Genomic DNA, 72,089 nt, shown 5'->3' on the forward strand with positions numbered 1-72,089 from the left:
CAGTGTTGATTTACTTACAGATTATTTCTCTTTCCTGTGTTTTACATCAGTCTTACGTAACTCCTGGTCTGAAAAAGTCTCTGGTCACATAAGTTTAACTTCAACATCAGGAGCAGACCAGCTAAAATAGAGGAAGCTTCTTGCAAGAGAAGAATTAAATATGTGCACAATTGTTTGAAGGATCAGGACGAGTGTTGTCAGTAATTGACTCACAAAACAAAGCAAAAAAGGATATGTATGTTTATTTTGTAAGATAAGTTAAAAATGCAATTTACTGAGGAGTTTTTAAACTCTAAATTTATTGTTCTATGCTGCTGCTCATCTTTTAATGACCTGAATTCTTTTTTCACTCAATTTTGACAATTTTCCAAATAAAAACTCTTTCAACATTGAAAACAAAGATTATATTAAAACATTGGAATGACACCTTTGATTTTTAAATAAATCATTTCTGTGAATAAAACAGACTCAAAACCTCTGGTATCCTTGGTTTCTTTAAAAGGGCTACATTTTGGAAAACATTGGCTATGTGTTTGCACAGTACTCAACTCACTATACCACTAACTAGGATGAGGGCATTGAAATCCAGCTATGATATACTTTGGGTATGAGCAATAAATAACTACTAATCAGCCGTTATAGTAGCTGATATTTTCCACTTTACATTCTTGCAATACATCATGGATTGGTTTTCTGTATTCTAGAACTGAATTCATAGCCAGCCTTCTACTTAACAAAAACAAAAAAAAAAAAGAAAGAAAGAAATCTCAGAGACTATATTTGGCAATAGACAGTACAACAAATCCCTGCCTGATTCATTAAGGTTTCAGAAGAAATCTTTTCAAGAAGTGTGGCTTTCAAAAAGGTCTGTGTTTCAGTAGGTGCAGTTTTGAACATCAAGTGAGCTTCAGAGTATGAAGGCTCACTGTGCAAAATGAATCCCCAATTATATTCAATGTTTCATCTGTTCTAGAGAAATGATATCATTAACATCAAAAACATTAATACTGGTGCACATTTTCAAAAACTAGAACAATTACCAGGTTGTATTTTGTGATACTTTTCCAGTAAAGTACGTAATTCAAATGTACTTTTAAAAAGAAGCAATGGTCAATTCAAAAGCCTCCTTTTCTCCCTGTAAGCAACAAAATTCAAAACAAATACCATGTAAAATAAGCCTAGATACACTTGTAGTCATAAGAGTGTCTTTATTATTAAGCAGGCAGAGCTCCCATGTATGAAATGCTGAGAATCCAAAACCGGAGCTGCACACCTTCTGACAAAGAACTGCTCTACTGGTTTTGCTGTTGTTTTTGAGGTTGCAAAATCACCCAGTTTCAAGAATTTCCTATGAATATAAAAGGTGCTGTTATTATCAGGAAAATTACTTATGTTCTGATATTAAATTTTAAATTGTGGATGTCTTAAAGCAAATAAATCTCTCTTCTCTTTCTCCTAGAAAAGAAAAAAAATGCTAGAAAAAATTGTAAACCTTATTTAGGTTCCTTGGATTTAATTTTTTCTGATTTCATGGGGGGAGGGAGGGGAGAATCCCACTAGCACTGGTAATTGCATAAATGCTATAGAAAAAAAAAAAAAAGGAATGGATGAATAAAATAACTCAAGCAGTGACGTCTACTACCTGGACCAGATTAGTTTGCTGCAAATCTAATTTGCATGAGATAACATTAAATATAGGGGAAAATGTAACTAATGCCCAGAACAGCTTATAGATATATAGCTACCAGTAAAAGAGTGTGAATAAGTGAAAATAAGGACATTATTATTTATGGGATTTATATTTTAAAAAGAAGTCATTTTGAAGATGTTACTTTTCATCTTCATTTAATTTCCTTTCCTCCTGTCTTGCATTCCTTTTACAGTGTGGAAGTTTGCCTCTTCCAGCAGATGATCTAAGCAGCTTCTAGGCACATATTTTGATCCATTATAAAGTTCTATGCACTTTATTAGAAATTAAAGTGATATTATGAATAATCGCAATAGCAGTGAAAACTCAACACCTCTAAGAGATCAGCCAAGGTGTACTTCTGATGCACTTACAAGATTACTTATTCATCGTGCCGCTATTGAATACAATAAAAAATAAGGTGCATTATGTTAGAAAGCACTTTATTGTCTTCTTCTGTATCTCATTTTATGCCTAAACTAGTAAATGGACTTCTTTCTAATGACATAGCCATGTTATTATCAAAGTGCATATTGTACTGCCCAAGATGAAAGCAGCATGTTTGGAAATCCAATTACAAATTCTTTCAATCAAAAATACTGTGAATGCATTTGAATATTTTTTGACCTAAAAGAATTAAAACTACAGGTATACTATGTATTTAACATGTAGCTGCTTTTTTCAACTTTCCATTTATTTCTAGGTTCACCTGAAAACACAGCTGAGTCAAATTCAAGTAACTTTGGCAGTTCTGAACATAACATTACTTTTCCACAATAGGAAAAATTACTCACTTTTTGCATATGGTGCCCATGAATAAAACACTTGAGACACTAACTGTTCAACCCAGCATTTGAAATTTATCTGTCGTTGTCAGGGATCGTGATTCTGTATTGCACAAATCAAAGAAGAAAAGGAATAAAAGAAGGCAGGCATGAAGGAAGCTTGCTTTTCTTCAAATGCCAACATACAAAATTAAAGCTGAAGTGAACACCTATTTGAAGAAGTAAATGTGTAAAAGTAACAATGTGAACACCTAAAGTTTCGGCTTCAAGTGATGGCCGTATCAGTGTGTTCAGTCTTAGAGAAAAACCACAACCTTCCACCTGCCAGCCCTGTCAAATTCAAATAGGATGGACGGACAGGCCACACTCTTCTCCTTGCCAGTAATAACGCTCCTGCGAGCCAGATTAGTCTTTCAGTTACATTTCTTCAGCTCCTCATAATTCTTCCTATTAAATTCTTGGTAACACCTTTGAGTCAATTGCTTCTTGAAACAGTTTGTCCTGTCACACAAAAAAGGAAAGAAAACTTTTGCCTTGGTCCTGAAAATAGTAGCAGACTGCTCATTCGCTTTACTTTTCATACTCAAACTGGGTATAAAATAGGCATTTTAAGTCAGGATTCACATGACCTACTTTAGATGTCATTTTTAAAAGGACGTGATCTGAGCCCCTAGAGGTGTGCATTTCTCTCCTTTAACTCTAAGAGAAGCCAGAGATGAGGAGTGCAGATGCTTGCGTGAATACCATCCCATTTCCCTCTGATGACATTGGAGAAGGATGGGTCATACAAAACCAAGCACTGAAGGAGTTTAAAAGAAGCAGACAAATCATAAAAAACAAACCCCCAAAGAAATAAAGATCATTAGCTACAACATGAACAGGCAGGCAGAAGCAGGAGGCAAAGAAATATTATTTTGTGGATGTTGAGACTTTCAAAGACTCTCCAGCGATGCTTCCTCACACAGGCTCCTCAGAAAAATGACTTGCTGTTATTAGATGGGTGCTTCAGCACAAGTCCCTTCATGGGGCACGCACATCAGGAGGACGCGGGAGAAGCCGTGAGAGAGGGAAATACATGCTTCTCTTTCAAAAGACTTGGCTTCTGGAAAAAAAGGAGGGAACTGGACCACAGGCTCCTCAATTCTCTGAAAGTACCTGGTGTTCAACCCTAGAAAGATGGATCCTCTTTTTGTTATCTGGAAAAAAAAAAAAAAAAAGACCCAAACACGGACCTCTTTTAAGAATAGGGCATAACTGTATTTAGGATAGGTTTCCAGGCTGCAGATCCTTTGTGAAATGTCTGCCAGTTCTTCTGGTGGCACCATGTAAACGACAAAGCCAACAGAAGGCCCTCGGTCCTCTGCATTTTACGCCCTCAGCATTGGCCTTTGTAGACATTTCCTTTTCACTTCAGTGGAACTGGTTTTAACTGCTCCCACTTAGATTTGTTCCTTTTTTAGGATGCACGTCTACATTTCTTTGCCTGATCTGAAAGGAAGATAATGGAGTAACCAGGGTATAAGAGTGCTCTGATTCCTCCCAGTGTGGTTTACCTCAAATCCCTCAACTGCTCCACACCTCATGGTTTACCTAGTTTTTCATAATCTTTCCTGATGGTAACTAATCCAAATAACTGTCTGCTACAGCTTTTGTCATCCTGCTACTCACCAGCATAAACGAATTTGTTAAAACAACACTGACCATTGCGTTAAACCCTGGGGCACCTCCCTGTTAACCATATGCCATCACAGAAACATGCTATTTTTACTAGTCAATTGAACTGATTTCCAAGCCAAGCATTATAGTTTCCATAGCAGAAGTAGTTTGTTTCTTTAGCAGCTCATAAGGGGCTTCTGAAAATCTAAAGGAAAAATAGCTGTAGCTGTGAAAGCCAAACACATCAGCATCTGAAAACTCATTTAAAAAAAAAAAAAAAAACAAAAAACAAACAAACAAACAAACAAAAAAAAAAAAAAAACAAAAAACACCATGCAATGTAAATCAATTCTTGCTCTCTCCAAAAGCACTAGCTTAAATTTTTCCTTCTCCTTACCCACCACTGGTAGGTGCAAAGTAACCAGAAAGTCAACAGAACCAATATCTGATTAATGTAAAATAAGCTGTTGCACACATCTGTAAGATTTTTCTCTCGATGCCTGCTTTCTTCTGGATATAAAAGCCAGCCACACAGCTGACGGAAAAGGCTATTTGGATGGACTACTTGTCTCCTGAACTTCTCTGCCTACTACAATGTTTTCTTGAAAGCTGCTGCACCTGGCAAAACAGTGGGGCTTGGGCTGTTCTTTAAGGAGCAGGATGAGAAATGTAAACATAACACAACATCAAGGTCCTCTGATAGAACAGACACAGTATCAATACATTCTGCATTTTGTCCAGTTCTAGTCACCATATCTCAGAAAAGAACAGAGGAAAAAAAGACTTGACAAATATAATTGGATGTTCAGAAGCAATCTCTTGCTCTTCTCGAACAGCCGATGGAGACCTTCAAAAAAATCCAAGCTCTGCTGAGGGCAATGGTGTTAGTGAGTGACAAAGATTTCATTCCAGCACCTTTTGTAGATTATGTTTGTAAAGTATTTCACAGACACAGCATTCCTCATATGCTGTGTGACTGTAATGCCATTCTGACATTAGCTGTATTTGGGAGACAGCAGGATTAAGTATTTCCACTATTTTTCAGTATTTGAGCAACACAACCAGTAAAGCATCATTGGCTCCACTAGAGAGAGCTCTTGTGCTAACATAATTATATTAATAAACATAATTACTTATTTGCAATCAGTGGAATTATCTATGGAGGAAGATGTGTTACACACACACACGAAGAGTTAGCAGAATCTGATGTTGGATGACCAGCGTTTCCATGACTTACCAAATACATGCTGCAAGATGTTCCCTTTGTGCTCACCTTTGGAAAGTGTTTAGATAGAATGTTTCCTGTTTGCGTGAAGATCTTGTCAAATCACCCTGGCTGTGGGAAAAAAAAAAAAAAAAAAAAAAAAAAAAACAACAAAGCAAACAAAAAAAACCCAACCAAAAATCCCAAAACACAGGCTCTGGCCCAAAACCAAACTATGTCCTCCTAACGGGCATTTGCAGCTTTCTTGACACAGCATAAATTCAGATATTTCCAAGTTGTTAGAGTGCCTGTAATCCTATTGAAATTCCACTGAGAATAAGCAATCAAAGGGGGGCATAATTGGGTTCAATATGCTGAGGTGGGTCCTACAAAGCCCGAGGTACACATAGAGCTATGGCAGACAGGATCGGGATCCCCGCTCTGGGCTATTTCAAGGAAAAACGGATGAAATATTATCACTGAAGGAGTAGGAAGAGATTAGTAAAGTTTTGACCTAATCCCAGTGGGGTTTCGATTTTAGCTATAATCACTCATCTGTCTTAATCCTACAAAGTGGCTTAATACAGAAGAATTGAAGGAGAACTACTGAAGCATGCACAAAAGGTACAGAGAGGACTATTGATTGAAGGAACTAAGCTTCCTTTTCTACTCTGTTTCCCACTGCAATTGTTGTATCCAGTTTTATGCTTTCAAATCTTAATTTCTTTGTTGAAAATGCACAGATTGGTTTTGCTATTTTTTATGGAAGTTTGGGGAAGAAGAACAACTGAATCGTAGCCTTACTTACCTGAAATATCCTGCCTTCAGTAATACTTTGATAGAGTACCAGATCTAAGATCTAAGACTGAACATACGTGGTCTAAAAAGAAAATATTTTGCCTGCCGCCTTACCATATAGTACACCAAAAGTCCATCTGAGTCTCTCCAATAAATCTGTAACTTTTTGATCGATAGGAGAGTACTGTTCTATCAAAGGAAGCGTTAAATTACCAGTGCACTTTATTCCCCCCACCCCCACCTTCATCAGTGCTTCCCCAGTTCTCACTTGAGGCATATCTTTGAGTTGAAAGGCTGCTTAACCCATGGCATCCCACTCGTTCTGTTATTTGTCCGACTCCTACTTACCACAATGAAGACTTTGGGGAGTCATCATATTACAAGCCTGTCTTCAAACTTAAATACACAAGTGCTTTGGGTATCTTATTTCCAATCGAATCTACTATGTTCCCCTAATAGGTACAATCACTGTAAAACAAGCTCTCTTACTTTTTTTTTTTTTTAAACTGAGTCATTAGAGATTTCTTTAGTGCATTGGCACAAAATACAAATTTATTTGGCTGATTGCTTCTGCTCATGTCTCCTCTTTTAAGAAGCTTTAGCATCACATAATCACATATATCAGTCCAGTGCCTTTAAACTTATTTTTTAAAACTAGTATGCAAAGCATAGCATTTTCCCTGGCTTTGTATATGAACATAAAAGAATGTGACAGTAAATTACATACATCAAATTATTTAATAATTCAAGAATTACTAGCATTTTTAGTTTGCTTTGTAAGGAATTTTCCACAAGTATCCACTGAGACTCTACATTTATTTATATTCCTGAAATATATATCACAGGGTCTTTCATTCAGATACCTGTTAATCTGATGAGCTCTTCTAACCTACAGATCAGAAAAGAAAACCCAAAGTCCTTTTTTCTATGTTTCTACTATGCACTAAGCTGCATAATCTTGTTGCTATGTGAAATTAGCAATAAAGATCCCTGTGCAAAACAAACCCTGACACGTACTGTACATGAGTTATAGTAAGACAGCTACCTAATCACAGAAAACCAGGTCAAATATCCCCGGCTACTATACATAGCTAAGATGTATGGATAATTCCTCCTTCACAGGGCTGCTTTGCTGACAGCTGTTACACAGACAGAATTTGCGACTTCCTTATTTAATATTTACCTTTAAGTGCTAATCCAGTTACAATAAATAGTAATATTAAATGCAACTTAAAGGAGAGCTTTGCAGAGAGGGTTATCCGCTGGAGAGTCAAATGTGAGAAATACCAGTTTATTATTCATGCACTAGGTTAGTCCTTCATTTTCCAGTCTTAACAAATTGTTCTGGGAAACTGCAGAGGTAAAGGATTTCGACCTGCACAGTGATTCAGTACTTGGAAATAGGATATACTGACAAAGAAGGTAAACCAATAACAAAATACATTCAAAGGCAGCTACCCTTTTCTTTATAGATCCCAAACAGGGATTTCCCTATCTTCTTAGTGTTTAATTAGTTTCCTCAAGTGCTCCCTCAATTTTCACTGCAAGAATCAAAACGCTGGTACAAAGCGAGCAGTCAACTCCCTTCCTAAGCCAAGGTAGAGCAGTTAACATTGTTCCAAAACCACTAAAGAAAAATGCTGATACCACATTTGATAAAAGTGACAGTGCTTGACCTCTTCCAGAAGTTTGTAACACTGTCATCCTTTATTGAAGATAAAAGCAGGAGCAAAGCACAATACAGAATATTAACAACATGTCCATTCTTTCAGCTTCAGACAATAAACCATTTTGTTTTAAGGCTTGAGCTTTTTGTTTTGTTTTTACATTGTGAATTATAGTTTATCTTGGGTTTGTCATCTTTTTGAAGTGTGGTTTTTATGACCAGCTTTTTCTGATAATGGGTTGTTATAGAGTGGCTGTTCATGAGCTAGGGAAACAAACCCAGTCCTAACAGAAAATAGTTAATTGATTTCATTGCATGTCAGGTAGATTGTAAAATATATCAAAACATATTTCACTTAAATGTATTTGGATGTTTGAAATAAGTAAATCCATTGTGGTTTTACTGTTGTTTTTTTTCCCAGCAGGACTCAAAATTTTAGTAAAACTTTATTTTCCCATGGAAACTAGTGACAGCGAAAGGTCCAGAAAGGACCAGAAAGGACATAAACATTGCCTGTACTGAACTCCAAGACACACACTTATATTTTGATTCTTAAAGCATCAGAATATTTTAAAAGTCAAAATTGTGTGCTATCTATTTATAATGTGAACTAGATACAAAAAGAGAAAAACTATTGGAAAGATTTGCTGAACCATTTCTGTATTTAAATGTTCATCAAACTGTTAAAAATAAATCTTCACTTCTTTTGAGTGTGAGTACTCTGAGCATGCCATGTCATCTCTAATGGAAAAGTCAGGTCATTTACTCAGGTATGATGCACTTGCTACTGAAAAAAACATGATGATTTGTCTCTTTTTATTACATATTATTCAGATAATGCTAAATAATTAAGTTATTTAGAATCGTGGAACTTGTGACATTACCAGAGTAAACAGAGATGGCAATAGGAAAGCATTTGGAATATTTTTCCTTAGATTGTTACTATCCAAAAAGATTTCACAGAAGCAGTTGGAGAGATACAAATAATTTTCAAAACTCTTAAAATTCCATTCAATTAAACACTGATATTTTATCATGTTATTCTAGGAGCATTATAGGAGAAAAGACAGCATATGATTTAATTACACATCAGAATTAATTTCCAGATCCTTTATAGCTGAGGTCATTTTATAGTCTGGAGATGACTTCATGATTTAACTATAGAAACCACCTTGTCACGGAAAGATTAAATGAAAAACACAGCTAAGGCAGGATTCAGCTCTGGACTCTGAAACACCGCTTTAGGTGTTTACAGTAGGTGTCCGCACGTGAGCCGGGGGTCTCGGCTCCCTCTGAAGTCGAAGGAGATTTTGCCGACGTGGCCGATATAGATTCCTGCTACCGAAGGCTGCCTGGCCACCAGCCGCTGCTCCAGGGGGGCACGAGGCTCCCCTACAACCTGTGCGAGATCTGCCAGACCTTTGGGATAAAGGTGATGCCCATGGCAACTTAAATGATCCTAGATGCCTACATATAGGCAAATGAACAAGTCCCGGAGCCCCACGGACTCTGAGAGGACCGGGACACTCGCTCACGTGCGAGCATCTCCGCTATCACCAGACACTTCTGTTCGTTGTCTGAACGTGGGACTCAATCACACCCACGGTCTCACCGAGCACATGTACCATAGCTTTCCTCAGGAGGAATACTCTCCTAACTTAAACGTTTAATTACTAAACTGCTTCACAACCTAAAGTCTTGATGTCACAATATTTTGTATACCTGGGGTTTTTTTCTCACTTTCTTTTTATTGCTCATAATTGCATCTTCTTAAACCATGTGAATTTCCCGAAGCTGAAAAACCTTCAGCCATGATATACTATTCGTATACTGCTCTCTCTTTCTTACCACCGTTCCTCTGCAGTCACTTCTTGACAAAGCTGTGCGCACTTCACTTTTATACTCTGTCGCCATAAACCAATTTTGTCTCCCATTGTTTCCATCCGGATTATTTTTGTTGTTCTCTAAATTTCTCCCAGGGTCTTTTTAGTAATGTGAAATTCAGAACTGAAACAATATCAGCTGCTGCCAACAAAGCTGCGTAAAGTGTTGTTTGTATCTGGGAACTCTTCCAGGGCAGAAAACAAAATGCAGGAATTAGAAGTGGAAAAAAGCTGATAGTAACTGATGTGCCAACTGTATTACAACCATCTGTGCTCTGAATCTTTGTCTGTCCAAATTGGTAGGGTCTATAAGAAAGTAATTTTCATTCCTAAGAAGAATAGATTGCCTTAAAAGTAACTTGTATCTACTGTCTGCAGGAAATCCATTAATGAATCTTCATTCTGTTCAGAGATAATTTTCCCAGTTTCCCTCAGTTTTGTTTACTCTCATAAATGGAAGTTATCTGGCATAGCAAAAAGACTGTATTCAATCATTGCCCCACAATCTACTAAAGTGTCCAAGGTAAAATTTTAAAAGCTTATAAATAATTTAGAAACCAAACCCAAATATTCAGAAATTAATACGACACTACCAGTATTTCGACACAGGAACATGCAAAGGGATGCTTAGTGGGTTTTTAGAAATTGCCTATTGTCTGTTGCTTTCCATAGGAATTCGGAAGCTTCAAGCTTTTGAAAATGCTGGCAAGTATGAATAGTCCCATGAGGAAATTTACAGCACCACCTTTTTTATCAAAAGGCCGCTACTTCAAAAATAGAGATTCTCTGCTATTTGGCTATGTAAAAGAAGCTACTGTGACCAGACTCCTTTTTCTAACTACATTTGGCTAAGATGTAACCATCTTACCTCTGAAATGACAATCACAGTACTTTATTGGCATTTCTAGATCAGAATATTGCAGTGAAATCTATCTGAAGCCACATCTTTAAATTTATTCTCAGACTGAAAACTCATGCACATATTAGAGATTTATTTTAAAATGCTCTCCCTGCTCTTGTCAATGGGCTGCAAGATCTACTTCTAGGTAAATTTTAAGACACTGCTTTTCACCCATGCACTGATTTGTCTTTTCTACCTGAGACACTGTATGTTTTCACAGGACACATTCCTGCATTTGAGACCTGTGAATACCTTTCCTTTCAAACAGAAGAGGTACAATCAGCATTTTCTCTTCAAAGACAACGTCACTTTGGACTTAATATCCTCCATTGGCTCCGAATAACCAGAGACTGTAACTTCCTTCTGTTTAAGGCAGGCCTAGAGTAAGGAATTACCTTTAGAATTTGCATCGCAATAATTTCTAATTTCAAAAATACCAGCTGATGGTTATTTTTATAGGCAATGACCCAGGAAACAGGTTACCAGTTCGGCTTTGTGATTATTCCTGTACTGTGTTCCTCACATAAACAATAGAGCTAATAGTGGAACTCTTTTAAAAATGCAGGGAAATGATTAATTAATGTGTCTATTAATTATTTGGGAAAAGGTGAAGTCCAAGGTGGCATATTCACAGATGTCAAAATAATTTAGGTTACTGAAAACCAGGAGGAACTGTGTGGAATTCCAGAGGCACTTTAAAAGATAGACAACTGTGCAGCCTGACTGCAGTTAAAACTCCATGTTAACAAAGGCATGTTAATGTACAGTGGGAGGTAAAACATTCAATATGATCTGAGCTGATGATACACCTTCATGAGCTCTAAGCGAAGGGTAATCATTTGGGAGTCGGGCATAGGAGACAATGAGTCATTGCTGGCATCTCCATTAACATAATTATTCATTATTTGTGGATTTGGGGAACTAAATTTTAAAATATATTAAAAATTGGATTAAATACTACCTGGAAAATTATATAATGCCTTCATCAATCAGATTAGTTGAGTTTGCATTAACTGCTCATAAACCATTTTATTTCCTTGCACACTTTCCCTTTCTTATTTCTATAATTTATTCACCTTTTTAACATCTGTTTTAAAATTTGATTGGAAGATCTTCCAGGCAAGAGCTCCATGTTTGCACAGTACGCAGCCCAAAGGAACCTTATGCAATCTGGAGGCTTGCGGACACCAACGCGCTACAGATTAATGCATACTACTAGAGACCAGTCGTATGCTTTCATTTTGAATGTTGTGCTTAAGTCCAGTCACCTCATTTAAAATAAATAATAGAGTGCAAATGGAAGGTGTTCACAGAACATAAATGTGAATATAATAACAGATTTTCATGAAATGAAGGCTTTTAAGGATCGGGATTCTTTCCTTTAGAGAGGAAACATATCAGAGAGAAATAAAATGATGCATGCAAAAGCAAGAGCAAACTGTGAACTCTTATTCATCTCCTCATTGCAAAAAAGCAAGGAAACAGCCAATAAAATTAAAGGAATATTAACAAACAAGAAGACGAATTTCATCCTTCCCTTGCGTGAAGGGGAGCAGAAGAACTCACTGTTATAGCATACAATTGAGCCCAACAGCTCTAAAATGAACAGGATGGAAGGGGGGCATTCAGTTGCCTGAACATGCCACATAGAGACATTTAACATGATCTAAAGTATCCTAAGAGGTCCGTGTGGCAAATGTGATGGAAAACCTACAGGAGACTTGCACTCTTCTGAAAGCGAGTGGAGACCAATGGGGATACTCAGGACATCTCCATAGAATAAAAATTCCTTAAGGATAGAAAACTTCATTCTTCAGTGTATAAACCAGCAAGTGTCTGACTAAAATTAGAACAGACAATTTGCCTTCAAAGAAGGTTATTCTTACAGATTACATTTAATTGCTAGATAATGGCCAGTGCCATGAACAGGTTGCTCTTGCAGTAGCACAGTACTCTCGTGTATGATTTCTGGGGTTTTCCCCAAGACCCCTGTATGGGTTGCTCAAAATCGATCTGGCTTTTACTGCTTATCATATCTCATCATATGATTGTGCCCAATTTGTTGACAGAAAATTGGACAGATGGTTATTTTTCCAAAAGGGAAGTTAACTTAATGCTGCCATCAAGGATCTGGGTGCAGATCTCTTTTCAAAGCCAACTGGGTAGAGTAAAACTGATTATCCTACATCACTGCCAGGAAATAAGCTTTAGGTTCTTACTACAGCACAGGCTTAAAAATTGAGTGAGGGATTTCAGTATGAGATAACAAAGTGTGTCTCATGGTCTTTTTTGCTTTTATTGTTTATATATAATTATGGATATGGTTTGGTGTCATTCATTGCACGTAGAGACATCTGTTTCTTGGAGACTGGCATCTCAAATACTTAGTCCACAGCCCTCTGGTGAGTTGAATATTGGAAGTAAGGTTTCTTCCCAACAGACTCTACAGGTTAGAAACATGGTCAGAATTTATCATGATTATCGAGTCATTCATAATAGTGGGGAAGAATGGAGGAACATGCCTGTAAATACAGCTTCTTCTCTGGTTGCATAAGCAGCCAGTAAAATAGGAGGCAGTTTTATGCCTGAGGGTTTTTCCCCTCCATTTGCCATTCACTAATATTGATAACGAGCACTATCTTCTATATTCAATCCAATCTATACTTGTCCTCTTAAAGCCTTTTTTATTTTTACATCTGAGGTCTATCTTTAAGCCAACTTTGCCAGTGGCTTCAAAGGAGCTGGAAAATCCTTTCAGAAACAGATCTGGGGGAGGTTGCTGGGAAGTACTGCACCGGAAAGAGAAATGACGTTTTCTGTCTTTTGGGAAGTGTGGCAGCTTTGGGACTTTCATTTAACATGACCTCAGTCTGGCCTATCTTGTCTTGATGGGAAATATATTACCAGCCTGATTTGTCCTGATACAGGAGCCTCCATTCTTTTGTTATTAGATACTGAGTGTACTTTTCCAGTGAATGCCAGCAGGCAAGAATCACAGCATGAAATCAGCATGTGGCAAGTTCAAAACAAGCAAAAGATAATACTTCATACCGTGAGCTCACAAGTGTTGGAACTCCTTGCCACAGGATGCTGCAAATGCTGAAATGCAGAGCAAGTCAAAAAGGAATCAGAAAAAATAATGCAAGAAGAAAAAAAATCAGGGCCCAGTAAACACAGAGGTATTACCTTTATCACAGATCCTGATCTGAGAATGGTTGGAGCGTGGGAGAACATCGCTATATTCTTGCCCTGGTGCTGCACTTTAGCAGAGGCATCCTCTGTGAACCTCTCAGAAACAAGCTGTGGATGGACCTTTGATCTCGTGTTGGGGCTTTTATATTTATTTTTAAAACATTCCATTTTCAAAGCTGCTCAGAATTTGAAAAGTAAGCACAAGTTTCAGGCAAAATCATTTAATGTATTTTTTTCAAATAAAAGTGTTTCGTAAAACAATTTTACCAGATGTGTTCACTATTCCCTTTGTTTCCCTTTTGTGATCAACATTTGCTCTTTTTTCTTTTTCTATCTATATCCTTTTATACTTTGATTTGTAATCGGTCTTTTCCTGAAAGTACTTACTACTCACATTGTAAATCTTTCATTGTTTGTACATGCCCCATGTGCAAGCAGGCCTCGAACTCTCTGAAGTCCTGTAGGCATCGCAATTTGCATAGCAAATGATTGATGGTGACAAAACCTGATGTCATATTGGTTTTCTTTTATAAACGGTGTTCATGCAAGAGCTTTGAGGAAAAATGTTTCTAATGAAAAGAAATAAGAAAAAGAGTCTTTTAATAACCATCTCAAAATAGCGCTTCAGCGCTGTTCTTATTGTTTGATAGCAGAATCCCAGAATTTGGGAAGAGATGATAAGCATTGCTTACAAAGAGAAAGTGCAGTGAATTTTACCCTGTAAAGTCTTGCAACAGGAGAATCCATCTCGATATCCATAGGAAGGGCAGATAAGGTCTTACAGATACAAATCCTTACTCTAATGAAGACTTCAAAAAACTGGAAAGCCTGATGTTCTCAGCGGTTGGGAACAGCCTCTCAAACAGATACATCTTTTATTAAAAATTGCAGCAATTTCTGTAAAAGGGTTGTACATGATTTAGGCCCCGGGGATGAAAACAATTTTCACCCAGTTTTATGAAACTACAAACTTAAAATCATGATTACAAAAGTGTTTTGAGAAATAAAAACTAAAAAAAAATAAAAAATCTTGTCATGTCACGGTATAAATCTAGAGTGAACCAATATACTGAATACTGTGTACGGGTGTGATTCTGTCCTCCATCCCAAAGAGGTGGGAAATGTACATAGCAATGTGAAAGAAAAATCAAAGTCATTTCACATTAGATACAATGGAGAAGGGGGAACCTTCAGGGCACCTCCCTGGCGATGGGCTGAGGCTGGGCATGATGTCAGCCCAGAGGTCAGGATTGGGATTGGACCCACCGAGGGTAACCAGGACTTCATCGTCTTGGACTCAGAAAGTCCCTGAACCACAGATTGCTGGAGGTTGGCAGATTATTCTGAAGAAAAATTTCTGTAACCTCCTCCTGCTCGTATACACTCAGCAGTCAATATCTGCCACTATCGAAGGGAGGGGCAGGCCAGGACAGCCATCCTTACGTTATATTCGTATCGTGAAAAAAGATGGAGAAGGGGTGGAACTGGAGAGCATGACTCAATCTCTTGATTGGGAATGGCATCAGTTGGACTACGCACAGACGGAGAAGCCAGAATCATTTAAACAGGGCTGTCTGTTTTCCAGATGGAAAAGTCTGTCTTTATGTGGCACTGGTGCAGTAAAATGTTAATTTCGCATACTTTTAATGCTGAAGTAGTCAGTTGGCTTAACCAGGGTGAGGTGATTAACTAGAGTGTGAAAAGGTACAAGAAAGGGAAGAAGAGCTTCTTAAGTTGTATAATGAAGTTATCCATCACATTGCCACACAGGACAGCTCTTCTACACCTCAGTATAAAAATTGGCTGGCTCTAGAGATATGATTTTACTCGAAGGTAAACAAATTAGTAACTCACTGAGATGACTGTAAGTCCTTTCCACAGAATCACAGAACCACTTTTCTGTGGAAAGAATTATTTACTACTCATTCAGTCTATCATAATCTCCTCCTCTTTGCCAAAGTCCATCTGTAAACAACCACTGCTTATTCCTCACATTAGCTAAATAACAGTTCCATGGCCTGGAGACGGGGAGTACAAATGACTCTGAGGTACCCAGCTCTATACAGAACAAATTTACAACCACCTTCTTCAAACCAGAATGTCCAAACCCAACTATCTGTTCCAAGGAAGGAAAGGAGGCAGAAAGGGATGTAGAGTAGGAAACAGGAGTTAATGAGAACAAGATGATGATTAGCAAGCACCTCCTTTTTAAAAAATTTCTCTTACCTTTCTTATCTCAAAAAACTACAAGTCAAGTCTTTCCTGTAGCCTAAAACAGACATCAAAGTAAATAAAATAAAAAAATAAATCCTTCACATTAAGCTAAAACAGCAGTAAGCAGCAAGGCTACCATATAGAAAGAGAATATCCCCCATTATGTAATTAGAAAATGAATTATCTGTAGTATTCCAAACATTTGCTTGAGTATACAGCCATATTCCTCAAATAGAATGTGGATGTTTATACATATTTTAGCAGCCACCTCTTAAAAGGCTTCACAGAAAGTCTCCTTCGGAGAGAAAAGAAATTCCCCCAAAATATTCTGAAGCAATCATGAAGAAATAAATCTTGCTCTCCAGAACTGTTCCCAGAGAAAGTGAATCAAGGGCAATTTCTAAATGGATTTCTCCCAGCTGCTTCATAACCTAAAAGGAAGCCTCCTTCATCGAAAAGAAGGGTGCACTCTGAATCCAACCTAATCCTGACACCTTGAGGCTAAGCAAATGCATGTCCTTTAAGCAAGTATTGGAACAATTCGCGTAGAAGGGAAATGACATCCTTTGTTATTGAGAGGTTGCCGGTCTACAGTGCATTGAAACTTTTGTACATTCTGCTGCGAAGTGAAGTAGCCAAAGCAGAGGCATCACCTCTGTGCTTCCGAGTTCATAATTACAGTGTCTACCTTGTCTAAAAATGCCACTAGCTCAAAATCTGCTTCTTGATACTCAAAAGATGAGAAGGGACCATAACACATGCTCAACCAGGAGGCCCAAATGGTAGGAAACAGTTTCCAGAGTAGTCTTCTCAAACGACAGTAAGAACCTCAGAATTATGTCCGAGCCTTCCAAAGAAAGGACAGATACTGCCTGACCAGGAAGGGGGTGGTAAACAAGAGAAGATTAGTTCGATGATTCTTCAGGATTGTAAGGAGTCTACAGACCCTGATGAAAAGGAAGGCTTGACTGCAGAGTCTGGTACGATTGTCTGAGGAGGCAATCTACGCTGACAAAATACTCCTTAACTGCACGAGGTGGAACGCGTGGTTCCTATCACAACGGAGAGGGCAGGTTTGGGAACTGTTTATGTCTCCCAACGAACAGAGAAATAGTGCCAAAAATTCTGTGGATAGCTTATCAAAGCTTTATTGAACAACTTTCTGCTTTTGGTGGTAACAACTCTGGGCAAGATAGTAAGCCACGTTGCAGGGGTGGAACTGAATGCACTCTTGCCCAAAAAGGACGATGTATCTGGCCCAATCCTCAGCTAGATTCTTAGGAGTCAAATATTCTTGGTGTTGAAATGTTGCAAATATAGATGCCATCTGATATTAGGTATTGTTAACGAGAATTTCCATAGAGCAATTATTCACATTTAAATGGATTTAAAGCTACTCAAAGGCTTTTCTTTTCTCTTGCAGTTTTAAAGCACAATCTTGCTTTTTGCAAAAGCAGTTTAACGCAGCTATTAATAAACTTGCAAAAGATGAAATAGCATTGTGAAAATTACACATGCTCTAATGTAATACATAAACTTGGAACATAGCAGAGTATACAAGAAGGAAATTAAAGAAACTGATAGCCCTGGAAATAAGATTTTCTCTATCTAAACAAACTGAAATCTGTAGAATGGTATATCGGTGTCTAGAGAAATTAAGGTCTAGTGGGCACGGAGTACATGACCAAATGATCCATAACCATGCCTGGGTCAGTGGTTGAGAATAAGCCTCTATTTTAAAAAATCCTGAGTCAAAGAGTATGAGTGCAAGTGAAAGTAGTCAGAAGTGTCCTTTACCTGGTCTATTTGCCAGATTGGTATAATATATTCCATGCTACTATGACTTATAAAAAAAAAAACAGCTGTCCTGGTTTCGGCTGGAATAGAGCTAATTTTCTTTCTAGTAGCTGGCATAGTGTTACGTCTTGGATTCAGTCTGAGAAGAATGTTGATAACACACTGATGTTTTCAGTTGTTGCTAAGTCAAGGATTTTTTGGTTTCTCCTGCCCAGCCAGCAAGAAGGCTGGAGGGGCACAAGAAGCTGGGAGGGGACACAGCCAGGGCAGCTGACCCAAACTGGCCAAAGGGGTATTCCATACCGTGTGACATCATGTCCAGTATATAAACTGGGGGGAGTTGGCCTGGGGGCATGGCTGCTGGGGAACTAACTGGGCATCAGTCGGCAGGTTGTGAGCAATTGCATTGTGCATCGCTTGTTTTGTATATTCCAATCCTTTTATTATTATTGTCCTGTTATTACTGTTATTGTTATCATTATTAGTTTCTTCCTTTCTGTTCTATTAAACTGTTCTTATCTCAATCCACGAGTTTTACCTTCTTCCTTCCGATTCTCTCCCCCATCCCACTGGGTAGGGGGGGAAATGAGTGAACGGCTGTGTGGCGCTTAGTTGCTGGCTGGGGTTAAACCATGACACCAACCCCCCCCCCCCCGCCCAAAAAAACCCCTAAACTGCAGTCAGCATTCAAGAGATATTTTCTTAACTTCCCTTCTAGGAGTACTCTGTTATCCCTGAAGTGGGCAAATAGATCTTTGTCTAAAGTATTGGATTCAGATTAACAGCAAAGATTTAGAGGATTTAACCATAGAGGCATCAAGTGTTAGAAGAGACAAGAATCCAATTTCTATTTTTTCATCTTCTAGTTAGGTGTGCATATCATTAACCTAATCTAATTTGTTCCCATTCCCGGTTGCTACCAGTAGTTGTCATTAGGCACTTAAAGGTGCAAAAGAAGTTTTGATATTTTTTTTTCTTCTCACTACTTAGCAGGTATTTCTAAGTTTTGAAGTATTTTCAGCTAAACAATGTCAGGTTTTAGTAACTGCAACGAGGTTTGCTTGTTTTTTCCAGGTTAGTGCAGACTATATTTTCAAGGAAAGATTAAAATTTTCTGAGAATTTCCATAAAAAGTTAATTCATTTAAATTGTTTTTGAATCAGTTACATTCCAAAACTTTTAGCTCAGTATTTTCAAAGACAGGGATGAAGAAAAGTCTTTCCTATACATACATATATATGCACACATACACACATGTATGTGTCTATGCATATGTACATATATATTTGTTCGAAATGTCTCAATTATGTCTGGATTTCAGAAAAGAGAACCTTTCTGCCACAGACCTCTCCACTCCACCTTTCTTCCGTCCTTGTCCAGGCCCCGTAGATCTCTAGAGAGTGCTTGTGCGCTCACTGTAACTGTTGAAAATCAGGCTGCGTATATGTGGATTTAAGTGAAAAGTTCCCTGAAGGGACCAGTTCTGTTCTACCTCTGCTCTCAAGGTTTCCAATATGTAAAGAAAACAAAAGGAAATACTGTCAGAATTTCCACTTCAGAATTGAAATCTGAATGTTTTGACTGAGGGACGTCATTGACACATGTTCAATCTGACTCACAGAAGAACCTGAATTCAGGTTCCTACCCTGCTCCTTTAGAGCTGAATCTTTCGTCACAAATTGCTCCGACTTAAATGCATCAGAGGACAGACTGCAGCAGGTTTTTGCTTCTAAATCTACTGTCTTAGTCACAATTCTTACTTTACTTTTGCAACTGTTAAATGTCTAAATGAAATTTCCTTCCTAAATGTGACTTTATGCAGCCCTTTTTGCAGACGTTGGCATGAGGAAATGAGTTCCATCCCTTGATACATAAAAGAGTTAAGAGCTTTCTCCAAAATGTGACACAGTCAAAGAGATGCTGAGCATCAGCTGTTCCTGACCAGAGTGGAAGCTGCTGATGCTCAGAAACTCTGAAAAACGTATTTAGGTTCCTAAATATGTATTTTGACTCCTGGTTTGGTTCAACAGCTAAAGAAAGAATTAACACTGACAGATTACCAAGGAGATATTGCTGCCAGAAGGACAATTTCCTCTAAACTGGTTAACGGAAGTCCAAATAAATCTGTCTTCAATGAAAGTTTTAAAAACAAGACCATGCGCGGTGCGTTGGGGTAAATATCCTCGATAATCTTGGCAGTCAAAGGAGAAAGAAAAGCTGAATCTGGAAGAAATATGGGAACTGCTATTCTGGAACAGAACTACAGTCTATCCATCAAGTATCCTATTTCTGATATTGACCAGTACCGTCTGCTGCAGAGAAAGACTAGAAAAAACTCTCCTAAAGCAGCTCAAGTTCAGCAGCTGGCTTATGCCTTAAGACATGATGGTTTATGTCTTTACAAATCCTGGGGGCAGATAAAGCAAGAGGGAATATTCTGGGCATTTTATTTACCTGCAGAATTACCCTTCTTTTCTGGAATCGTGTTAAATGAAGCTTCTAAGTACTTAGATGTAAAAGCTGGACTGCTCTTTATGTGTTTAAAAGTGTTTCGGGACGGGCAGTTTTACCACATCAATTTACTCATTTCATCCGTTGCAAACACTATGAAGTTAAATCCGGTAGAGGAAACAAAATCAAATTGGTTACGTACACAGAACCTGTAGCACTTACACAGATCTATATAGTACTAGCATAAACCTTTCCTTCCAAAGGAAAGAAAAATATTAGGCGTACACGAGGACCTTTGGTGGGATTCAGCTGCACTGGGACATGGCTCTGCAATGCACATGTAAAAGTGAATGAGAGAAGTGTTTGGTGTGAATGTCCTAGGCCTTCATCTGTCTTGTTATTTTTCACCGTAATCTCTTTTTTTTAATCATCTTCTGGGAAACTCCTTCCAAGTTTTATTCCAGCCAAGCTTCTATATTAGGCTGCTTTAAGTTTAGTTCCCCTTAGCATTTACTCTGTAGTGTGATCGCTACTTGGGAATGCCGTCATTTGCTTGAAGGTAAGTTCTTTGAACTTGATTTTGAAGATAAAAAATATTCTTCTCATTCAGTTTTCCAGAGCATTTCAAAATAGCTTCCAGATCTGAAGTAATGAACAATTACTATCCTTAGTGGAATTCACTAATTGCATGATTCATATGTAACACGAGATTCATTCTTTATTTGTATTGTTACAACTGACTTTATTTTTCCTAGTTCTATCTATAAAATTTTCAATTGTAAATTGTACTATTGAACAAATTTACCTTGGCACGTGCACTTCCGCGTGAATAACAAAACTACAACAAGGAAAAGTGGCATTCAAAATAGAAAAAGTTTTTATCGTTATCCTGTTTCTCAGTGAGTTTCGTGTGGATTTTTTAATGCAACCGAGGCAAGACAAGAGTAAACTCATATGGCTCAGTGAAAGAAAGAACGAAAATGAAGAGGGAATTGGGACTGGTCTCCTGAACTGCAGTTTTAATGACTGTATTTTTATAAATTCATAAAGGTCCCCCCTGCCTGTCTCTTTTGGTAATTCTGAATTGCCTTCAGAAAGCTGGTCTGAGTGATTTTAAGTTCTCTAAACTGCAGGTGAGCAGTGCTGGGGATTGTTTAGCTAGCAAGCCACAGTGCTTTGTAATTCCAGGAAAAAAAAAGACAGGTTAGAGAGCCTTATAAATTTATCGGTGATTACTGAAACACAAATTAAGCTGGGTTTCTTGAAAGTAAATATATCACATTAAGTAGGGGGGGAAAAAAAATTGCCTTTGGCTTTGTTTCTTCTCTCAGACAAAGGCCAACCATTACAGTCACATGACTCATAATTTGCTCCAAAAAAGCTATTTAGGATCACCTATCTCAAAAGCTGGCATAACATGGACCGGAGGAACAAGCTGCCCTCCCAGTCTCCCTGCGACCCTCTCTGCTTCCAGGATTGACTGCAGTACCCCCATCTGCCTTTTCCCAGTGGTGTAATTCACACAAAATACTTTAAATTGGAAAAATTCAGATTCTTAAGTCTTACTTACATTTATGGAGTCTTCTCCCTCTATCTATAGCTTTTTCTTTTTCAGATCATCTCAGGTTTTACTCCGCCGTGCTTTCCGTTTCAAATCTTTAAGTTTCATGAAAGAGTGGTCGGCTGGGATTGACGCTTCCAGCCAGTCCTCCTCCCAAAGGCTCCGGGCAACTAGAAAGCACCGTCCGAGGCCCAGGAGCTGACGGAGTTAGGAGATCTTTCTTTACACATTAGTGTAAAGCAGCTAACTGCTTTGGAGACCTTTGGCTCCATCGCGTCACCTCAGCTGAAATTTCCTCTGGGCGATGGCCGGTCCGCCGCAGTAACCAGCTTCACCAGCGTCACCGCCGGCTCTGCTCCGTCCCTGACCACGCCGCGTCTGAGCGTGGTACTGACATTTTCTCGGTCCCTGGATAAGCAGCTCTTGTCCTGCTCCACTCGGCTTCCACCTGAGAAATCGGCTGGGAGCCTTGCGCGAGGCTTGAACCGTCAAAAAGGACGCGCTCTCTGCGGACACGTGCGGCCGCAGGTGTCTGCTCTTTATCTTTTACCTCCTACGGTTGTCTCTGGGTATGGGCGAAGACGAGAAACGGAGTCATCCTCCCAAGGAAGGCTCTTCCTTCAACACTAACGAGGATTTTGCAGAAAGCCCTCAGCTCCCGCTGTCTGTGTCCTTAGGACTGATAGTTCTACCTGCTATGAAATCAGATGCTTGGGAGAGGAGGAGGAGGAGGAGTGTTAACTGGAAAATACAGTGCAGATGAAACATAGCACCTTACGACAAACATGACTACATTTCATATCTTGACTGCACTGACTTTTTGCAAACCTAAAAATTAGGTGTATGAGCGCACTTTTTTCCTTTCTTAATCATATTTAACCTCGCCTGACATGTATTTTCAGTGAAATGATTCTACTTTCTAGACAAGTTATCCCAGGTTTACCCAGCTTTAATCTGAAGCCAATATTCTGACTTGTTTTTTACTTCAGCTCTTCTATATTACTGCAGTTCAACCATTTCACCACAGATTAAAAAAAAAAAAAGAGTTCAAATATTTATTGATTTTCAAAACAGGAGGGAGAAGAGAGGGAAATGTAGGAATGTTCTTCCGTTTCTCAGAATTTATGGAGATATTTTATACTCATAAATCCATGTGTTCCTTTAATAAACAAACAGCCCTTTTGAGATAAACAACCTAACTATCCTGGAAAAAGATCTTTTGACTGCAAAGCCTTCAGAAAAGAAAACCTTTTAAATGCTTGTGAACAGCGGATTGGAGTAATTGGTGGAACAAACATGTAATAGAAAGTTCAGGGGTTTTTTATGCAGACTTGATTTGAACTTGGCTGCAGGTCACATTTGCTAATTTGGTAGATGTGAGTCTGTTGTGAATATTAGGGGTATTTGCCCATCAGAATACACGTATCAAACTGTCTTCTACAGTCCACAGTCCCTGATTAAAAGAGTCATGGTTAGACTATTACCCTTATTAAACAGAGTTCTTTGACGAAACCTGAGTCTTATTGGTGGTTTTAGCCTTGTATTATATTTACTACATGCAATTTAAAAATAACTATTATATAACACATGTATTGTCAGCGACTGTATTTTTGCAACTGCAATCTACCGTGGATGTTTCCACTGCTCAGTGACCCTCCCACCCACCTCGCACCTGCAGGGTGCAGAATTACTGCGTGGAGCTATATTAAATTGTTACTTTTTCATGACATAACATCAATATTAAGTGCTCAAGGATTCTTATGATATTTAGGATTTTGAATGACCAAGGAAAAGGTACAGAAAGGATAAAGATGCATATATCTCTGCAGCATTATTGTCTTTTTTTTTTTTCAGTCTCAGTTTAACACATTTTAAACATAGAGAAAATGTTAACATGCTACTAAGAAGATTATTAGTGAGTATTGAAAACAGGTATACCCATTGGAAAATATTGTACTTGGTCTTCTACGCAGTATTTTCAGTCCTCTCTTGGAATATAGTCCCTTCATCCAGTACAGACACTTCTCTGCATCCTTTCCCTCTTGTGTGTGTGTGTGGATGTGTACATACAAGTGCACGGCCACGGATGTGCGTGAATGTACATGTGTGCATAATTCTGGTTCCCCTATTTCTAAACTTTCTGGGCTGAGGAACAACATAGACGCAGTTCAATTATTTCTCATCGGTGAATATTTATGACAAGCAGCCATTTTGCAAAGGTTAGAAGTTAACCCTTATCTCCGTGGTACGACGGCTGTGGGTCTGTGATCTGCTTTCATGGCCCAGATACGGTCAGGAGCGTGGCTATAGACTGAGATTGCAGAGGGGAAGGAAGAGCTGCTCAGAACAGAGCACCTCTGCTAAAAAAAAAAAAATTGACTGGTAGCGACCGTTCAGCTTCTACATATTCCTTAACACTTTCCTGCCGCCGAGTCATGCCGCGTTATAAAATCCCCCTGCAAATCAGAAAATTGTGATGGTTTAAACACTTGTATTTTAAAACAGCCTCTGTTGCTCATAAACTACAGAGCGAGTGGCAAGGTATTTATTCATAGAGTCGGATCCTACTGAGCATTAGCTGGCATACCACCTCAGACTACTACCCACAAAAGCTGAAGGCACGTTGTGACTGTTTGAGATGTTCAGCACCTTGCAAAGCCACGTGGACGTTCAGGTTAGCACGATTAGCCCAAAGAGAGGAGGAGAAAAAAAAGAAAAAAAAGAAAACCGATGTGGCCCACAATCAGATAGCTGGTCCGGTACACTCTTGAACACGATACAGATTGCAGGGTGACGTTCTAGTTCGATTGAATTCAACAGAAAAATGCTTACTGGCTTTAACAAGGATGGATTTAATCCCAGCACCTGAAACATCTCCACAAACCAGTTAAATTTCAGTATAAAATGTCTAAATGTACGTTTTATCAAGCCACTTTTATGTTTCGCTGGCCCCTTTATCTTGTGTCAACCAAAAATTCATAATACCAATTTTGACTGAAGGCTGGCTTTAATTACAATTTCTTTTACAGGTCTCGACTGCTTTTTGTATCCTGGGAAATGAGAGCAATTCTTTCTATCATATTCAGAAAGAAAATGAAAAGGTTGGTAAACGTATAAGTAATTTTAACTGATTCATTGATCTGAATACTTTTAAAGTAATACAGTAAGTATTTCTGTCACACTTTGAAGTTAAGCTTGGAGCTCAGTTACATCCCTTAGGGTTATTTTATAGCCATTAAGAATGTGTACCTTTTATCTGGTGCCTTCAATTAATTGAATTTCAAAAATATTCTCAAATGTTTTTAGAAAATCATTTAGTTCCTGGAGGACATTCCTGTGTGATTTATTGTTACAGTAATTAAAAGCAGTGAGTATTACACTGGTCACTGTTGGAACTCCTGTCTGCCTTTGGCTATATTTTGGTTTAAGTTAAAACATATAGTGCACTTGAGAGACTTGTGAAGGGAGGCAAGAAAAAAATTAATTCTTTTCAGATTGCTTCAGAATTTTGGCACACTTAGAAATAACCTCTTAAAGTGATCACAGTGATATTTACATGATAATTATATGCAAGCACAATTAAACTTCTATATTAAACAATTAAATAATGCTTTTCCTGCTATGGTAAATTATTCCTGACTACCCGTATTAGTATTCTGTAGTTCTAATCAGTGCCATAAATAATTTTCGGTTTTACACATTCTGCTCTGAAGCAATTATTAAGAGCTCTCAGGAAGAGTTAAAACAGCTAATGAAAATAATTAGCAGGAAAAAAATGATGGTTCATCCTGCATGGGAAGATAACCCTAAGTGAAAACTACAAACGCCGCTTTAATTGCATCTTTGTTTTCCGAGGCACACGCAGTTCTCCCCTGTAATCCCTTCCGCGCAAGGAGGCATCACTCCCGAGTAGCGTTTTGCGGAACTACTCACTCGCGGGAAGATCGGTGGGATTAGACGCGTGGTCCGTTTCTCTTTACTTGTATAACGTGGAGGAAGGAGTTTATTCCTGCCCGGCTTCCCTGGCCCTCCGCCTCAGCAGCATCGCTCACCTGGGCAAGGTGTGCCGGCTCCGGCCGCCCTCCCCGCTCGGGCAGAGCTGCGGCGCAGGAGGGACAACTTGGTGCTGCTGACGGCACCTTCTGCCTTTTCAGGGTCTTCAAGCAGGGTTGAAATGGCTAAGCTTTTAAGCATTTAAAATGATGCTCTTTTCCCGCGAAAAAAAAAGAATTCCCTCCACCCATCCCCATATTGAGTACACGGAGACAGCCTTAGCTATTTCTCTAACCGCAGCAACATTTTGTTCTACCACGGAGTAAGTGTCTTCTCAAAAGCACGGGCTCACAAGCGGAATTACGGTAACGCTTCCTTAGGAAATTATTGAAAAAATAATTACGAGCCTATACCTTTGTGGGCTGCAGAAGACCCCCAAATGACCACGCAGAATCTGAAAATAAATGTGTTTTATTAGCGGAGGCGCGCGTTTATGAATAAAAGTATAGTTGTACAGATTCTGACCGATGCAGGTCAGTACCAGATAAACATTTCACATTTAAATGTACACACTGAAGTCATTGTTCAAAGTAATAACCTATCCTTTTAATAAACCGTCCCTTTTACACTGAAATGCCTAAAGGTTTTCTAATGTGTATCAGTCTTTTGAACATCACATAATGAATTTAATGTGAGAAAAGGAAAAGAAATGTGCCTGTATGGATCCCTGCACATTAAGATAAACCTTGCTGCTCTGAGGCTAGCATAAAACTTGGCACCCGAACCAGATGAGGACAAAAATAGTTTCAGTGAAAATCTGGTTTCTATCCATGTATTTACTACATTCTCAATTATATTGGCTTTCCTGTGAAATTATTCCAGTTACGTAAATTATCTCAGAGGTTTCATGATTAAGCTAATGTGTTTCTAGGACCTCCGTAGTGTGCGTGAGTTATGAGACAAGCATTAGTATATTATTCCTTGACTAGGTGTGATTTAGTAACCTCTACAGAAAAATAAAGGCCAAAAAAGTAAGAGATCGAGCTAGTGTTTTCTCCCATCTGATCTCTTAGAAAGTAAGTCTCCCAAAAAATAGCCACGGTGCTGCAGGAATTGACACTGGCAATTAAACGATACTGGCTTTCTGAACGGAAATATGTGGTGCTATCACCAGTGCTGTTTGTCTAATGACATGGAAAATTAAGGGTTTTTTAACCACTTGGTATCATTTAATGATGGCCTTTTCACAGCAGAGAGGGCGTTGATCTAGCTACAGAAATGGGAAAGAATGCCAAAGAATGCCAGGCTAGGCAGGACCAACGCCATTCCTACAGTGAAAAGAACACCTTTTAACGGTTTAAACACTAAAAATGGTTGAAACCTTAGCACTATATTGGTCATTTAAAAAAAGAGGGGGAGAAAGACAATCCGCAACAACGTCAGGAACAACATCAAGCAGAATCTACAAATGCCCTTCCAGCCGTGAGCTCTGGCCCGTGACTTTTGGGGAGCGCTTCCCAAAAGCTCTTGCTCTGGTTGCGAGCACCTTCCCAGATTTATTGGTGACCGGCGTTCCTTCCCTCAGCGGTTTGTGTCCCTCGCGTCATGACGGTTGACCTGCGTGCATGTCCACTGGGATTTCAGCTCCGCTCAGCTCGATCGTCCTCCTGCCTGGCTAGGCCAGGCTTTGTCAGAAAGCCACCGAGCTTTCTGGTGCGTAGGTCAAGGTGGCAATGGGTGGCAATTTCCGAGGTGCGCGGGTCGACACGAGCAAATTGGAAAAGACGGATTCGGGAGTCTGCCCGCTTCCTTTAACCATCACTGGAATAATAATAATAAAAAAATGTTGATGTCGTGGAACCGAGGTTGTTACATTACAAAAGATACGCATTAATGTACTGTTACTGGTGGTGGCTGTTCATACAAAAAAATGATTTTTTTTTTCAACGATGCCTCCTGCCCTTGACCATAGTAGCAAATTTCAAGGGGGGGGACGGCAGCTGCACCCAGCAGCCCCCCGGCACCTCACTACGGCCGCTCTGCCACCGGGAAAGGCGGGGGTGGCAGCTCCCAGGGCACCCAGGCCGGGGTGGAGGGTTGCGCTACGGGGTCCCGGTCCCCCCAAGCACATTTGTCACCTCCGGGGGGGAGGATGGTGTCACCCCACCGTGTGATGAAACACGGCCTCGGGCTGGTGAGTGGCTGGACGGGGTCCTCAGGGAGAAGCGGAGGGGTGTCCGTCCATCCGTCCATCCATCCATCCGTCGTGTGTGTCCCCCCCCGGGCCGGCGGCTGCCCCCAGGAGCCTGGGACCCGCTTCCCATGGGGGCTGCCTGCGGGCGAGCAGCCGGGCTGGGAGGCAGCCGGGGGCAGGAGCCCAGGGGCAGGAAAGGAGGAAGGAAGGAAGGAAGGGAGGGAGGGAGGAAGGGAGGAAAGAAGGGAGGAAGGGAGGAAAGAAGGGAGGAAGGGAGGAAAGAAGGGAGGAAGGGAGGAAAGAAGGGAGGAAGGGAGGAAAGAAGGGAGGAAGGAAAGAAGGAAGGAAGGAAGGAAGGGAGGGAAGGGGGGAAGGGGGGAAAGGGGGGGAAAGGGGGGAAAGGGGGGAAGGGGGAAAGGGGGGAAAGGGGGAAAGGGGGGAAAGGGGGGAAAGGGGGGAAAGGGGGGGAAAGGGGGGAAAGGAGGAAGGGAAAGCATCCCCACTCCTCAGGGCCAGGTCGGGGGTCTGCTCCCACGGCTCCTGCGCTGCCGGGAGATTTGGGGAAGGCGTTAAGTGTCCCGTGGGGCGGTTGGGAAGCAGAGCGATGCCCCTGTCCCGGGCCACATGTCCCTCAGTCTTCCCGGCAAGCAGGCCAGCCCCGGGCGGGCAGCCCCAGGCATCCACGTCGCTGTGGGTTTGTTACTGTGCTTTAAAATGCAAAGGCTCGCTGCATGATTGGCTTTCTGTTTACAAGTGCAGATGGGGAGAAGGCTCACGTTGTCTTTCTCCGGGTGGTTTCCCCGCCTTGGAAGCTGCAAGGGCAATCCGAGGAGGGAGAAAGGGGAAAGAGAAGAGGATTTCCCAGTCTCAACATTCATCAGATTTACCCTGTCATTGCACTACAAGGTGCAGCGTGTGTCGAACATTACGAGCACGGGTCCATGCAAATGACACAGGCATGAAAGAGCTCCGGCAAGAATAAATCTGTCGATGTACAGATGTTCCCTATTAACGTTACTGTTCAGCCTTGGTGGTTACGGCGGGAAGACACCGGATTAAAAATTCCCATTGCCACCCCACCTCTCCCGAACCTTTCTCCCCACACCTCTTTGTCTTCCCTTAATTAGGTAGGGCATAATATTCTCTTTTTCTCCTCCTCTGTCTCATTGAGACGTCTGCCCAGGCTCACGCCTTTAAACAGGAATGATATTGATCCCTCCTCCCCCCTTCTGTCAATCCCGATTTGTCCCTTTTCCTGCCGAACAAACAATTAAGGAAAGAAAGTACCGACCGCTCTGTAAAACTTCGCAGGCGACCGCCCCCCCCCCCCCCCCCCCGCGGGGCTCCGCGGCCCCGGGGGGCAGCGGCCAAGGACCCTGCAGCCGGTCTTGGGGGGCCCGGGGGTGACAGAGGGGGGTGGTGAAGGGGGGGGGGGGGGGGCTGCACACCACCAAACGCATTTAAAACCGGGGGGGTCGCTGCCAGCTCGCCCAACCTCGGGCCCGGGTAACTTCTCCGCAGGAGGCAGCGGCAGCCTACGGCTGATACCGGGCGGGACAGACGGACCGACGGACAGACGGAGAGGATAAGAGGGAGACAGCGTTGCCGTCGTCCCCCCCAACCCGAAAAAGCCCCCCCGGGGCTGCGCTCAGGGCGGGAGGCGACGGCCCCGGGGCGACGGGGCAGCAGGGGCGGGGGGGGGGGGGGCTGCGAGAAACGGGTCCCGGGTGGCGGGAGCAGCCGCGCCGCCCCCCCCCCCCCCCCTCACCCCCTCCCCGCTATCGGGGGTCGCTGGGCCAGGCAGCCCCCCGGGGCAGCTCCGTTTTTCCCGACTCCGGTGGCTAACTGTGGGCTAGAGCTGAAACCCGATGGGCGGACAGGTAGAGGTGGCCGTCTGGTGAACGTAGGGGTTTAGAGCCGGCGTCCTCAGCCCACCTCCTCAAACGGGAGGGGAAACAAAAGACGGCGAGAGAGGCAGGGAGAGTTGCCCGTAAGTTTAAGCGCCTTTTCAGTCGCGACTTCGCGGAGATAAATGAGAGTTTGGAGGCGCGCGCAGTTAATCAGCGCTACGGCTGCCTTACCCGCAGATCATTAGGTTAAATGGAGGACGTTCGCGTCCTTCCCGAATCGATGCAATTATTGCCGGCGACGAGGCCAACCATCGGAGCGGCAGCACTAATTTTACTAACCTGCTATTAATTATGGTGTCCCCCACGCCCCAGCCGGCGTTTATAACCCGCGGGAGGGAGCGGAGCCGGCTGCTTCGGTTTTAAAACGGGGAAAAGTTGGCAGACGGAGCGCCGGGTGGCGTTGGGAAGCGTGAAATCGGTAGGCAAGAGTGCGAGCGGTGGAAATATTCACTGGAACGTCACTCTGGTACAGGGGGTTTAGGGAAGTGACCGTGGTGCCTGGGGACCCGAGGGCTCGGCGCTCAGGTGCCGCACGCTGAGACATGGCTGCGGTAGTTCTCCGCAGCTCCCTGCAAAGTCAGCCGGCGCAGGAGAGAGGAGAGAAACCCTGCCATGGCACAGCCGTCGCTCCGAGGTTTTAGCCGAAGCCTGGCGTGATCTCAGGTAAAAAAAAAAAAAAAAAAAAAAAATTTTTTTTTTTTTTTCTGCTTGTTTTGGTGGTGATGCTTGTGCGTGTGTGTCTGTCTCTCCCTACGGAAGCGCGGGGGGGGGGGGCGGTGGGGTTTATCCCCCCCCCCTCCTTCGGAGCCTGCTTTAGCAGCAAGGCAGCTGAAAACGAACTGCTGGAGGGAAGAGAAACTCTCTGTGATGAATCATTTGGCTTTGTGCAATCTTTACCTAGGACAGAGGGCAAATGTATTTTAACATATGTGTTATTTCTTGGGAAGGGGGTGTGGATATGGTATTCAGCGAGCGCTAAGGTAAGGCATCGAGTCAAACTTTCCGGATTTTAAGGCAAACTTTAAGAATTTGACCTTGCGAGGAGGAAAGTTTTATCTTCGCAGGGAAGTATGCTCCCGCTGGCCGCTGCCAGAGAGCTCAAAGGCGGCGGCGGCTGAATGCCCACCGCTCTGCGGCACTGGGGGTACAGGAGCTGCAAAGGGAAAGCTTACCCAACCTTTGCTTTGCTAGTAAAAGCGTAGTTGCGATGCTCTGCACCGGGCAAGTCAATGTGGATATGTTGTAGGGTCCAACTAGGCACGCAGCAGCTGCCCGGGTCGCAGCGTTTGCTTCTCTTGCGGAAAAGTTTTGCGTGCGTGTGGGTGGGTGGGTGGGTGTGAGAGCGCGTGTGTTGGCTCTAGTTCTTAAGTGTGAAAAGTTAATAAATCCGAAGAACAGAACGAGCATGTGAGGCCTTTCTGCTTTAATCTAGACTGTTTGCCAAGAGGATTGAAGACTTACAAAATGAAAGCATTGAAATGGACAGCTTTGAACAACTGATTTTGCGTGCGGTTGTAATCTGAGTAAATTAATTAGCGGCGCCTTCTTATGCAACTGCTATGTTTGTCATCGCAGCTCTACCGATCGCAAGCCATTGCATAGGTTCGTGCAGGTCGGCAGCATCGGCTCGCTGTGCCTCGATTCAGAGTGCAGGAGATGCAATTACACCTCAGATTGGCTCAGGAAAAACAATCGTATTTACTGTCGATAGCGAGTTTATGGGAGCTAATCTACTTGAAAATGTTGTAGGCTGCCCTCGGTTCCATGTCAGATCCCAAATGGGCAACGTGTAGAGCTTCACAGCGTTTGTCAGGCGGTGTCAAGGTTGCTTTAAATCTGTAACGTGAAAACAAAGCAAAGTCGACCGAAAGAGCTCGCTAAAGTCTGTTTAGCCCATAAGCAAATTCCGTCGCTGAAATATTTCCAGGAGTGGCAATAACCCCTCCAAAAGAGGAGGCGATGAAAATGCAGATAGTAAAAGTGTAGCTGCATTAACTGCCTCTAGATCACGTCCCTGAAGACGTCCATCAAAGCGTTAGTCCTGAAGAGGTTCTCTGTTTTACCTGCTGTGGCCTGTTCCAGCATCACAGCGTTTCCTTCTCGTTTCATGCTTTTATGATAAAACTTGTATGAACGTTGGCTCCAGGTTCTCGGAGAAGAAACCCATAACCCTCGGAGACAGACGTGGTTGGGCTCTGGCTTTAAGATTCCTGCTCGTCTGGGGGTGCAGGCTGGCTCTTACAGGAGGGGAAAGAACTCTCCAGCCTTTCCTCTTGGTCGCGATGGGTTTACTTGCTCCAACTTTGGAGAAAGCGGTGTGCGTTTCTCTTTCTCGAAAGCTGTTAACTGCTTTGTACAGGAAAGGGGCTTTGACGAGGATCAATTTTTATTGCACGGCAAAGACTTGCATTTTCCAAATGCTTAAGGATATAGCCCACAGCAGTAAGCGTCTTTGCTTGGATTTGAACAGTGTTACGTTGTTTATGTGCAAGAACCACAAAGGTTGTTTTAAATCATTGTGGGGCTTATTGCACGGTTGTGCGCTGGCACCAAAAATTCAAGATGAAATATAATTGCGTTGAGTTTCTTATCAACAAAGGGCCATTATTTGTAGATTGTAAGTGAAACCAGACATGAACGCTGGAGGAAGGTGTAATGTCAGCTTTTAGCGTTTAAGGTTATTAAGTTTTTTGTTGTTGTTTTGGGGTTTGGGGGTTGGTTGTTTGGGTTTGTTTTGGTTTGGGGTTTTTTTTTTCCCCCTCTAATGACTGCTTTCTAGGGAATACAGATTGGAACTGGCACAAAGCTGACCGGGGGTAAAGTAGTAGAGCAGGCAAGCTGCAAAGAAAAATGTCAAATAATTATCATGATTAATACAGGAAAGTTCAGCGCAAAAATGGGCACCGGAGTATTTGCATGGTGCAGTGAAAGACAACTGTGATATATAAATAGACAAGGACTATAAATATTGAATTTCACCTTGTATTTTAAAGTTTAATAGACTCATCTAAATATCAAAACCTGTAGTGTTCTGTGGGCCACTGCGGAGTTGACATCTGCAGTATTATCAAAAGAGGGAAAGAAAAAAAAAAAAAGAAAACCCAAACCCCAACAAAACCCAACCACAACACCAGGACGTCTCCCAAACTCTAGCCTGGAAAACTGAGAGGACTTCTCCGGGCAGTTCTCTGGCTCTCCCAGCTAATTATAGTGCTTTACACCGAGCCGCTCTTGAGATAAGTGCAACTGTTTTCTTCCCTAGCACCGTTGAGTTATACTCCAGGGCTTAAATAAACATCCCCCAGCGCAACCAGCGCAGGAGGCAGAGGGAGCAGCACCAAACGCTGCGTGCAGACCATTGTGTAAACACCGGGTGGCTTTTTCTTCCCAAACAATGCGATAGCCCGTCAGCACGTCGCGGAGAAGGAAGCTGCTCGTAAATAGTAGCTAAAAGTATCATTATATCCTGGCAGCACCGGGGGAGCGGGAGGAATAGAGGAGCGTTTCTGTAAAAGGAACCCAGTGGCTAAGTTATTAATATTCCCAGAAAGAAGAGGGTATTAGCATTTCAGGTGAGGAAAGAAAAAGCACTTTCTTCCCCACCAAAAATCAATACAGAATTCAAACCCGATTATTAATGTCATTTGATTCCCTTTCTTTATACGTTTCTCCCGGCTACAGATACTGAGCTGTCAGGATAATTTGCATGTACCGTATCTGGTATCTCTTATTTGCAAACACTCTAAAACGCCACAAAACGCCGCTCGTCGTAGTCTAACTCAATCCGAGAACTAGTATTTTCATCTGTAAATTAAAGCAATTACGCAGCAGATATTATATTATGTGTACTGTGGTCTCCAGATAGTCATCAATCACCCTCAATCGAGCTGTCAGTGTGGGCAGATTCGTTTCTGGGAGGCAGTCTTCCAGCTGGGGAGAAGAAGAGAACATCATCATTAATTAGAGTGTGACCCTGGGGCTATTCACATGTCTGAACCCAGGAATCTCTCTGAGCAAGTCTGCACACCACGGGTGCAGCCTTCAACTGCACCAGCAGCCGAGCTTCAGCCTCGGAGCTGACTCCTCCGCTTCCTCCACCCGCCCTGCCCCGACGGTAACTGGTCGTCGGGGGGGGGGGAGATGCTGGGGCTGCCGGTCGGCGGAGGTGGCCACTGGCCACCTCCGCCGACCGGCAGCCCCAGCATCTCCCCCCCCCCCGACGACCGCTGCCTCCGAGAGTGAAGCAGAGGGGGGATGCTGTTTGGGGGGGGATGCTGCTTGGGGGAGTGATTCCGCCCCCCCAGAGGATAAGGAGGCTGATAGCAGAGGTGGGATGGAGACCAAGACTCTTTCCCAAGCCCTCCTTCACTCGGAGGTGGGGGGGGGACTCCCCTCCATAGCCGCACCGCCAAAAAGATATTTGCTCTTTGGGTGAGAAACAGCACTTTGGGAGTTGCACACCCCCTTTTCTCCCTAATTCCCCCCCCAAACCCCGCTTTTACCCCCTCGGAGCACAGGCAGGCTGGATACGGCCCTCCGCCCCTCCAAAGGCTGGCTTTTCCAGCGGAGGTTTGCGATGGGATCCAAGTGGTTTTTAACGTGAAAAGTCACGTCCTTTCACTCATTCCCCCGGCATACGCTTGTAGGGTTTTCTACCTGTAATCACACGTCTGGAATAAAAGCCGAAAAGAAAAGCAGGATTGCATGTCATGTGCTTTATTGTCAGCGTTAGCGCTAATTTTAACTGTTGATTAAATCTTAAATGAAGACTCAGTCGTGTGTCCCTTCATACGTCTTGTTTGTAATTGAGACTAATTATTACTGTGGGGTGGGAAGAAGCAGCTGCTCATTAATTAATTTCTAATTAAAAGTGCTTACCAGCCCTTCAGTGACGAAGGAGGGTGGGGGGGGGGGGGGGGGAAATCTTAGCTGATACAACATTGATCCTTCAGATTAAAACCATTCATTTCCTCCCCTTCCCCGCAGAAGAGCGCAGAGATGTTGGAAGCAGGCGTAGCCGCTGCCGGAGAGCTTTCCAAACTTTCGCTCCTCTCAGGCAGGCTGAGAGGGATGCTGGGGTGTCTCTTTTCCACGCCGGGGGAAAGGTTCCCGAAAAGAAAAGTTAAACTTACAGGCAGGTTAATTTGAATAGGTTTTGCGTGACGTCAGAGGCTCGGCTCTTTTAAAACAACGTGCTTCTGAACTGCTGTATTTGTATCACTTTTCTTCGCCCCCCCTGATTTTTCCGTGGGTGCAAAGCATGTATTTCTGCCGTCACGTTTGCCAGCCTCGGAGCCCACACGTAACATTTTTTTTCTGTTTCCTAGCTGTAGAGGGGAAGGTGCTAAAATCACTATGCATCTCTTGTTGTTGTTGTTGTTGTTGTTTTCTTCTTCTTTTTTTTTTTCCTTAGGTTAAAGAAAGAAAGTTTTAAGATTTCATGTAAATAAATTAAATGTGGTTTTCTGCTTCGTCCTATAAGCATCTAGGGACCTGTGGTTACCAATCAATTGGTACAATAGAGCAGAGCCAGGCTGCAATAGCGTGCAGATCAGACGTCTCGCCTTGTTTCTAGATAACTGGGAGCCTCTGTACCATGTCATATCCTCAGTTTGGCTACCCTTACTCCTCGGCACCCCAGGTAAGACTTTTTGCCTACCAACGTTAATTGATTGAATTTCAGTCCTTATTGATTACTTCCCTCCAGGGCTGAGAAGGGCAGCGATCCTTTCTAGGATGCGGGAGCGGCAAATCGGCCGCTCGTTCCGCATCTTTCCAAGATGCTCAAGTTCTATCATCTCCCGCACATATTTTAAAATGGGAGGGAAGACGCGGGATTTAGGGTGTTTGGGGGTGATAATGACGCGTGGGGGAGGATTGCAGAGATGAGGGAGGTGAGAAGGGGAGCTAGGCATCCCCCAGCCCCCAACCGCTCTCCCCCCCCCCTTTCCTCCCCCCCCCAGCGCTTTTTTTCTCTTTCCCGATTAAATTCACAGTTTACCGATTAAACACGAAAGTACTGAGGTCCGGAGCGTAGAAACATAATGGGATATTCTAAACCAGCAGGTTAATAACAGATGCGTGCGTGGCTGCTACAAATCTGCAGTCAAAATAAATATGCATGAGTGATTTAGAAAAAAGGTTTAAAAACGCAGATGGGAAGCATTGTGCTGCAGGAGGAGAAAACCGGTGTAAACCCAGTCTTGTGAGAACACACCAGAAAAGTTAGTTTTTAATTGCAAAGGGCTGGAGCAACGTATTACAGAGGATTAAACGCCCACAGTCACGGGGCGTTTGTTTGTGTTGTTGTGGGGTTTGGGGTTGGGTTGGTTTTGTTTTGTTTTTTTTTTAAACTGATCAAATGCACCTCTGCGTTTCTCCAGAGCTTTTTTTTACCCCCATTGAAGTAAAATAGGGAAAGGGAGGGAGGGGCGCGACACCCCAAATCTGCGACCTGATTTAAAAAAAAAAAAAAAGCCAAACTTGGTTACAGTTTGGGAAGTTGTGTGTGCCCCCCTCCCCATCACCCCCCCCCCCCCCCCCCGCCTCCCTCAGCGCCTCTCTCTTTCCCTTCCAGTTCCTAATGAGCACCAACTCCCTGACGACCTGCTGCGAGTCCAGCGGCCGGACGCTGGCCGAGACGGGGGCGGCCGCCTCCGCGCAGACCCCCGTCTATTGCCCGGTGTACGAGAGCCGCCTGCTCGCCACCGCCCGCCACGAACTCAACTCCGCCGCCGCTCTGGGGGTCTACGGTGGTCCCTACGCCGGTCCCCAGGGCTATGGAAACTACGTGACCTACGGCACCGAGGCTCCTGCCTTTTACTCCTTGGTAAGCGGCCGCCGGGGATGCTCCCGCTCCGCCCGCCGGACCCGCGTTTCCCCCCCCCCCCCCCCCCCCGACACTTCCCCGGGGTGGGGGGTGGCCGGTCGGCGGGAGCTTCTTCCTCTTCCTCCTCTTCTTCCTCCTCCTCCTTCCCGGCCCCCGCTCCAGCCGAGCAGCCCGGCGCATCCAACCCCGCGGTCATTAAATATTCAAGCCCGGCGCGGTTCTCACCGTAACGCAATTAAAAGTCGCGCCTGACGAGGTGCCGGCCGGGCGGGTAGTTTAGGGCGGCCCAGAGCCCGGCTTGGCAAAAAAAAAATGATGCGCTCTTCCCAGCTAGCCTTTTTTTTTTTTTTCTTTTCCTTTTTTTCTTTTTTTTTTTTTTTTTTTTTTTTTCCTGGCACCGTAACACCGCGAGTTAATGTCTCTATTGATCTCGCTGGCCGCCCAGGGGCCTCCGGGAAGGTCCGTCGCGACCTCCCCCCGACTCTCCCCGACCCCCCCCCCCCCTCCGCGGGGGGGGACAGACACACGGACACGGGACACCGGGGCGGGATGCCGGGCTCCCCCCGCGGCGGGGGCTGAGGGCGGCGGCGCGGTGTCTCTTGCAGAACAGTTTGGAGGCGAAGGACGGGAGCGGCTCTGCGCATGCGGGCATCGCCCCCGCGGCTGCCTACTACCCTTACGATCACACCCTCAGCCAGTACCAGTACGACAGGTAAGCCCACACACCCCCCCACTACCACCCCAAATTCCTCCCCCCCCCCCCCGCCCCCCAGAGATCCCCACCCTTTCCCACCCGCCCCGCTGCGCGGCCGAGGCGCGGACCTGCCTTCTCGCCTCCCAGCATCTTCCTCCCGGTCCCAGGGATGTCACCTCCCCTTCCCCACCGAAACGTTGTGTGTGTGTGTGTGTCCCCCACTCCCGCAGGCACACGGGGGGGGGGTCCTCTGCCCCCCCCCCCCCCCCAGACGGGCGGAGTGGGGGGCTGTCCCTTTCCACCAGGGCGGTAATTAGCTTTTCCTGCGCGGAGTCAGGCTCAGGAGCTTGGGCATCACTGGTATGTTTATTAGTTTTAAACCAGCGCAAACCCACTTACACACCGTTTACAAGCTCTGAGGCCCGTTGGGCGCCGCTGACCTTTCCTGGAGGATGCGCATTAAATATTCAGTCGCAGCCCAGTGTCATCTGCGTTAGGTTTCTACAATTTCAGGAACAAAAGGCTAGGAGAGCTTACTAATAAAAGGAGTAAGAGGAAATATATTTCTATTAACAGTTACACCCTGGGGTCACCCAGATGTATTCTGTTTGGGGGGGGGGGGGGGGCTGATCGAACAACAGGGCGGTGGGATTTCTGCGCGTTTGCAAGCTGCTAGGATCTCCCTGCTGCCCGAAACGTTGACATTGACTTTACCGCGAATAAAGGCAGGCGCTTCCTTCCCTCTGGCCGCCGCCACGGCACAGCGGGGATTTGCATCGCCCGGTGCTGCTGCTAGCTGAACCCTTCCTCCTTGCTTTCTTCCTCGGCCTGAATTTTCGAGGCAGGTCGCTCTCTTAAAGCTGAGCTGTCCTCGCCCAGCTTTCCCCCCCCCCCCGCTCCCGGCCACTCCGGGGGGCTACCGCAGGCAAGCAGCCGGTGCCCTGGGATCCCACGTCGGGCAGGATCGCTGGGGGGGGGGGGGGGGGGGCTAGGGTGCCGTGTGTGACCGTGGGTGCGCTCCCCTGTACCCGCAGGTACGGCACGATGGACGGCGGGACCCGGAGGAAAAACGCCACCCGGGAGACGACCAGCACCCTCAAGGCCTGGCTGCAGGAGCACCGCAAGAACCCCTACCCCACCAAGGGCGAGAAGATCATGCTGGCCATCATCACCAAGATGACCCTCACCCAGGTCTCCACCTGGTTCGCCAACGCCCGCCGGCGGCTCAAGAAGGAGAACAAGATGACCTGGCCCCCGCGGAACAAGTGCTCGGACGAGAAGCGGCCCTACGAGGAAGAGGAGGAGGAGGAGGAGGAGGAGGCTTCGCGGGAAGAGGCGATGAAGAGCGGCAAAGCCGAGGGTACCCTGCTAAAAACAGGCACTTAGCGGTTCGGCGGCGGCGGCGGGGGCTCGGCCCCCGGGGCGGGCCTCGCTCGTGGGGGCGGCCGCCGGCTTCGCCCGTGGGGGCGGCCGCGGGGCAGCGCGACCCCCGGGCAGTGACCAGTGACCGTCTGTCTTGTTTTTTGCTGTCCCTTCCCCCGCCCCCACCCCGCAGAGCCCACGGGCAAGGAGGAGAAGGAGCTGGAGCTCAGCGACCTGGAGGACTTGGACGCCGTCGAGTCGGAGAGCTCGGAGGGCGAGCTGAGGCGGCCGTTCCCGCACCCGCTCCCGCTCCTCCCGCACCCGCCGCGGGCCGCCGAGCCCCCCGCCAAGATGCCCCCGCCGCCGGCCGCCGGGGAGGAAGAAGAGGAAGAGGAGGAGGAGGAGGAGGAGGCGGCGGAGCGGGCGCGGAGCTGCTTGAAGACGGCGGCGGGGGGGGAGTGCGGCCCCGAGGTGCTGGGAGCCCGGCAGCGCGGTTGCGAGTCCAAAATGTGCTTCCAGCCGGGGCAGCAGCAGCTGCTGGAGGCGAAACCCAGGATTTGGTCCCTGGCGCACACGGCCACCTCCCTCAACCAGGCCGAGTATCCCTCCTGCATGCTGAAACGGCAGGGAGGGGGGTCGGCTCCCCCCGCCGCAGCCGCAGCCGCCGCCGTCTCCGCCCCGGTCGGTGTCATCGATAGGCACCAGGATTCACCGGTCACCAACCTCAGGAACTGGGTGGACGGGGTGTTTCACGACCCCCTGTTCAGGCACAGTACTTTGAACCAAGCCCTGAGCAACACGACAGTTTCCTGGGCTACCACCAAAGGAGCCGTGCTGGAAACGGGCGCCTTGGGACGGGCGGTGGGGAACGGTGCCAACGTGCTCAAGGGGCAGCTCTCCAACCTGGCCCACCATGACTCGAACAAAGAGTTTCTGGCGTTTCCCAAATCAGGAAGCAAAATGTTTTGTTCCTAACGGGCCCGCCCGAGGGGCGAAGGACTTTCTAAACGCGTGGTGAACAGTCAGCTACACTGAAAAGAGAGACTTGCGAGAGTTTAAAACTTTTTCCTTTTTTTTAAAAAAAAAAAAATAAAAAAAACCACCAAACAAAACCCCAACAGAAACGAGGATTTAAAGTTCAGTTCGCTCAGTTCGACGGACAGACTTTGCTCATTGCTGTTCTGAAGAATTTCTCCTGGCTGCGACTTTAAGGGATCAATGTCGTGAAAGTTATTTAATTCCATGTCCAAAAAGCACGTCCTATAGCGTAGACCTACTTAAAAAGTTTACATCCGAAAGTTTACAAACGGGAAATTTTAAGTCAGATTTAATTTAAGGCATGCCGACATTAGTTATAAAGACTTTTCGAGAGTTTTTTCTCCTGATTTCCTTGTTAGCATATAATTCACAAACAGCACTTCTACTGAGTTTACACCTACTGCACAAATTTATCTTGACAAAAAAGAGAATATGTTAAAAGCTATGTTCACTCCAATAAATTGTCTGTTTCAGAGGTAACACAAGTGGTGGCGTTTTACATTGCGAAAAAAATAACTTTTAGGTTTCAAAATTCCGCTTCCCCCCCCCCCCCCCCCCAGCCCGGTCCCGGTAATTCCGAGGACTGTCAACAGGCTGCCCTGGGAGAGGAGGGGGGGGAAAGAGACTCAGCGGAGAGGGATGCTTGTCTGCTCTCCGCGTTTTACCGGCAGCCCCCCCCGGGCCGGGACGTGTTGGGGGGGGGGAGCATCGACCCCTCCACCCCCCCTCCAAGAGCTGCAGACGGACGGGGGTCGGCCCCAAAAAGCGGGGGTCGGCCCCAAAGGGCCGGGTTCTGTCGCGACGTCGCCTCCGCCTTGCGCGGAGGAATTGATTCCCATGGAAAATTGGATCTTTTAAAGAAACGTTTTAGCTTTCCGGCTCCTCTGCCAGGATGGAGAAATCGCTGATCCTCCATGAATATTTCAGCACTTCAGGACAGATGCTTTACCGTTTTGACATTAAATAGAGTGCAGCCAACAAAAAGAGAGGGGAAGAAAGAGAGAGGGAGAAAGAGCGCTCTCGACGTGTGATCCAGGAGCGCTCGCAGCCAATTTACCACTTAGATAACAGGCGTTTAAAAGATTTCCTTTCCTTCCCGGCAACGGGAACAAACTTTACAGATCTCCGGACCGGGAGAGAGAGAGGGAGAGGGAGAACTGCTGGAAGAGAAACTGCGAGGCAAAACCAGACCCCGGCTTACCCAGACCGGCCTAAACCCCCTGACCGAAAGCGCCCGAAGGACCGAGCTGACAGCGGACAAGCAGAAGAGCTTTTCTTGCCTCCCACCTTCCTCACCCATCCCACCCCTGCGGCTCCCCCCCCCCCCAATAAATAAATAAGAATACAATGCGCGTGTGTACATATATATATGTATATATTTACAAAGGATAAACGCAACCGAGACAGCACCCAGCCACAAAATATAACGTCCTCCAGCCCGCAAAGTTTCTAGCGAGACCTGTTAGTGCAAGGACTGAATAAAGGAATCCGGGTGCGGAGATCAGATCAAGCCCTTCCCCTCTCTGCGAGCAGCCGTAATTGGATTGTATCCAGTCATATTCCCTGTCATTGTATTGACTTTCGCTCTCTTGGATGATATTATCGAGATCACTGAACCCCTCTGCTGATCTGGCTGTCAAAAGGCTCAGACAGGAGCCCCCGGCCTGGAAAACGTGCATCAGCCAAGATAATTTGAAGTGAAATTTTCATTTTGACAGTAAACCCCTCAATTTCTAAAGGCTCTGCACCCGGAGAGCTCGGTGGCAGGGGGAGGCTTTACAGAAAGCCCACGTCTTAAACTGAAAAGGGCAAAAGAACTCGAATTAGTTGTAATAGATAAAAGGGCAAAAATAAAGAGTCAAGGGTACTTGACAGTAATAGCGAAAGTGGAGTCTCCGGGGAGCCGCGATCTCAGCTAAAGGCTGGGCCGGCAGGAATTTTAATGCAGCCGGGGCGGCCGGCGAGCTTTGCCTCTGAAACCCTTTAGACAAAGCAAATTATTTTCAGCCAAACTAAGGAGGTGGGGATGAAGGAGGCGAGAAAGAGGGAAGGGAGGAAAGGCGAGTGTTTGGGCTGCCCTCAAACCGCTGAGGGTGGAGGAGGGGGAGGAACCCCGCCGCCTGCCTCGATGGTCATTTTAAAGCCGGGAGGTTGTTTTTTTTTTTTTTTTTTTCCTCTGTGCTGAGCAGCCAAAAATCTCCTTCAGCCTTAAAAGTGCCCTGACTGCTGGGGAGGGCCGAGCCTGTCCTGGGCAGGCGTTTCACAGGTTCCCCCGCCCGCAGCCGGCATAAATCACGACCGGCCCGTGTTGGCTCGGTCAGTAATGGGATTTCGTCTGCCCGTCATTTGGGAGGCATACCCCCCCCCCCCCCCCCCCCCCCCCCCCCGGGACTTAAAATGAAGGTGATAACACTGTGGGCAAAACACAGGCGCTCTGAAATATCAGAAGCCGAAAGAAAAGCGGATCGAACCTTTCTCCCTTCATTTTCGCGTCATTGGCGTTATAAAACAAGTTTGAGTAAGTTTACGTCTGTTATACAACAAGCCCGGATCCCTGCGGAGCACGGGCCGGGCCGGGTGTTAGACCTGGTGGGTATGTGTGTGTCTGTATGCCCGCACACCCATCAAAACGTTACCGATCCTGAGGTGAGACTGTAGAAATTATGGGGGAGGGAAAATAGTTTCTTGCTTTGGTACACGAATCTTATCTCTAGATCAGCCGTCAAATGCAGCCGTCTTTCAAAAGGGTCGTGTGGTGGGTTTGGGTTTGGTTTTTTTTTTTTTTTTTAAGTCTGAACAAAAGAGTGTGAGAAATTAATTTTGCCATTTGATTCAATAGCACAGATCAAAGATCAGGTCCGGCTGCTTTAGAGGAGGCTACGGGGCTGAAAGGGAAAGCCGTGCAGCTCCTATGGCTGTACAAAGCAGAAATATAAAAGGCAGACTGAGAAAGAAAGAGAGGAGGGGAAAAAATCATAGAGAAACGGCTTGAAACTGAGAGACTCTAAATCATTCAGCCATGGCAAATTCAAACACACAAAGGAGGGGATGCTAAATTAACAGTGCTTTTTACATAGAGCCCAAATAAAACTGTAATCAGCGACGCGTTACTTTTCATTAAGCGAGTTTGACAGCAGCATATTCAGCCTCGACAAGGGAACAGGAGCGAAGAAATATACGGCTCTCCCAGCCCGAGTCATAAGATAATTCCTTAAGCTCCATTAACAACTCTTAGCCGCAGGAAATGGGCTCCCTGAAAACATCTCCAAATCTAAAAGCTTTATCGACCTCTCAAACCTCTGCTGATGGTTCTATTTTTTTAAAAAAACTTAGAGGCGAGACGTCCAGCAAGGTAATAGACTTTGACACAACACCTTCTTAACTAGAGAGAGAGAAGCAGGGAAAACGAGACCTTAAATGATATTTAAAAGGCAGCCAATTAAGATTTAAAATGATTGTCTCCTGAGATTATGCATGCGATTTATGTCATCTACTTTTTTTCCCAGGCATGCATGCAAAATTGCAATAGGGCATATTGCCTGTTCCTTGAATAATAATAATAATAATAATAATAATGATAATAGAAGAAACAGTAGCAATTAGCAATCTGTAACTATCTCACATAATGGTAAATGCTAATTTAGGAAAGGGCTGGCATTTAGGTAACCCGATTATAGAGCACCTTGCAACAGCCAGCTTATTTATAGGTGCCTAATTAAAAGACAGACGAAACGATACACACATTTTCTATTAATGTTTAGGAGCACATTTCTTTTCATCTTGAGTGCATATTTGACTATTAAAGTCGCGTAATCGGCTCATAGTCCCAGAACTCAGTGTAGCAGCTCCTTCCCATCAGCTACATGAAGAGAGGTGTCCAAGAAGACTTTGTCTTGGCAAGACTTTGAACATTACGTATTTTAAACATATAATGGTTGAGAAGGAGACTCTGACTTACTACAGTCTTTTTGATACACATTTTCCCTTTAAATCTGACCTTCAAATAATATGAAGGCTTGAGAGTGCGAAAGTGTATCCAGTCAAATGCCAAGAAAAGAGTTAATGCTCACATTGTACTAGTTCACGCAGAAATTCTGGAAAATGCCAGAAAAGATTATAACTCGCTGATTTTGTGAAGGATCAGAAACTGTTTCAATGAGTGTGATTCGTAGATGAATGAGGAGGAAAAGGATCATTCAAACACCAGTGTGTTTTGGCCAAAGTGTTTAGGTCCCCCCTTAGATGAAGTTAGTACTGACAACAAAGTGATGAGCTTGGGTCCGAGTCCCGTGCCTCTTGAGGTTTGTGCCTGTAACTTTGTACCTAAAAAAGTGAAGAATGGAAGGATGTTAATGGTCAAATTATGTATTTTTATTTGCCTGATAAAAAAAAAAGGTAATAGTTGTGCTTCCCCTTAAAGAGGAAGCTGTTTCTAATGGAATAGCTAATGGCCAAAACACGGGTCCTGAAAGTGTGACATCTGGCATGTTTTAACTCACATTTACTGTCCAAGAGGCTGTGAGGTGCTTAGGGCTTGTGGGAAGGGTTCTTTTCACACTCCTCGTGAAACGGCATCACTGCAGAAAATAATTCCAGCTTTGTAGGCCCCCCCAAAAAGCAGTTTTAATATACACACCAACTACATAGGTCTGGGGTCAGTTTAATCCACAAGCCATCAGTCTCCCGTACCATATGACTATATAGCCAAATCTCAATTTGGCTGAGAACTTGAAGATACATTTAACATAACCTGAAGAACCAAGGGAACAGGAAACACTTGGGAGCAATTCAAAAGCAAAAGACGATATTCTCCTCCCAGTGTCCCCCCACCCCATTGAGAAATGGGACTGGGTTCAGGGAGGAAAGACAGAAGCCTCCGCTCGATCCAGACAGAGTGCATATATGCAAGCCCCGCTGGTATCTTGCTTTCCAAAGTGGGGAACGTGGTCCAGGCATGAGAACTGCAATTGACCTACTTAGGATGCTCAAGAGCTATTTCTTGTCCATCCCAGTTTAAGGAGAGCATGAAAATGAAGGAAATATCTTGAAGGAAAGTGTTCTCTTAATGTTCTTTTTTTCCTGACACAAATACATGAAAAAATTCTTTTTCTCATTGATTTGGCTAGACAAAAATGAGGGCATACAAATCTTTTTATTCTCAGTTTTACATCTATTTCCTTTGTCCAAATCAGCATGTCATTATTTAAATTTTGAAATGGATGGATTTCAGTTGCAGTTGGTGGGTATTTTGTCAGTGGTTTCCATGGAATCATAATCAGGCCATTTTTCAAAGAATACCTCAGAAATCCTTTCTGAAATACTGCCAAGGATGACAGTGGTGATGAAATGGAACCAAGGAAACACCTCCCTCCAACATTATTTCTTTGATTTATATGACTCTCTTGGAATGTCAAAAATCAAACAATTAAAAAAAAATTGTACTTGAGGTCTCATTAAATACTTTCCTCCATGTATTCTATTGTGAAACAGGATTAAAACACTTGCTAGAAAATAAAACAAAGCTGAATAACCAACGCTTTAGCTATGTCCTTATGACGGGAGATGTGCTACGTCAAAGGCTGATGAGTTCTAAAGCTTTGTCCTCTGTCGTGGTACGCACTGATACTGGGCTTGTGATAATCCGACAAGTTATTCAGAGTAAGTTCTGTTGTCCTCAATCTGAAGGTGCCCACCTACCTAGCTGGTTCACTATATTAGTATTTTTGCCAGGGAGAAAATTATTGGAACGGTAGGATAGTGTCCAAGCGATGAGCTGAAGGGGAACACTTTCAGGGTAGGAGAAGTGGCCATGAAATGAGTAAAGGGCAGAGTGCTTGGGAATCCTTTGTGTGCGGCATTCTCCTTCCTTCCTTCCTGCAAACGGGAAAAATGACCAGCCAGGCTCATACAGAAGGTATACAAACCACGGCATAATGTTTTTCCTCCCGGCCTGGTTAGGTTACAGCACAGAAAGAAGTGTGCTGTATGTGAAAGTGATGTCATGTAAGTCAGCCCCGATGACATCAGTTGTTGGTAGCCATGTGAATAGAATGCTTTGATTTTGAGGCTTCATGCCATTAGGTTGCCCTCTTTCTGAACATACCATCATCTTCTCACTGACCTGGTGACACAAACAGCTGGTGGCATATTAAGCAGAGAAGGTAGAAGCCGGGAGCTGTTGCTGCAAGTAAAGGTGACAGATAACTTTTAGTCTAATGTCACGCCTGTGATCAAGTACAGATAACATTATTTGGGGGGGGGGTCTTATTTGCCACAAAGTCTGGTGTACGCAATTTATTTCTTTGGTTACAGCCTTCACAGAGAAACAAGTGACAACCTGCTCACTTAAAGGCACAATCTCATACTCTTACAGGTAAAAGTAAACCAGATCTGAACCAGCCTGGACAGTTTTGTAGTTAGTTTACCACAGGTTTGACCCACACTAGCTGAAATAAACAATAACTAAAAAAGTAAGGTATCCGTGTTGATTTTACTGGGGAAGTAAGGTGGGAAAGTCCCACCATGTCAGAAGACTCACTAGAGAAAAAGGAGCAGGGGATGGGAGGTTTTTGTGAAAGGAATTGGACCTTTTATTAAGTCCATGCATCGACCCGGTACTGATTTCTGCCTTCCTTTACACCAGATTTAGTCAACTCTAACTCAGACTAACTTCGTTAGAGCTTCTCTGTATTTATGATACCATAACAGACAGCAGGAAGGATGCTTGTGCATGAAGCTGACTCGGGAAAACCCTCTGCTGACACAGTTCCTGCATCTAAACCTGGGGGTTAGCAACACTCACGAAGTACGTGAAGGAATCTCATGCTACGTAACTGGTTTAGATTAAGGATTTTAGTCACGTAAATGGAATGCTTTACTGAAGCAGGCCAGTTCAAGTTATGTTACTTCTGTATTAAATTGAAGCAAATGGAATCAACAAAGGTGGAGGCCAAAAGTCCGATTCCCAAACTTCTTGCCAGGTTTACCTTCAAACATTTCCACTACGTGTCTCTCCTCTGACAGTAATGCAGGAGAGAGAAACATCAAGAGTTTTCTCTTCATCTTCCCATCTGGAGGAATGCAAAGCCTCTGTTGGTTGACAGATCTGTGAAGGAAAGAAGGACATTTGCTCTTCTCTCATCTGCTGCCACACGACCTAGTCCCTAAAATGCCTTCAGATATAACTATTGTCTTGCTATCCACGAATCTTTGCTGCTACTCTTCCTTTGCCTGAATTTTTCTTTTCTAGGAGAAGTGAAGAAAGAGAGAGAAAAATCAGGTAGGAAGAAATGTCCTTCACTTGAACCAGGAGTCACAGATGCAAGCTCATGCCTATCACTATGGACGGGAAGCATTGTCAGTACTGGGCTGAATTCTGCAATTTAGAGCAACCGTGTAATACAAAGGTATTCCTGGAAACAGCCACAACACCTCCATTCTACACATTTCATAAAATAAAACTTTGCCAAGATCCAAAAGTAAGACTTTTTAATTAAAATGAAGGACCTGAAGAAGTCAAATTATAATGCACTACAAAAAACCCCCAAGAGATAGTGCCAATTTTGCAAGTTGACTGAAGAGTAAGGAACTTATCATAAGAAAATGCTGAGGTGATTCTGCGAAATGAGCCTTGTTCCATAATAAAAGCAAAACAAAAGGACATGAACACCAAATCCTGATCCCAAATTATGCATGAACAAGATGCACAAACCAAGTCTGAATTTTCCCCTAATAAACAATGTCCCACCTTTTCCTGTTGTGAATCTCTGGTACCAAAAAGAAAAGGTGAAAAGCAAGCAAGCAAACAAACAAGGCAGAAGCTGAGTTATACATCAAGAAAGGCTGGGAGAATGGGATTACACACGTATAGTATGAGTAGGATGAAAGCAAACATGATAAACAAGTAATGCTGCAGTCTCTTGAAATATGGCCATCAGTGCTTCCTGCAAACACCAAATTCCTGCTTTTGGAAAGGCTTTAATTAGCTATGCAGAGACAATTCCCATGCCATCCTTCTCCAATTAATAACAACCAAACAAATAAGCTTGACATGGTATGTGCACAGCGGTACCATAGAACTAATTTATAGCTGCCGCTAATTCAAAACCTGTAGTTCCTTAATCCTGAAGAGCATCAGTGGGCCAACTATATCACTGAAAGCGCCCAGGTTTTAATCCAGGCAAACTGTATTATAATATCAGCCTGGAAACCTTGAGTTACAATGCGTGGGGAAATCAGTCTATTTACTTACTGTCCTCTCTGATCAGCCTCCCGTCAGGATTGTTTGAGCTGAATTTGAGCCTGGTGCTCTGCTTTTCAGAGCTCATCTCCCAGCTGACTATAGCTAAGCCAATATCCCAACCCATCACAAACAAATACCCCAAGCTCTTCACAACCTAACTTCGGGCTTGGACCTTGAAGACTGGAGAGCCTTGGTTCTCCTGAGCGTGAGGGACCCACGGGGAGGGGACAACGTGGTGTGTCTCGAAGTTTTCTCAGTGCCGCTCCCAGGACCGTTAGAGAAGGGATGCGGTCCGCTCTTGGTCAGCTGTGAGCAACTGCTGACATCCTTCTCTCTCTAATCCCAATGGTAGGGTGGATAGTGACAGAGCGGATCCGGGACGTTTTATTTTGTTAGAGAGCGGTGAAATGCAATGTTCTGTTCACTAAGAGCACGTTCCCAAATTTGATACAAAGCCAGCCGAGCACAGGAGGGGATTCTGCAGACCAAGAAATAACAGCAGCTCGTCGTTTCCCTGCGAGCGGCTGCTGTGTGAGGCTATCTGTATGGGAGAGCCGCAGAGGTACAGTCGAAGGATTCTTACAAAGAGGACAGCTGCAGAGATTCCGCTTTTGGGCATACCTCGTTTCAGCTGGTATGCCCCTGGGGTTGTTATTTTTAAGCAGTTGGGACTCTAGGTGGCGAGGAGAATGTGATGGGAAGTATCGTTACAAGACCTTGATTGCTGCTGTCACAGAGGTAGCTGGCTGGTAGACAGATAGCTCTACAAATAGGACAACGTTAAGAAAAGGATGTAAGGAAGTGTTTTATTTTCATTCCATTGCTTTTAACTACTATAAATTCTTCACACACTGAGACAAGGTTCTCAGCCTTCATCTTGACTTATCCTGATTAATGCTCTGCCAGAAGGAAGCAATATATTAATTGTTTGTGATCTGGAAAAGGATAAGTCCCTGACTTTGCATATGTTACCAGAACTCAGTCAGATAATGCTGTCTTAAAGGCAGGCTTTGGCACAGCGCTCACCAGTGAGGTTTCCTGAACTAAAGAAGGATGTGTGGCCATGATTATTGCATCCAGCTTCAAATAAAGGATATCTCCTTCTTCAAAGCTGGAGCAAAGAGGCTGAATCCACTCCACATGCAGATTCACGTCTGGGATAAAAATGGAAGATACTTTAGTGTAGCACACCCCATGTCACCAAATCTTTTTGTGGAAACGGTAAGCCCATTAGAGCCATAATTTAAGAAATAGAGACTGAAAACGCTCAGTGACTGCACTCTGCACAGAGACAATAAATGCTTTTAATCAGTAACACATTTTCTAACAGCTTCGGCAATGAGAGGTTGCCACATGTTTTGGGGGTTTGGATTAAAGGCTAGGCAATTCTCTGAGAAATGGAGTTAATCGCTTTTGACCAATTTGCTACCTTCACTTCACAGCTGTATCTGCAGCACATTTCACTGTATGCTGCTGATGCACTGTGAAGTGGTTAAGCAGGTCCTTTATCCTTCTAGATCTGGGCCTTGGCACTTGCATAAATAATACTGTGGAAAAACCTTTTTTCAGACTAGACTAGGGCATCCCTTCCCTCCTTTGTTCCTCTGCAAGGTCCTGAAGCTTCTGAGTCAAGAAATTGGCAACGATGCAAACCGTATCTATATGAAATTTTGCTTAAAAACCCAGAAGTTCAATATTTTGTTCCTCTTGAATGCCGACTTCTTCCATCTGATCCCACCAGATCTTGGCCCTGCCCTTTTGAAGAGCATAGGAAGAAGTAAGGATCACAGAAGCTGCTCTCTCTCAAACTGTGACCCAGCACACGTGTCATTTGCTTTAAATAGCTTGGGAACTGAACTTGCCTAATGTGTGCACACACGAATGCCAGTCATGATCTATATTGTTCAGTGCAGTTTGCCAATATTAAGACTAAAGGCTAGGAAAGAGCTGAGCTAGTAATTCAGGGTGGGATTGCTGTGCACTAAGCAAGCTGCATGATAAATCACGCACAGAACTTTATATAACCTTATCTAGTTTAAGCAATATCAATTTCTTGATTACCACTACTATTTGTATTGGTTATATGAAGAAAAAAACACTTGCATAGTCTCCGATATTTGCATGTACATACCTCTGTAAGTAGAAACAGAGGTGTTTCCGCCGGACATACTAAAGGTTCTGAAATTTTTTCTCATTCTTTTAATATAAATATTTGAGCTTGGTCCCTAAGGCATCGGCAAAAACTAAGTGAATATCAACTAGTTAAGCCGCACATTTTAGCTGTGATAAAATTCAGTACATTATTTCATTTATTTTTAATAAATTTAAGTGTGGCATAAGTTAAAAACTATCTGTATACTTTAATACATATGGACAGACACATACATTTACAAAGCTTGCTTAAGTAGTCTTCTCATTTTCTTTCAAAGTCCCCAAAGGATTCAAATGACATATGGCAAGAATTCTTTTAAGGTAATCATATAAGAAAAACTAAGCAGATGGAATAACATGACTGTTGACTATAAGATGAAAGGTCCCCAGTGAGTCTGTTGTGAACACCCAGTCCATACTGAAATGGGCTTTTATTCTTTCTAATCTGTTTTCTCAATTTTGTACAAGAAGTGTGCTTTCCATATTAAAGTAAATGTGAAGTATGTGCACATTGAGTGATAAGATTATTGGTTTTGAAAACAGAGTTAGAGTAAAAATTCCTACTTCCAAGTTTAGGATCAGGTATTTTAAAATAATAGTTATTTTTCTATTAGCAACTCTCAAAAGTTATAACTGGAATACAATTTGTATTCAGTCATAATAGTCCCACCTAAGGCAAAGACACCAGCTACTTCAACTGAAAGTTGAGGCTCTCACTTTTCACAGTTGACGCACTTGCTTCCTTTTTTAGATTTCTTTGAGGATATAAAACAATAAAAAAGCAGATGGGCTTTTATGCTGCCATTTCTAGTCATTTTTCATTCTTTACTGCTCATGTTTTAATAATTAGCACAATTCAGACGTAGCGATGTTTTTAATGCCTCCAGGAAAGAGAGTATTTACACTAAAAAAGTTTTAGATAGTTTAATTAGAATGCAAATAATCAAGAAACCATTAAAAATTCACATAATTTTCACAGAAAAGCAATTTTACAGTGGACCAGTAATACCAGCAGTTACACTATTATAACATAAGGGATTGATAATGCGACATTGTGACCAAAATTGTTAAAGATCATTTACTCTTTAGACATTCTCATGTGTATAAGTGATTCAGAGTTAGCCTATTGTCACAACAAGTTTGATTTTCGAAACCGGCCACTCAGTAATTGCCTGCAGTTTTACTAGGAGTTTTGCTGAGCCCTGCAACAAAACCCCCCGTGATGGTGCAGCCATCGGTAGTCAGACTACCGTTTCAATTCTACAGAACAATAATCCTCATTAAAAGACTTCTTTGAATCCTGGCCCGTCTTTTTACAAATACAGCCTGAGAAGCCGGAGTACAGCAGCCTGTGTACAGCAGCCAAGGAATGCGAACATCCAGAGAAATTCAGGCTTTATAGAAATTAGCTGGATCCTTATATACTGTTGACTTTCCATTACATGTTGTTGGTATTTGACAGTTACACACTGTACATAATTAATTTAGTTCTTTCCCCCATAATGTACATGACCTGATTGTAATTTGCCCAAATTAGATCATTTTTCATAATTATTCATCATATCATTTATGTGAACAAATGTCAGACTACGGTTTGTCTACAAATGCAGGGCTGCATCTTCTGCTATGTATGACTGACCATGTAAATCAACTCCCCCGCCCCTTCTCTGGATACCCTTAGCTCTAGAAATGTGAGCAAAGCCAAAAAATATTTCTAAGGCTTTGAAATTTTAAGGGAAAGCAGAGAGCGCTTTAAGCAGAAAAAGGCAGCAGGCAGAGGAAATTCAGGACAGCTTATGCTTTTCCTGTCATTATATTCGCAAAACTTTCCTTTTTCAAAGGATTGTGTTTGATTACGCTCGCAGACAGCAGATTAACAAATAGTTTGGTTTCTCTCGGACACGTTCAAGTCAATGGAAGCACATGATTTTAAGCATTTCAAAAATCTCGGGCTGCTTTGCAGTAACTAAAATGGCAAGGTAAGTGTCTCATCCTAAGCTAAAGAAGTATGTGGCTTATTGCCTATCTTAGATTCTTCTTTTTAAAACTTCAGCTTTTTCATTGTGCCTCACAGAGAATTTGTTCCTGCATAATGAGAAGGGTGGGAAACCCAACCGCAGATGAGTGAAAAAATAAGGTGTTTCACCTAATCAGCTTGAACTCCCTGCATAACCAGTGGAAAGAGCTGCTTCCATTGGCAAGTCCTCTGACCTCCGATATCCGTGATGGGCTAGAGGAATCCCACTCAGGGTCTTGCTGTGAATTTAGGCAAGTAGTCTTCAGGGCTTTCCTCTTCACTAGCTATTCACTGGCTGTTACTTCACTCTAACACCTTGGTCATGAGTTCAGACCTGACAGACTGCAGGTTTCTTTATCTGAGTCTTTTTAATAACACCCTGTAAGGAAGTCCCAGGACCTGACACGTACAGGAACAGGAGATCTTGCCGGCATTTTGTTGACACTAAAGCTTTGTCTGAACTGAGGAACAGGCTTGTGCCTTCACTCTCCCACTCCCAGTCCCTTGACTACCCACAGCAGGGGATTGCTGCAACAGATCTTGACTCCCTCCTTGCTCGTTCAGGTTTCCTTCAAGTGCAGACAGGGTGCACAAAAGAAAGTGATTACTGGGGATTTGTCTTAGCATTCAGGCAAGAGTGGTACCCTAACCTGGGGACCAGGACACAGCACCCATGGGTGACTCAACCTGGCTGGACCTTCCTCTCAGCAGTTCCAGCACCACTGTCAAACTTCCCCTAACCCGAACACAGAGCTCTTAGCACCGGTTCAGACAAAATGTCTGAGTATGAAATAATCTGGACACATGACGGCCTCTTCTCCGTCTCTCCCTCAGCAGCACTCTCTGTTGAGCTGGTTTGTGTCTTGATCTGGACTTTCCACAAAGCAATAGTGAAGAGGGAACAGCATTAGTCTTCGTAAGTAAAGCTGGGAGCTAAATATCCCACACACCCGTTGAAATAAGGGAGACATTGCTAGCATACCTCTCCATCCTGCAAGGCTTGCTATCAGCATCGTGCAAACCTAACTGGCGTGCTGCTACTTCTTCCCTTTCCTATTAGCTTGCAACTGCGGTGGCTGCTGAGGCTGTGTGATACAGTCTTTGCTTTGATACAGCACAAAAGGCTTCAAAGTGGAACACGCCACAGAATTAGGAAGGGTGGACTGCTTTGCTTCCCTGCATCGTAATCTTCTCTTTCTTCTTCTCCCCCCTTCCTCATGCCTCTTAACTCTCATCCTAGCTCTGCACTGGCACTGTTCCCACTAGTGCTGCTGTTGTTCTTCCTCTCTCAGTCTCTCACCATTGCTGTTCTGCGTCCTCTTATACCTAAAGAAACTTCCCTGTCTCAACCTCATTTCCAACTTACTTTTTTTTTTTTACTCCAATTCCATTCAGTCATAACAGTAGTAGCTGTAAATAGCTCTCAAAAGTTCAAAGTGGCTTCTCAGACATGTCCATTTCCTTAAATGACCCTGCAATAAGGAAGAAAAAATATATTTTATATGTATTTACCCTGCTCACTACCTGAGGAAAAGGGGTACTTTGAACCTAACGTGAGGACGGATGATGGCAAGCAGTGATAAGTGGGAAAACCTGCTACCAGCTCCTGACTGGCCATGTTCTCTTGTGATAACTTCATGCCTCCTACTCCTCCAGAGTGTGTGAACAGCCACCCACTGCTTCTTATTGTCCACAGGCTACATTCGCTCTACACAGATCTGCGCACCGAGGCTTTGGGAGATTGGCTAGAGCTTGTTGCGGGATATCTGAATGCGAGGAGATCACTTCACTGATATCTGGGATCTAGACTTGGCTCTTAGGTCAAGGAGTCCTGGTGTGTCTACTGCCTTGTACTTCCTTCTTGAAATGTGGGTTTTCTTTGTGAGAGCAGTTCAAAAGGAACAGAAGTTAGCTGAATTCTGGATAGTAATGAACATAAGCAGAGAGCTGGCAAAAGGCTGTACCAGGGCCGAGCGAGGATCACTACCAGGGATTTTGACTTTGCAAACCAGAATGTCGTAGGAACCCCAGAGTGGAAACGGTGACAGGAAGACTCCAATGACAGATTGTGGTACAACACCGAGACTTGCAAAGCTGGCAGAAATATCTGCCGTCGGAGAAGCCTGAAATTGCAGCTCACTGGCCACTGAGGCAAACAGCTCCATCAGCACTTCAGGTGAATGGCCACTGCACAGGGGGCTGTGATGAATTCGTCCTGAGCACCTCTCCTAGTCGCTTCCACCGCTCTGTTTAAGCAGCAGTCCTGTTATTCTGAATGGCTGACAGCAGGAAGAGCTTAAGTTCAAATGTAGTCAAGGATTTTATTCAAAAAAGCCAATTTAGTCCACCAAAACAGCAGAAAAGTAACTCATGAAAAAAAAAAAAAAAGATGAATAGTTGTTTTGCTATTTTAGTGAGCTGATGTCAATCAGCAAAGGAACCAAGAAGTGGAACAGCAGGCAGAGGTCTGCAGCTGGGAGTGGTGACAGGGAGGAAGGAGCAGGGGAAGGAGGATAGGAAGCAAGGATGGGGCATACGAGATTTCCTCCTTTTGTCTGCGATAAGACATTATGGGCTCGACCGCCTGTGAAACTGCAGCCTTGGGGTGAAGTTATACGCACATTTCAAGCTGATAGAATTGTTCACTGCTGCCAGAAGAAGGAAGTCCTCCCAGCTCCGAGGCCCCACCAGCTTTGCTGGATCCTGTCACGCAGTTGCTTGTAACCCATCTCTCCACTCCTCCTTTCCTGCAGGTTTTCTTGTGGAAGACTCATTTTCAGAAATCAGATCGGAGTGAATTTAATAACAGAGACTTTCAGAAAAGCGTTTTTTGTGAAGGGGGTAACCTTGTGCACCCAGGGTTAACAATCACTTAATAATTCTGCCTTGTTTGCTTTGCAAGGAACAGACATGCTGACAGAAGATGATCAGTTAGGGAATGTGTAGGGGTGCCAGCATGAAACGGGAAGCCATCACTGATAAGAGCAAAAGGTATACTGGTTTTGTAATTTAAATAGAGGCAGAGACCTCCACAGTGACGATACAAGGTGGGAATCACACAAACATCATCTCAAGCTCCTTAGGACATCTTTCGTTTGTCTTTAAATCTGGGTCTTGTTCTTGCAATTTGGATATCTGTCTACGTTTCACTGCTTTGCAAAAGTCTTTATGGTATAAGTCTGAAACGTGAAGAAGCATCAGAAACTCGTGTCCTCCTCCTACAAGATGCAGTCCATGGCTGTGTGCTTGTTCCTGGTACTGGGCCAGACTCCCTGATGCTGCCAAGTTCTCAGGGCAGTCAGAGAGCTGGTTATAGTTTCCTAGTTATCTGAGTCAGCTGCTGCAATGTATATATACCAGATGACAATCGTCCCACAAGGGACTGTTCCCCTAGCTAAGAATAGCTGGAGCAGTGAAAAGAGTGGACTATAAGGGAGGAAAGCTGCCCCAGAGTCTGCGCTGAACGGACCAGGTTGCAGCTTGTACAGCTTTATCATAATTAATAACAAAAGTGATAGGGCCGACAGGCCTGTAATCTTGGCAGCCCTTCAGCATCTGATCAGCCTCATTCGGTATCTTGAAGTAACTCAGATCTAAAGCACTAGAGCAATCAGGCTCCTGTCAGAGGTGAAAGAGGGTGTTTCTGAGTCTGATCAGAATAAAAAGTTTGCCTCCTTGGAATAACATCAAGTAAACCCACCAACTTCCGAGTCCGAAGAGCCCACCACGCCCTCGGGGATGAGCTCAAAACAAAGGCTTGCACTGCGCCGCCGAGACCCTTGAAAAAAACACTCCCTTCCCAAGACACGGGGGACAGAGCTTAGGGACTTCTGCCCGTACAGGAGCTTTCCTGCTCCCAACTCTCACCAGCGCTGGCAATACCTCCTCCTTTGCCAGCTCAGCCAGCACCGGCCACCCCATGGCGCTGGGACATACCTGCTCCTCCTGCCACCGGATCTGGTTCTTTTGCTTTTTCTCTGTTTCCGTGTCAGGAGTAGCTGTTAAAAAGTCTTAACTCTGTTTCATTTAAATACCTGAAGCAAGTACACGTTTACATTCAAGAAGCTTTTTGATAGGGATTTCCTATTTCTTCTTGATCTCTTTTCCTGTGTAATTTAGCTCAGTAGAACAACATGCACCATATTCAACTCTTCGAGTCATAAGAGTAAATACTTCTATGCCCTCTATACTTTAGATAGTATAAACGGTAATGCTTAGTCTCCAGCAACAATTGTCATTTGGGTATCTGGGCAAGACAAAACAACCAAACTGTCAAAAGGCTACGAGTTAAAAAAGGCAAATTTGCACCTTCTGATTTTGCATTCACTAAAACATTTAGTTTGCGTGGCTGAAGTCTATTTTGAGCTCTAATTTCACTGTGCAATTGTTGTGTGACATGTAAAAACTCATTTTCTTTCTTTACCATTTTCAAGTTACTGGATGATATACAAATACTTAACAGGAGTATGGCAAGGCCATCTCTCCCGGTCTTCTTTCTTAGGTAACAAAGCCATTAACTTTCATACCGAGATGCAGCTGAAGTACTATTGCAGGCTTTCTAATCCACAGTCACCTTCAATTTATTGTGTTACATCAGTAGTATTAGCTATAGACTAATTTACATATGGCTATACATGTTCTAAACTGTCCAAAGTTATAATGTCTATTCTGAAGAAATTTATGCCTTTTTACAGTGTATTCTTACAGAATTACTTGTGAAACATGTAATGTGGCTCTTTAATACTTGGGGAACAAAATAAGCATTTCATAACACATATTCTCGCTAGAGAGGAGTCGTTCTCTACAAAAAGCACAAGGAAGAAGTCTGAATAAAGCCTGTGGTGAATGAGAAAAACAGGTAAGATCTCCTTTGAAAGATGGAAATCTTTAGCTCTGAGTGTAGATTCAGGCCTGTGGCCATTTGTAAGCCATTAGAGGCTTGAGGCAGGAGTTATGGCCTGGGTTATGAAGCCAGTCATCCCAGAAACCTGGACTGGCCTTCCGGCATTACAGTCTGAAAATGTAAGCCAAAATATGTCCTTGTATATGCATTTGAAGTTGGAAATCTGTTTTTCTTTGCATATCCTGAAACGACTCATTTCTATCCAATAGTAGTAGAAACAGATAATCCAGGTTTCAGTTTTATGGCAGCATTACAGCTCGTGTCTTTGTAACTGTATGTTCTATGTATATCATAGTACATATTTTCAGTAATTTAGGCATGAAACAACATACTTTTTCTGTTCCTTTGAAATAGCAGTGATTCTGTGTATTTTTCAGTCCTATTCTGATTTGAAGGCAAAAGCATCCCATTTTCCTCTTGTTAGCAATCAGCTAAACTGCTCAGTTTGTATCCACTTGCTAAAGTTAATACTTGTGCCTAACATGATCATCGGACTATCATATAAATAAACTGTCACAACCGTTCTTCAGAAAAGCACGAAGACTGTGGGGAACATCTGCCGACCTCCTGCTCCTTCTGAAAGTGGAATTCTTGATTAGCCGATGGAGTTTTCACAAGAGACCAGCGATAGATATGAATTAAAATCCCTGGCATGTGTGTTTAAGATCATTTTTACTGGACTTCACTCATAATTCAGCCTCCCCTAATCTTTTCAATAGTTCATTGCGTTTTCTTTCCCTTTTTCTTTTCGTGTTTTGGTCTACTTTTCACAGGTTTCCAATTTTGTCATGTTCCAAGTGGAAAGTAAATATAAGGACTTCTTTGTCCTGCCTTGGAATTGTTCGGATGACTCATTAAGATGAGAGCACACTCATTTTCCAACAGAAAAGAAGACCGCATTTTAGTTTTGATGTTCCCAGTGTAAAAATCTCAAAGTGTCATTAATGGTTCTTCCAAGCTCACAAGCAAGAACTATTAACAAAATTTTGACATTTTTGCGTTTTCTTTTGACAATTTCCCAGTTAATTGATCATTAAGGCAGAGATCACACTCATTCTCTGTCCTTGCCCCTCACAGACGCAGATCTCTCTATGGCACCAGTCCCCCCAGACACACACAGAGCCCCCCCATTCTCCCAGTCTCTTCGAGGCTCCTTAATCCCCACAAAGCCCCATCCTGGCTGAACCACCAGCTCTGGGGCAGGAGGAGCTGCCCTGCCTTCCATGTGGGAGCCGTCGCATTTGGCAGGGAAGAGACGGACCCCGCAAGGTCCTCTTGGGTGCTCCAGCTGTCCCAGCGGGCCGAGTTGGATGCTGCGCTCCAGGGGACCGACAAAAAAAAAAAAAAACACTTAAAAAAGTAAAAAAACATTTAAACTAGAGCAAGGGGTTGAGACCTGGCCTGTCCCAGTGTCAGACGAGGAGCCCACGCTGTGGCTTGCGGGATGTTTCTGCCGACAGTGACCGTGTGAATTCTCGCAGCCGAAGGAGGGGAGGCGATCTATTTCTTACGCCTGGGTGCGGGGTTTTTTGCAGGTTACAATCCTTTCTTTCAAGTGATGGCTATAGTCCCAGTCCCTTTGGGTATCCAGGCTATAGTTTTCAGAATATCCTCCTTGAGGACGGGTAAAATTGTTGCTGCGTCTTCTTCCATCTAAAGGAAAAGCTCAAGGATTAACGGCACAAAAATGAGCTTTCTAGCATTTTTCAGTTGCATCACGGTATATTCACGATTTAAAGTTCACAGCCATAGAGAGAGCTGTGACAACTGTCACGTCTGAGCGTGGCTGCGGTGCCGTTGTCAGCCAAGCTAGTTTGCCGTGGTTAGGATATGGCCCTGTGTTTTGCATGCGTTTGTGTTATTTTTCACATGAACGCTTCCTTTTATAACTATTTGCAGGTTCAAACAAAATGCACATGAACGTACTTACATACACACAAGCCAACATGCACACGTGCATATATGTAAATGCCCCAAATACCTAAAAAAATGTTTCTTTTAAACAAACTATCATCACTACACAGTAACAGGATTTTCTGCACAGTCGATGAATATAAAATATCAGGTTAATGTGCTGTGTGCTTTATCCATTACCGTGGATTTGACAAACGGGTTATTTCTACTGGTTTTGTTAAAACAACACAAACCTAATTTCTTTGAAGTCTGTTTTTTTTACGTTTGGAAGTAAGTATCCCTTAAAAACAATCAGCTTTTGCAATGATCTTATTTCATATCTTCTTACCACTCAGTGGGATGAATTGCTCATGCAGCAGGCAGCATTTAGCTTTATGTTTGCATACCCAGCAATGTGGCCAGGTTTCATAATGCTGTGAATACCAAACCATAAAACTGCTTTTCAAAAGCAAATTCATAAATGCACTCATGCATACCTTTTTGAGTTATGAGGTGGCTGCAGATTTGGCAGTGCTGACTTGATGCAGTTTTGACAGGTTAGGTTAAAGGATTAAGTCTAGTCTGTCTTCACTTTGCCCTGGCTCTGACACACTCTAAAAAAAGTTGTAGGCTGGCTCTGTGCCTAGTATGACCTCTACATCTCCTCAGAGTGACAACACTTCCCTTTAAGGCTCTCCAAAGGTCGAGGCAGATAACTTGTTGAGTCTTCCAGATACTTTCTTATCTGTGGCTCTTCCTCCTAACCTCACACAGTGGAAGAAATATGCAAAACCTTGGAGAAGAATAAATCAGGCTTCATAAGGAACAACTTACATTAAATCAAATATATGCATCAACCTTTTCTTTACTATACAATCCTTATTTACAACAAACATCCAAGATCACAGGGTGCTAAAATCAGATGCATGTTCCATATGAAGAGATTTCACCACCCCTCTTCTTTTTGCCCTGGCTAATTTGCAATTGAAAGCAACTTTTCAAGCACTTAAAATGAGAGAGCTGGGGAAATAATGAGACGATGATAGAGGAGTTCAACGTTACAAAAAAGCCTGTAATATTTGTTTAACAACTGTTCACCTTTGAGAAAAAAATAATGTGATCTAATAATAAGGATAAGCACAGCCTTCTATTCTGGCATTATGCCAAAGACTTTTACAGAGAAGTGTTGGTGTATGCAAGATTCATAGAGGTTAATAGATTTTTAAGACCAGAATATCATCTGGTTTTCTGTATGATTTAGCCATTTAATTTCATCTAGTATTGAGTTTAAGAACTTGTGACTGACTGCAAAATATCCTTTAGGAAAGAGAAAAAACCCTCATTCAGTTTTGACGTAAAAGTTCAAATAAAAAAAACCCCTTTCTATACATAGTGTTATCACTGTATATTCTGATTGCTGGAGCGGGTGCTTTTGTCTTCTGAATTCAAGTGCCCTATTAAAAAGAAACACTCTTGGTAGTTAGAGAACTATATACAGGGCACATACATCTCCTGGAGTACGATTCTTTAAGGTACGCTAAAAACTTTAAGCTTCTTGTAGGTTTGGTCGTAAGGTGGAATTTCCTGTCTGTAAAATCATTCCTATAGCTCTTCTCTGGACACTCTTCAAGCTTTTACTATCTTTTTTGAAGAATAGATATCAGACTGCATTTTGGCAATGGTGTCAGTAACTCTGTGGACAGAGATAATACAGCTCTCTCCCCCTGTTTGATGATTCGTGTTTGTAAACCCCCAGACTTACTTACATTAATTCTTTCGGCTGTAGCACCAGATGAGAAAATACTTCCATTGAAAAAGTATTACCGCCTTTTCAGGCTCAGTGCTTCTTAAAGTATTGTCTCCCTAATGTTAAATCTTGTACTTTTTATCCCTAGGTGTTTGGCCTTGCATTTGGTTATATTAAAATGCGTGTTATTTCTTCCCAGTTTACTAAACGATGCAGAGGATCCTGTACAAATGACCTGTCGTCATGGTTTTTTTACCATTCCATCTGTTTTTGTGGCACCTGCAAACCTTATCAACAATTATTTTATATTTTCTTATGTGCCTTTGTCAATGATTTACGGCTGCACTGGAGCAAGAACTGGTCTCTGTGAGACCTCAGTGGAAACATACTTGATTCTGATTCTCTAGTAATTACTCTGTTGGATATTTATCATTCGTATATCACATATCATATCGTCTTATGATAGTGAGAAATTTGCATGGTAATATGTGGAAAATTGTACAGACATTCAGCCTGATCAGGCTAATAAATGTACCTTTAATCAGCCCATCATCTCTTAAGAAAGGAAATGAGGCCAGCAAGAACTATTTTAATGTAAAAAAAAATATAGAAAATGTCAACTGAAATAAATTATATTCTCACCCTTTATTTTTCATATCAGTTATCCCATTATTGTGGTAGACTCAGTGTCATCTTTACAGGTTTATTCTAATGACTGTTTTAAAATACAAATTTACTTGCCATCCTTTAGAACTTCCCTGTCATTCTGAAATTTTAAAGTGTTACCAGGAACAACCCTCACAATTATTTTAATACTCTTGGATTCAAGTGATTAGGACTCTACTTCTTTGTAAAAAAAGGCCTTGTTATAGTTGTCTAACTTGTTTCTGAAGCCTGTTTAGTTCTAGGATTGCAAATGACTTTGTGACCACTTTTCTTCTGTTAAAGAGCACATGAAGTAAGAAGTTATAAACCCAGTTACCAATTTACAATGTAGCTATAAGCTAAGTTATTGACATATTGAATTCCCCATATATTTCTTTGAAGGTACAAATGAGCGACCTCAGTCTCAGGCCAGTTTGGGGCTGGTTTTCCATCCCTTTTTAGAAGAAGAAATGCAAGCAGGAGAGGGGGAAGAAAAAAAAAAATCCCACGAGGTTCACCGTCCGCGGTTTCCTTTGCTTTTCTTTTCTTTTTTTTTTTTTTTTTTAAACCATTGCCAAAGATGATGGGTGCTTCACGGGCTGAAGGAGCGTTGGGATGCGAAGATGCTGGCCAGGGCAGGGTGCTGGGACAAGAGCACCCCTGTCCCCGTCTGCCCCGCTCCCGGCCAGTTTGGGAGCCGTGCTGCCACCGCTTGCTCCTCGGCCCGGGGTGCAGCCCCAAAATCCCAACATCTGCAAATTCAACTTCTTGCCCTTTCTGTCTGTGTTTATCCTTGCATATTTCGTTTAATTATTTTCTTCTACCTCCATAAATAAAAACAGGTCCTTATTCCTGTTCAGTGCCAAAACATACAGTTTGTCACCTTTGGCAGCGCATGAGAAAATTTTGTGCCAAAAAGGCAAACCAAGGCACTGCAGTGGCTTTGCCACAGCACCCTGCCCCGCGTGAGCGTATGTACCAAATACAGTACTGCATGCAGACTGCCCTCGAGGTGAGGAGTGCTTCCTTCAGTACATTTTATAGTCACTACCTAGCAGGTACATAGACGTTTAGTAAAGTACTGAGGTTCAATACCGTATTTTCTGCTCTTCAGTCTACACCCAGAAAGATTAAGAGCGTGAGATTTAAGTTTTCTTTTTAATGAGCTTACACATCCTTAAAGCTAATTTTCCTATGGACCTGAAAACCAACGTGATGAACTTAAGTACCCATTGACTGTGATTTTAGACTAGTTTTAAGCAGGCTGATTCCTACATAGTGTTATTATCCAGTGTGCATTGCTGAGTGTAAAGAGGACAACGGTTCAACAAGGAATAAAAACGAATTTCATGTTTTAACATTAGAAAGAGTAAAGAAGATCATGTATTAATTAAATAAAAGACTAAACAGGACAAACCTTTGGAACAACAGACATAACATTTAAGAATAAAATCAACATGGCAGGGTAAAGGTCGGAGAAGATCAAGTAAGACGCTAATAGTTGTGCTTTTTCCATTTTCTTATCGATCAATATTATGTTTTTCCCAGTGAAAATGCAACAGCAGAGTTATTGCTGACCTTTTCCTCACCCTTCCATTGTGTATAAAATCACAGCAAAATAACAAACAACTTCATAAGCTGCAGAGTTTTTTGAGCCAAAAAGCATATGTCCAGAAAATAATTGTTTAAAACATGCAGAGAAAAAACGTTCTTTCTATGGTAAAAGGTAATCTACTTCTCTCCTAATTACACATGTGAAAAACTTTGTGCCAGCTTAAAAGTCAATAGTTACACATCCTTTTCAGAAAATTCAGCAATAAACTTTGTTAGCACTTTAAATAATTGACAGGTCAAATACACTCTCAGTAACAAGAATAGGAATCAAGTATATATTTCAATAAGGAATAGAACTGGGCACGTACATTTCAGTTGTTATAATATTTTTTCGGATTTTTAGTTTCTTCCTTTTCGCTTTAATGCACTATGGATCAAAATCTTGTTTATTAATAATTATCACCCATATTGCCATTTTAAAAACTAAGAAAAAGCTTTTGTAAGAATTTTACGACATTACTCACTAATAAGGACATGGATGGCCACAGTGAGCAATTCAATAAGAAAATTGTGTTTTCTGTTCCAGCAAAATGATGCTTTCCACTTTCTGTCCCTGCCACCAGGAAGAATGACACAGAAATTGAGGCAAAGAATAAGAGAAATTAAAAAAAAATTAGGAAACAAATAATTTACGGTGATTTTACTCATTCCAGAACAAATAAAGTGAGTATTTTATCCCTTTTTGTATTTTTATTTTGATCAGTTAAAATAAGATTGGGAACACAGTAAAAGTTTACATATAGAAAGCTGAACTGATTCATCATTGTGAGTGTCAGCATAAACCACAGAGTTGTTATGACATAATATAAAGAAACACCACTTTCAAGTAAAGGAAGAAATGTTTATATTTTTCTGCTGTAAAAGTATTTGCAGATCCCTGTAATAATATCTCTATTATTTAGAGATAATAAAAAATAGCTAACTCCTTTATTGAAAAATATTCACAGTTGTCCTTTCAAAAATATATACTGAAAACACCATCAGAAGTCAGTAGCTGCCTAGTAAAAAGTTTATTGCCATTTCAAATGTGCATGTAGTGAAGATATAATTGCTTTACATACAAATTAGATAATCACAGGATTACCTACATAAAAGTTTAGCTTTATAAACTGTATGGTCTGGTGCTCAATGATACAGTAAGGATATGTTTTCTTGCAGAATGTTATATGCTCACTAGATGTCCCTTTATGTGACATACAGGGTGTGGTGACTTTTGTAGACAAAGGAAGCCTCTTTGTCTTCATAAAAGTTATAGCTGTTTCCCTTATTAAAAGCCACCAAAGAATAGAAGCATATAAGGTAACTTAAGCATCCATGAAAATCTCAATACTACATCTCAGATTTCAAAACCTGAGCATTGGCTACAAAATATTCAAGACATAAATGCTTTGCGGGAGATTAGAAACCTTTCCAGCTCTCACAGCTTTCTCTGGAGCAGTGATATAGTTGAAATTTACTCTGAAGCCTACGAAGATACGTGATTATTGGGGAATCCCCGCCTTTGTTTAGAAAAGCAGGTCGCAGCCAACCTGGCTGCACGAAGACGCTTGAAAATGGAACCTCACTGTATTCCAGGAGTATTCTCAAAATGCAGATGGCAAATGCAGAGTCCCCAGATGCATTATTTATTATCGAGTCTCATAATTCATTTAATGATGTAACTGTTTTACAAGCCTGAGTCATCATCTGTGAATATCTGAGTGTAGTGACATAGAAACTAACCTAATAAAATGTCACTATCGTGCTTTACTGTGCCACAGCAATTACTGTAGGCAATATGCAGCTCTCACTTGCTCTCCTCCTGTTCACTATCCCTACCTTCTGCACTAAAGTGAAACTAATGCCACTTGAAGTTACAGAAAACAACCTCCAACAAGAGAGAGGATGTTTTCTTTTCTGGTAGCGCAGCAGTTATAACATTCCCTTGAAACACTGGAAACACACTGGAAACTCACCAAAACTCTGGAACTCCAGACTGGTTCCAGTAAGATCTGTGCAAAAAAGACGACATCTGAATACAATAAAACACTGTGATGGAGACATAGGAAAATGCAGAACCTTCCATACTTCTTTTCTGCTATTTCTTGTTGTAGAGTTACTGCTTCAACCCCATTTTTCCATATTTTTAACAATCACTAGTACCCCACAACAATTCAAAGCTGAAATGAAAAGCACGTCACAATCCTCCATCTGGTGAGACACTGGCTTTGTGGAGGGTATTACTGTTTGGATTATCAAATTCTCAGGGTGAATATTTCCCATTGGTAGGCTTCACGGCTGCTCCAAAATGGCTTTTTTTCCCCTCACAAAGGTTGCTATTTAGGGACACTCTTCCTGGGATGCTATGGCTTTGGAATAAGCACACTTCTCTCTCTATTGCCCAAGATGCACAAAAAGGTACTTCTACAGCAAGGAACCACAATATTTCTATTGCAGTAGAGGAGACCTTTGGGTGCCAAAAGATTTCATGGGTTGCAGCTCACTCTGCTTCTTCTCTCCCGCATCTTCTCGTACCTTTTGGAGGGTTTTTAACTTACATTGCCCTTCCACTTCCTTCCCAGTTTCCTCGCTGGGGTCCCCTCTCCGTTCCTATGCTCTTCTCATTCTGCTTGATTGCCTCTCAAGCTGTTATTTTTTTCATCCATCCTCCACTTTTTTCCCCTCAACTTGCCATAATTTTATCACAAATATGGTGACACAGAGCTAATTTTAAAAGTGTCTCTGACTTGTGGGTCACACATTTTCCTTTATTCAAATCGCTTGTTATCTCCCATAATTTTCTGTGGGACTCAGACTCAAGAAGGTCTCTGTGGCAGCAGCTGCATTTTTCTCTCCACTTTTCGGTGACACTGCAGATCTTGGCTGCCTGGCTAAAGACGCCGTGGTACTTCTTTTATTTCTTCCTGGAAGGAGTCTTGGAAAGACAATTGCATTTGAGGTCTGTGCGTAAGAAGCTGAACAGATAGTACAAAGGAGAAAATGTTTGGGTTTTTCTAAGTGGAAGAAGAACATGGGAGAAAGAAAACTATGTCGCAAGATATTTGAGAAGTGGAGCCTCAGTAACGATGGCAAAGATAGGAAAAGTATGCACAGCGTATTGTTTGTTCTCTGTATTTTTCAAAGATGTGACAGCTGGACTGTATATTCAGAAGTCTTCACAGGACATGGACGGTAATCACGGAATTGATCTTTGGTGACAGGACAGGGCAAGGCAGAGCATCACCTCAGCCTGTGAAGCTGGCCCAGGTGACCACAGATCAGACTGGACCCAGCTGGGAGAGACCAGCTTACTTTCAATACTCATTTTTCTCCCTGCAGATTAATTAGATTTGTGAATACAGTAGAAGGGGATATGAGGACTGTGCTGTTAAAAAGAGTCTTGGCCCTAACCAAACTGAATTTGCTAAGTGGCCCTGCAATAGCCTTCCACATTTGCTTTTTTGCAATTTTCTCTGTTATTTTTGTGTAATTTTATAGTTAGGTGTTTTTTTCTCCAAGGGATGTATGTGATTTTACATTTTCATGGAATTCCCACCACTTGACAGAGAAATGCCTGCTTATGAAGAAGATCGCTAGGAGATTTAAATTCCCCAAATTCTGAGGCGAATAGGGCTTTACTGGGACCCTGAACCAAGCATTTTATTTTGAAAAGGATCCCTTGAAATAATTGACAACTCCAGCTCTTATTACTGCTGGTGGTTTCTGCCAGAAGGGCTAATGTTTGGAAGAGGAAAGTTACAAAATGTATCTTGTGTTTAAACCTCAGGAATAAAGAATAAAAACTCATATGCTGGGAGAAAAAAAAAAAAAAAAGGCATTTTCCAAGAACAGAAACTGCATCGTAGCTGTTTGTGAGCGAGAAATCTAGCACAGTTGCTGTGCGCCCATCAATCAGTGGCTGAGATGAAGCCATTTGTAAAAGTTAATAGAGCAAAGTATAATGAAAGACAAATTGGTGTTATTAGTCTAAAGTTTATGGTTCAATTAAACTAATAATATGCAGTAAAGCAAAAAGAATAATTAGAAATTATGATAAATATACATGGGTTTGTAAAAATATGACAAAACTTTACATATTTTGTTCTTTTTTTTGACTATACTATCTTTTTGATAGCTTTATACACAGTTGCCTTGGGGCATACAAGAAAACTGCAATAGTAAGATTTAAAACAGATAATTACTTGAAACCAAATAGTATTAAATATGCAACATAAAATTTACAGCGGGAATTATCCTGAGAGCTGAACCAATTTGAGATTTTAAAAAATAAAAGGACATTTTAAATTGGTTTCATGAAATTACTTGTTTATCAGCTTTAAAAATAGATAAATTATAAATATTTTATAGCTAAGGATTATTATTCCTTTCTCTGAACCCTCTAATATTTACAAAATACATACGATAAACTGATCTATCTACCATGAACCAAACCTTTTATGTCCTCAATACTTTTCTCTCTGGAAATGCATAAAGGAAAAAGAGTCCTTGTCACTTGGCTAGCACCCAGCACTGTCCCTCCCCTCCTTGCAGCGTGGCAGGACGACCAAGGAAACTTGTACCCTCTTTTCCGCAGAAAACCAGGTAGAGAGGTAGGAAGCCTGGCCGGGAGACTTGCTTACTGGTTAAACTGGCTTCTTCCCTAACCCTTCTCAGAAGCGTCCAGAGAACTGATGTGATCCTGCCAAGCCTTTTGGCTCTATCAGGCTTTCCAACAAGGCATGGCTTTGTCAGCGAGTACCTGGTTAGCCTGGGGATGCAGCGCTCGGTTCTGCAAAACGATGGTTTCCTCAGCTCAGGAAAACACTTATTACTTACACATTCGTATCTTTGACAAGAGGGCAGATTGGGTGCTATAGCCATGAGCACAGGCTGCACAGACATGGCTGGAATCAGCAGGAGCGGCTGAAGTTGTGACTTAGATTGAGAGGGTGAAACTGTATAAACATCAGCCCGATCGATGTTACGCTTAGCCTCCCAGCCTCCAAGTTTGCAGTACAATTTTTTTAAATTTTTTTTTTTTAAAAAAGGTTATTGGGATGCCAGCGATATATTTCGGTCATTGAAAGATGGATGGGGAATTTGCATGAGGAGAATCAAACACAAATCCTACAGAAATAACCCCTATTTTAAAATTTATATTTAATCTATATCTGACTCAATCTGCAGCTGGTGGAACATCAGACTTTCTTCTGTCTGATTGGGGAAGCACAACATTGGAAAGCTGCAGCAGAAAGCAAAGTGGGAAAGAAGACAGTAAAAATTTCAGGTTCAAAAGAGGACAGAGGTCAGTTTTGAAATGTGATGTGAACGCACCTGTGGGATTTTGTTAAACAGACGAAGAAAACTAAAGGGAACTTAACAACAGAAAAGTAATTAAACCAAGTAAAAAACCCCCCAAAAACCAAAAAAAAAACCCCAAGAACAAACTATTAATTCAAAATTTTCTGGAAAAAAACAAGCAAGCCCACCCTATTCAACAAGATAGTTTGATGTCTTTTATAGGCTTTGAGCACAGAAAGCACCATCATATCACCTTCTTGGGGAAGCTAAATTTCACACATTTTTAATCAATCAAATACCTTCCCTCAAGCCCCGGGGCTGTGACATTTCAGTCAGTCAAAGGCAGAGGACAGCAGAGACCAAGACAATTCCAGGATGGGAACCTGATTAGATGTATAGCCCACAAATGCTCCATTACCTTCACAGCAAAGAAAAATTATTGTATTTCAAGAAATGATGTCTAGCTTCAGTAGGATCTCTGGATGTTTTTGTCAACAAGTTTGGAAGCCCCTACTGTCAGAGCTTTTTTCCACTATGAAATTCCTGTTGCCAGTGATCAAGTTACATCTTGGTCTTCTTTTCAAATAAGCTGAGCAACATGAGCTCTGAAAGCCTTATACCATAGGGCTCAAATATTTTGATCTCACATAGCCAAATATTTTGAAAGAGAATGTCCCAGAAAAAAGTTTCACACTTTTCCCCAAAAAACCCCTACATATAAAAAACATAACTTCCATGAAAATTGCTTTAGACTAGATACTATTTACCACAATTTAGCCTAGAAAGTGGAGAATGTTGAGAGGCTCTTACTACTTCTATTCAGTATTTCCATTTTCTTGCCTTTTAATTGGGTAAATTAATTGCAACAACTTGATCCCTACTTATATTCAGAAACTATGTCTCTTTTTTTTGTGTATGCTTGTAATTTGAAATTTTATAACAGATTGCTTAGGCAAAGATATTTCAAGCTACAAAGTAGCACTTGCCTACTGCAATCATTGATTCAAATATTGTCTCACTCAAATTTCTTATTTCCATCTATGATTGATTACTTAAATATGGGAAGATATTGGGGTATTCTTCCCCTTCCTGTTAGTTGAAAGACTCAAATTTACAAAGAGTTTCCTGCAATGATTTAAATTTGAACTTAGCAAGTAGTCTCCACCTGACAATTCAGGAAATGCATTATTATCTTTCTTCTCACTAACTCTCTGGGGAAAGATCCTCAAATAAAACTGATGTGTTGCTAGCAGGAGTTGTTCTTCCCCTTCTTCCCACATACATACAGTTTACAGATCACATACAGTTCCCTGCAACAGTTAATATTCAAAGTCTTTTGAATGTTCTCACTAATTTTCACAACTGTAGTATTACGCTGAATTGGTTGAACACAAGAGCCATTAGGCCTGCACAACCAAAAACCTCATGGCAAGCAAACCTTGACCAGCTTTACCCTCTTCTTATTTACTACACTTGCACAGCAGCAGAGCTTGAGGAGCACATATTTGAGATGACACTTGTCATTGTCTCTAATACAAGACAAACCACTTTTCATGCCAGCCTTGGTCTAAGGGATGATGGTCACTTTGGACACCAGAGTGAGAAAGAAAAGGGAAGAAGTGAAAGCGATGTCTGTCTTTGCTTGGGCTTGGACAACACAGAAAATTCTGCCTTGCCCATTCCCAGCTAAAAAATGATCCCTCTCCCAAGACTGTCACTCCATTTCTGCCCTTACTCATATTCCTTTACCATGTCCTCAGTGCTCCCACTTATTCAAGCTACAGAGGATCACATCTGTGGGAGAAACACTAAACATCGTGCAGAGGTAAGGATAACATGAGCAACAGACATGTGGGAAGGGGAAAATTGAGCCTGGAAAGAGGGAGCGTCCCTGAAACAGTTTTTCCTGCAGGAAGCACCAGCTGTGATCTCCCTCTGAAATCATTTTAATGAGAATTTGATTCTGTCTTGGAAGGTCTTTTCCCCTTCCCAGATTTCCTCTTGGAGAATCCAAGTACCATCTTGAGATCAGCCCTGGGGTGCCTTTGTTAGAATAACTTAGATAGTAGAAATTTAAATGGATGGGAGAAGAGTTTAAGTTTTCCTGTTGTCAGCTATTAATACATTCTTCAAAATGTTTGCAGAGGGTATTTCTGGAGGGAGGGAAAAGCTTTCTGCTTTGTGAGTTTTTATTTTCAGTTAAGGGAGTCAAAATTACAATCCTTAACCCCTTGCTCATCTGAAACAACGCAGGCACACCTGCCTCAGCCTGGGAGCACCTGAAAGTCCACGGACATCTCATTCACGTCTCTAACTCTATCCTCACTGCCAGTCATGTCTAAGAAAGTTCCCAGGACATCTTTGGGGATCTCTGAGAGGCCTGAAGCTGCTATGTGCTATATGGAGGAGTTCCTCCACCAAATTTGTGCAGGACCAGATCCTCCTTCTGTTTGCACAGCGGGGAGAGCGCTCACTGGGAGTAGGAGAGACCAGGGCTCAGCGATGGCTTTCCCTCAGCTACCAGGAAACTTCCTAAATGCCAGGTTTGGGGCTATTCTGGAGCAAAACCAGCCTGACCTGCCTGTAGAAGGGGTCAAAATTTGAATGGTGATATCATTAAACCTGAATTAAGACACAGAGAAGTTGGTGTGACAACCTAGCCCAGTAGTCAGAGCACTTGGTGGGCAGAAAGGAACTCCTGGAGTATATTTAATGGCTGTTTGACTATTTAAAATGTGTATTCAAGCAGAAGCTTTAAACCATGCCTTCCCTCTCCTTGCTGAGTGCCCCAGCTCACAGACTCAGGAATATGCCAGGGTCTTCACACACCTTTTCCATCTGATCCAGTAGACTTCTTTTTTGTACAATTCAAAGCACCAGAGCATAAATGGGAAGGTACGGGCTGTGCTACCCTCTGCTTGAGGGAGCCCACAGCCTCCTGCTGAGGGCTCTCAGGTGCCAACTTTGATTTTCTACAGGCAGAGGAAGGGCTTCACGCCAGGTGCCCTAAAGACTCGGTCCCCAGTCATGCCAGAAACTGGCAGAAACTCCTAGCTTGAACTAGATGAAAAGGAGTGTTTGATGGGCCAAGAAAACCGCAGTACATTTCCACAGCCTTTCCTGGTGGATGCCTCCGGCAGGTCCTCGCTCGGTGCTCTGTCTGCTTGGAGTCCCCTTTTGTGACACAGACCCTTCCCTTCGGTCGTGCGGGAGGCTCAGGGACCTGCCCAACCTGAGATACAAACTAGAGCTGTGGCATATAACTGCTCAGGACCGCATTGTACCACTCGAAGAAACAGAATTTCAGCCCACGCTTAAAAGCTATCCAGCCTCGGAAAGTCAGTCGCTGCTTTCCGAACCAGCAAATATCCTGAAATCTGTGGGAAGCCTGCGTAAACACCACGACCTGGTATTTCTGAAGTGGCCGTGAATCTAAATCAGCTGAGGGAAACAGTGGGTGTGCCTTGAAGCTGGGCATAAAAACATATTTTGTAAGGGCTAATCTTCATGTTGTCCTGCACTTTGTTCCCTATTCCTTTTCTGCATTTCAGCCAGAACCCGAGTCCGTATGTCTTTTCAAACAAACCACAAATAATTTTCCCTCTTGAATCTGTTTGCCATTGTAGTGACACTATTTTACAGGGCACCAAGAATTTCCTGAGTTTTTTTAATACTATAACAATACCTCAGTTTTAATTACTTGAACAAAAGGGTTTCAAGTCCGTCAGAATGCCTTTCAAGGCCTGCAAAGATATTAACTGATTCCATAACCAATTACCTAC

At 42.9% G+C, this 72,089-nt stretch overlaps 1 protein-coding gene across 5 annotated transcripts; it reads left to right on the forward strand.

The window, feature by feature from the left end:
• The first annotated feature begins 29,770 nt into the window (after positions 1-29,770).
• IRX4 (iroquois homeobox 4) lies at positions 29,771-40,295 on the forward strand. 5 transcript variants are annotated; one of them, XM_030012760.1, is made up of 6 exons: positions 29,771-30,555; positions 35,306-35,533; positions 36,470-36,721; positions 37,327-37,433; positions 38,450-38,775; positions 38,971-40,295. In XM_030012760.1, exons 2-6 carry the CDS (start codon positions 35,489-35,491, stop codon positions 39,750-39,752), a joined length of 1,512 nt encoding a protein of 503 aa, XP_029868620.1. In that variant the 5' UTR covers positions 29,771-30,555; positions 35,306-35,488; the 3' UTR covers positions 39,753-40,295. The 5 variants fall into 5 exon arrangements, with proteins under 5 accessions (XP_029868620.1, XP_029868618.1, XP_029868621.1 ...); XM_030012758.1 differs by having other exon boundaries at positions 35,375-35,533; XM_030012761.1 differs by having other exon boundaries at positions 35,468-35,533.
• The last annotated feature ends 31,794 nt before the right edge of the window (positions 40,296-72,089 follow it).

The sequence above is a fragment of the Aquila chrysaetos genome, chromosome 4, assembly GCF_900496995.4.
Source record: "Aquila chrysaetos chrysaetos chromosome 4, bAquChr1.4, whole genome shotgun sequence".
NCBI classification, from domain to species: Eukaryota; Metazoa; Chordata; class Aves; order Accipitriformes; family Accipitridae; genus Aquila; species Aquila chrysaetos.

Bases quoted from the DNA above. Each gene is read 5' to 3' on its own strand.
- IRX4 (XM_030012760.1), top strand. From the start codon at position 35,489: ATGTCATATCCTCAGTTTGGCTACCCTTACTCCTCGGCACCCCAG. The intron at 36,722-37,326 runs GTAAGCGGCCGC...TGTCTCTTGCAG, and splicing joins CTCCTGCCTTTTACTCCTTG to AACAGTTTGGAGGCGAAGGA. The intron at 38,776-38,970 runs GTACCCTGCTAA...CCCACCCCGCAG, and splicing joins GAAGAGCGGCAAAGCCGAGG to AGCCCACGGGCAAGGAGGAG.